This window comes from Choloepus didactylus, chromosome 6 (genome assembly GCF_015220235.1).
Source record: "Choloepus didactylus isolate mChoDid1 chromosome 6, mChoDid1.pri, whole genome shotgun sequence".
Lineage (NCBI taxonomy): Eukaryota > Metazoa > Chordata > Mammalia > Pilosa > Megalonychidae > Choloepus > Choloepus didactylus.
The window spans coordinates 143,894,198-143,966,286 of record NC_051312.1 but is presented as its reverse complement, the minus strand read 5'-3'; the positions used below and the strand labels follow the sequence as shown (position 1 = coordinate 143,966,286).

Genomic DNA, 72,089 nt, shown 5'->3' with positions numbered 1-72,089 from the left:
TGGTAACTCCCTTGAACATAAAGATGTTATATATTATTTATCACTTGTTTTGAGTTAAGTAAGTTAAGGTTTGTAACATTCTCAAAATAGCTCCTTGCATGAAATGAGTACCAAATAAGTATTAGCTAGTATTATTAGTTAGCATAGTTTGGCTGCTTAGAACAAATGGACACTTACAACAATAATGATACTCAAACACAGGGGCTTATTCTTTCATATACAGCAATCTCAGAGGTAGCCTAGGGTCAAGAGCTCCCAGGGTGGCTTTCTGAAATCGTCAAAGACCCTGGCTTCTTCTCTCTCTTGGTTTTGCCAATCTGAGAGCATGGATTCCATGCTCAAAGTCACTTTATGGTCCAAGGTGGATGTTGAAGATCCAGCCATTAATCCAAATTCCAGGCAGCAGGAAGAAGAAATAGAGAATACAAAAAGCAAACTTCCTTTAAGGTTGGTCAGTTTCCTTCAAGGAGACTTCCTAGAAGTCCCTTACAACATGTTGACTTAGTCGGAATTAAATCACATGGCCTCTTCTGGTTGCAAGGGAGTCACTTGGAATAAAACTGAGGTGGTATTATTAAGAAAAGAGAAAAAAAGATATTTAGTGGCAACTATTGGTCTCTGCTACCGCTCCTGAAGATAGTCTTGTACAGGCAGCTCTCAACTACTGCTTGACTGCCTCCTTGACCTGGACAGATGACATTGTTGAAGGTGCAGAATAGGCATCACATTTTATAGTCATTTCCTTTCTTCTTCACAACTTAAATATCAGTCTTGGCTAATAAGGGAAGTAATCTTTCCTTCCTAAATTATTAATTCTTTCATTCCTTCCTTTATTCAGTAAATTTCTATTTTCTAGCTCTACAAGATGATATATTAAGACATATTTAAAGCATAACATATCATAACTGAAAAGAGCCTTGGAAAAACTGGTTCAACTCCATGCTTTATAGATGCAGAAACTAAGTAGTAGCCTCGAGTAGTGAAGTGATGTGTCCAGTACAAGATCACACAGCTGGGCAGTGGGCAGCACTGGGACTAGAGCCCAGGTCACCTGAATTCTAGCCCTGGGCCCTTTGACTGCTGTGAATTTCCTGCCTTTTTCTACAAATCCCTGGAGTCCTAAGGAGATCAGTGTGTCAAAACTAAGATAAGCAAGCCTACAACCTAGAAATTAGGATTTAGGGGATGATTAGTATTCTTGAATCCCTTGGATGACTTTTTAAGCATGCCAAATTTATACTTTATGTAGATTGCTCATTTTCTATAAATGACATAAAGTATATTATGTGCTTGGTACATAACAGGTGTTAATATACGTTAGTTACTTCCGATGTAGATCTGCCATGTCCCTTCTAATTCCGGGAATCTCTATTGAATACATATCACTTATGAATAGATTTGTATATTAAGGAGTTGAAAATACTTAATAAAGGTAAATTGAGATTAAGTATAACATAGAATCATAGAACTCCTGACAGATGAGCTTAATTTTATTTATTTGTTAAGGATCTGAGGCCATTTCGTCTTTTCCTATGGCCAGGTTCTCTGCCTCTTCTTACGAAACTGACTTGTGCTTAGCCTTCTTTGGTGTGTAGTGATGCTCAGTGCCCTTGGAGCTAATCTCATGCCACTAGAAGGTCTACCAGAAGTTTGAGGGTTAATGCACATGCCTGAGAGACATTGAATTGCATTTACATGTGTCACACATAGAATGACCCAAATAGAATGTAATGAAAAATACAGAAAAAAAAAAATAGAAATAAATGAAACAAGGAAGCATTATACAGAGATTCTAGTTTGTTAAGGTGGCAGTTCTGCAACAAAAGGAGCACAGTCAGGAATCATTCTTCCTACACTGCGTCCTGCTTGGGCTTCATCTGCTCATCAAGGAACATGACTTTAGTGAAGCCCCAGTTGAGAAGACTTTGAAACATAGTTCCCATGGTAACAGACTCTGAGGCAACATAAATTCTTGGTTGGTGTATTATACAAACAAAAATCCTCTAAGGCACCTAGAGAAAAGTCAACTTTTAATGAAGCTTGGGTCTTCTTTGCTTTTTGTGCCCTACAGAGAGACTTTCCTGTGGGACTCATTTCAGGTTTGTCATAATGATTTGTTTTCGCTAATTGTGAGTTGAATACAGTGGGAATGAGAATGGGAATTGAGATTTATCATAATAACCAAGGCAGTGGCAAATTTTTAAGTGTAAGAATAATGTTTGAGGCCTCGTTACTGAGCAATGACTAAAATATATCCTACATGTAGAGGAATGGCAAACATGATAGAATGTGCAACTGTCATCCACACTTATACACAAACACACACATACATTCACAGAACTGACATAGGGATTGTAATTAACTTGCCAAATAGAGGAAAGGCATTTGCCAATGCAGTTCTGATTATAAACCCACTAAGTGATGACTCCAGCTTATCATTTCAGTGCTGTGTGAAATTTAATAATTGAAGATTTATTTTTTTTGCTAAATATTTTGTCCTCATAAAAATTAAAATGTATAGAAGAGGGTGTGGGGTGTGGATGATCCCTAACAAACTTTAGCATTAGTAGACTGTGTCAATGAGTTTGTAGAACCTTCCTGAGAATTGGTTTTGACAGAGAGTTGAAAGCAGAGCAAGCGTTAAGACTGTGGGTGTTTGCGAAATAGAATTTCTACTGAAATGAGAAATAGGTGCAAAAAAGAAACTGGAGTCTTGGAGGAAATCTCACCTGACTTCATAATTTGGCCCTCATGGTATGGGTAGTGGTGGTGGGACAGGAAATAGGCACAGAGTGAAATACTGAAGGGCCTTGAGCCTGTCTGTGGATTAAGTTGTGTGGGTATATGGACCTTAGATAAAGATTTTTTTTCCTCTTAATTTTTTTCTTTATTTTTAGAGAAGTTGTATGTTTACAGAAAAATCATGTGGAAAATACAGAGTTTCCATATATTCCCCACCTTGTTATTAATACTTTGCATTAGTGTAGTATCTTTGTTACAATTGATGGAAGAATGTTACTGTAATTGCACTATTAACTATGGTCCATAGCTTGCACTAGGTTCACTGTTTGGGTACAGTCCTATGTCTTTTTAAAAAATTTTTATTCTAGTAACATATGTACAGTTTAAAATTTCCCCTTTTAACCACATTCAAATATATAATTCAGTGGTGCTAATCACATACATGATGTGCTACCCATACCACAATCTATTCCCAAAACTTTTCCATCACCCTAAATGGAAATTCTGTACCAATAAGCATTAACTCCCCATTCCCTACCCCCACCTCAACCCCGGGTAACCTGTATTAGAGTTTCTAACTCTATGAATTTGCTTATTGTAATTATTTCATATCAGGGAGATTGTATAATATTTTTCCTTTTGTGTCTGGCTTGAAATATTTCACACAACCTGAAGTCTTCAAGGTTCATCTGTGTTGTTGCATGTATCAGAACTACATTCATTCAACTGTATGTATATGCCCCACTTTGTTTATACATTTATCTATTGATCGTTGCATGGGTTGCTTCCATCTTTTAGCTATTGTGAATAATGCCACTATGAGCTTCAGTGTGCAAATATCTGTTCAAGTCCCTGCTTTCAATTCTTTGGGGTATATACCTATAAGTGATATTACTGGGTCATGTCTTAATTCCAAACTTAACTTGCTGAGAAACTGCCAAACAGTTTTCCACTGTGGCTGTACCATTTTAAATTTCCACCAGCAATGAAAAGGTGTTCCTCTTTCTCCACATCCTCTCCAATTCTATTTTTCTTTTGTTTTTTTGATAGTAGCCATTCTAGTGGGTGTGAAATGGTGTCTCATTGTGGTTTTGAATTGCATTTCTCTGATGGCTAATGATATTGAGCATCTTTTCATGTGCTTTTTGGCCATTTGTATATCTTGTTTGGAGAAATGCCTGTTCAAGTCTTTTGCCCATTTTTAAGTTGCATTGTTTGATTTTTTTGTTGCTCAGGTATAGGGTTTCTTTATATATTCTGGCTACTAAACCCTTATAAGACATGTGGTTTCCAAATATTTCTCTATTCAGTAGGTTGCCTTTTACTTTCAAGATGAAGTCCTTTGATGCACAAAAGTTTGTAATTTTGATGAAGTCCATTCATCTATTTTTTCTTTCGTTGCTCGTGTTTTGGTGTAAAGTCTCAGAAACCACTTTCTAACCCAAAGCCCTGAAGATGCTTCCCTGTTTTCTTCTAGGACTTTTATAGTTTTGATCCTTATATTTATGTCTCTGATTCATTTTGAGTTGATTTTTCTATATGGCATCAAGTAGGGGTCCATCTTCATTCTTTTGCATATGGAGATCCAGTTTTCTCAGCACCATTTGTTGCATAGACTCTTCTTTCCTGATTGAGTGGACTTGGCACCCTTTTTGATAAATCACTGGGCCGTAGTTGTGAGGGTCTATTTCTGAACTCTCTGTTTGATTCCATTTGTCTATATGTCTACCTTTGTGCAACAGCAACACTATTATGCTATTTTGACCACTAGAGCTTTGTAATAAGTTTTTAAATTGTGAAGTGTGAGTCTTCTAACTTCATTATTTTTCAGATGGTTGTGGTTATTCAGGGACCCTACCATTCCAAATACATTTGAGATTAAGTTTTCCATTTCTGCAAAGAAGGCTTTTGAAATTTTGATATGAGTTGCATTGAATCTATGTGAAGAATTGATATCATAATGATATTTAGCCTTACAATCCATGAGCACAGAATGTCCCTCCATTTATTTAGGTCTTCTTCAATTTTTTTCAGCAATGTTTTGTAGTCTTCTGTGTATAAATCCTTTATATCCTTGGTTAAATTTATTCCTAGATGTTTGATTCTTTAGTTGCTATTCTAAAATTTTTGTCTTGATTTCCTCTTCAGATTGTATATTCCTTGTGTATTGAAACACTACTGATTTTTGCATGATGATCTTGTACCCCACAACTTTGCTGAATTTATTAGCTCTAGTAACTTTGTTGTGGATTTTTCAGGACTTTCTATATGTAGCATCATGCCTTCTGTAAATAATGAAAATTTTACTTTTTCTTTTCCAATTTGGATGCCTTTTATTTCTTTTTCTTGCCTAATTGTTATGGCTAGAATTTCCAGTAAGATGTTGAGTAACAGTCTTGTTATACCTGATCTGATCTTGTTTCTGTCTTTCAGTATTGTGTATGATGTTAGCTGTGGGTTTTTCATATATGCCTTTATTGTGTTGAGGAAGTTTCTCTCTATTCCTAGTTTTCTAAATATTTTTATCAAGAAGAGGTGCTAGATTTTGTCAAAAGTGTTTTCTACATCAATTGAGATGATCATGCACTTTTTTCCCTTTATTCTATTATTTGATTTTCTTACGTTGAAATATCCTTGCATAGCTGTGGTAAACCCCACATGATTGTAGCATATAAGTTTTAATGTGTTATTGGATTGGATTTGCTGCTATATTGTGGAGGACTTTTGCTACAATATTCAAAGGGGATATTGGTCTGTAATTCTCTTTTCTTACAGTATCTTTATCTGGCTTTGCCATTAGGGTGATGTTGGTCTCATAGAATGGGTTAGGAAGTTTTCTGGTTTGCCAAAACTGCTGAAATGCAAAATACCAGAAATGGATTGGCTTTTACAATGGGGGCTTATTGGTTCACAAATTTATAGTTCTAAGGCCATAAAGGTAACTAAACTAAGGCATCAACAAGAGGATACCTTCACTGAAGAAAGGCCAATGGCATCTTGAATACCTCTGTCAGCTGGGAAGGCATGTAGCTGATGTCTGCTGGTCCTCTGCTCCCAGGTTTCATTGCTTTCAGTTTCTGATTCCATAGGCATCTGTGGGTTCTCATTTTGCTTCTCTAGTGCAAACGTTAGGCTTCATTTCTTAGCTTGCCATCTACAAATGTCTCTCTGTTTGCATCTCCACGTGTCTCTCAACATCTTCAAAATGTCTCTGCCTTTTATCCTCTCATAGAGGAGCCAGTAAACCCACCTTGAATAGATGGGGTCACATCTCCATGGATGTAATATAATCAAAAGCTCCCACCCACAATTCGGTGGTTCATATTTCCATGGAAACAACCTAATCAAAAGATCCCACCCACAATAGGTCTGCCTCCACAAGATTGCATTAAAGAACTTGGCTTTTTTTGGGGGTACATAACAGATTTGAACCAGCACAGGGAGTATTCCCTCCTCTTCAATTTTTTGGAAGAGTTTGAGCAGAATAGGTATTAATTCTTCTCAGAATGTCTTGTAAAATTCACCAGTGAAACTGTCTGTTCCTGGGCTTTTCTTTGTCAGAAGAGTTTTTGATTACTTATGTAATCTCTTTACTTGTTATTAGTCTGTTGAGATCTTCTATTTCTTCTTGTGTCAGTGCAGGTAGTTGTGTATTTCTAGGAATTTGTCCATTGCATCTAGGTTACCTGTGTATTAGCATACATTTGTTCACAGTACCTCTTATAATCCTTTCCAATTATTTGAGGTCAGAAGTAATGTCCCACTTTCATTTCTGATTTTAGTTATTTGCTTCCTCTCTCCTTTTTTTCTTTCTCAATCTAGCTACAAGCTTGTTGATTTTATCAATCTTTTCTAAGAATCAGCTTTTGGTTTTGCTGATTCTCTCCACTTTTTAAATTCTCTGTTTCATTATCTTTGCTGTAAACTTTGCTATTTCCTTTCTTCTGTTCACTTTGGGTTTAATTTTCTCTTCTTTTTCTGGATCCTCCACTTGTGATGATATGTCACTGATTTGAGATGTTTCTTCTTTTATAACGTAAGCATTTAGAGCTAGAAATGTCCCTCTCAGCACTGCCTTTGCTGCATCCCATAAGTTCTGGTATATTGTACTTTCATTCATTCAAGATACATTGTAATTTCCTGTGCGATTTCTTCTTTGGCCCTTCTTCTACTACTTTTAAAGCTGCATTTTCTTGATTCAGTACTTGCCCAGTTACTGGAACCCTTTAACTGTTCTCCAGAGTTTTGAGGAACTTGACTCTGCCAGATTTTGCTACTTGCTCAAAGATTCTATGGGGGAATAGCATCCTGGAGCATCTTACACCACCGTCTTGGTCAACTGGAATCCTTAGATGAAGTTTTGAAGAAAAACAAATTGTTTCAGGAATCCTGTCATTTCTGGTAGCTCTCTTCCTTCACCCTATATTGATCCCTCTCTTGCATCTTTTAGGCTCATGTAGCTTTCAGCAAGTTTTTCTTTCTCTCATTTCCTCCTTACATTATATATATTTATATGTTATATGTCTGTTATCTAGAACCTTTATCAAGACTATTCCATGTGTCAGCCTCTCTGTTAAGTTCTTCCATTTTCATAATTTAATTTAATCCTCGTACCAAGTTTGTGAATTCTTTTCATTATCCCCATTTGAAGATGAAGAAATTCAGAACAAGAGAGATTAATAAAAAATTTTTAAGATGCTGAAAGCCAGGTTTTAAATTTGGATTTAAAGATCAAAAGTACATAAACCCAGTTCACATCCATCATGTTGCTGAAGGGATATGGATCCCTTCACCCAGCGTGTTGTAAGTATAGCTATGGCAGATCTAAAGACAAACAATCCTTGGTTTTCTCTGTTCAGCCCTTTAGAGTAGTAGCTGATGGTATCTTGAGATTCTACTTCTTCTGGTATTTTAGCATTTTGACAGGGCATACTCAAGATAAAAAATTCTTTTACTGTGGAATTTCAGGTACTTGATGAATGTAGTGATTCATCTTTAGTGTCTTAACCTGGAACCACACGGCTTTGGATGAGGCTAGTTCTTCCCACCAGGTGGAGCAAACAGCATTTGTTTTAGGAGGGTCTTAGCTTGGATTCCCACAGAAGGCATTGCTGGAGACCAGGACTTGTGTGGAGGTGGTTTATTTTTAGAAATGACCCCAGGAAACAGGAGTGGAGGAAAGAGGACGAGTGAAACAGGGAAGGATGGAAAGCCAATCCAAAGGTGTGTTATTGAGCTGATTACCTTAATAAGAAACTTAGGATCAATCCTCTGAGGCTCTTTTAGTTACTGTGAAGAATGACCCTCTAGAGACAAAGAAGAGGGGTGCATTTACCCACTGGCCTCAGGGGCTGGTAATGCCAGTATACTTCCAAGTTTATACATGCCCAGAATGGCTGAGCAGATTCCCACAAGCATTCGAAATCCAGGTACAGACATCCTAGGGCACGAAGCAGGGCCAAGTGGTGCCTCTAAGGAAAAGTATTGTTTGGCTACAATTGGGTGCGCCTGTCTGTCACAGCAACAGTAGTTGCTGGAAAAGTGGGCTGAATAATATGAAATCATGGTGCCTGAACTCAGGGCATTGTAAAAATATTCAGAGTGGAGGGTAGAGGACCCCACAGCTATAAGGCAGGAGCCAACATTATGTGATTTGTGCTACACAAGAAGTGTAGAAATGCCTTTTGCTCCATTTACTTCTAAATTACTTGGTCTAAAATGTCATTCCTTTTGCTAGTGCTTTGAGTTCAAAAGCGTCTCAGTTTCAAGATAAAAACACACTGCCTGGGGCAGTGTTGCATCAAGCCATTGACACCCAATTGCTCTTCCCCAGCACAACTCTGATCATATCACTTCCCTGTCTAAAATATTCTGTGGCTCTCATTCCCAAGCCCACTGCATACGTATCTCCTGTCCTGGCCTTCAAGTCTCTCCCCAGGATAGCCCTTGGGTGCTGTTCTAGGTCTGCTTTCCAACTATTCCCTTACTTGTACTGTGCATTTTTGCCAAACTGAAGGCCAGAGCACCCAGAGAGGTTTGAGACCCAAGTTTTATTTTGGACTCTACCTTCTATCACTAATCAGTTTTCCTCTCGGGAAAATATGGGAGGGAAGATTAGATCAGTGAATTCCAAACCTGGCTAAATCTCCAGATCACCAGTCAAGGTGAGATTTAGGAAAGAAATATAAAATTGTCCCACCCCTGTTGAGTCTGGTTTATGATGTCTGAATATGGGCAGAGGATATGTATTTTTAATAAGCATAAAATTTATTTAATTCAGTAGTACATTTAGGTTTGTAAACTACAGGATTAGATGAATTTTAATATTGCTTCAAACCTATGAGACTGTCAGAGTGTCAGTTAGCTGTCAGTGAGCTCAAGCAGGTTTCTGAGCAACTAGGACACAGAAGGGGTAACTTTTGTCATTAGAGAGATAGTTAGGAAAAGACCAAAGCAAGCAAAACAAGGGCAACAATGTAGTTGGTCCAGTGGGGTGAAGGGTTTATCAGGCCATCAGGTATAAGGATGTTACTGAGCAACAGCTCACTACCCAATGTGCACAGAAGTCACTGCCATGACATAGAGATTTTGAGGAAAGAAAGAGCTTTAATGCAAGGTTGACTGGCATGGAGACAGGAGCTACCACTCAAATCTGTCTCCCCGAGTCTATAAAGCTTAGAGGTTTATGGGATTCAAACAAAGGGAGGTGGAGATAGTGACGTTATTTAAGTTGGCATATATTGATTGGTTATGTTTTGGTTATAGTTAATAGGGAGTATGCAAGTGCAGGCCCAGAAGTCCTTGAAAATTGACAAAAACCAGCTGGGGTTAGCATAAAGTCGCTGTAAAAGAGGGTATCTGGTTACAACATTGTTGTAAATTGCTCAGTTAACATCAGATAACAACTATCTAAACCAAGGGCAAGCCTTCAGTTATAGCAGTGTTGTAAATTGCACCTTTAACATGAGATAACAGATAAAGAAATGGAAATAAGCTAAAATAACATTTACAATTACAAGTAAAACCACTGCAGTCAGGACCCAAGGAGCCGGGAAGATGGCTGAGAATAATAATGGAAGGAGCAGGGATGGAGTACAGGGGTCACTGAAGAGCTTTCCAGCAATTTAGCAATTTTGGAAAAGATTATTCTTAACTGATGGAGATTGTTCTTTACCATCAAGCTCAAATTCTAGGAGAAGACAGGGAAGGTTTGTTGCTTCTGTGCACTAGGTATTATGGAGTTCCTGTGATAAATTGGAATGGAAGTGGCATGTTGAATGCCTTCCTCTGAACACATATTACATTTAATTTTTGCCTTTTCTGGATCTTACCGCATTCTTTTGCCTATTTAGTTCATTGTATGTATCTTGTCATTTCCAAGAGATTGTTAGAGTCTTGAAGTTAAGGGCCCTGCTTCATAAAACATTTCATTATGTATCACAAGAGAGATGTTAAACACAGTTTTAAAGAGCACCGGATTTGGAGTCAGATAGATAGAGGTTATAATGGGGTTCTAAAACTTCAAATCTGGAGAATTATTTAATCTCTAAAGTGGGGATAATAAAACCCCACTCATAAGATTTGATGACGAATTAAAATGAAGTTATTATGTAGAATGGCAATGCATCCTTGCATGCTGGGGGTGATATATAAGTGCTAGGACAGGTAGAGTATTGAGTATACAAGAAGTACTCAACAAATGGTAAAGATTTTATTTTTGTACAATGCTTTGTATATTACTGAGTAGATGTTAATTGAACACATAAATAAAGTTTCCAGAAGCCCATACAAACATTATCAAGAGTATAAGCAAAAATTCCTTTTCTTTGTAGCATTAATTTCTAGGGCTGTGATCCCAAGAGAACCTCTGGCTTTCTGCTTCTAATCAGGTCCCCAGATCTCTAAACTGAGAATAAAACTGCTCAATGCTCTCTCACAGGCTGGCACTGATGACAGGCAAGGATACTGCATCCCTTCTGCAAGCTGGAGCAAAGCTTTGGGTCAAAGCCTCACTCAGATATGATGTTCTTTTGTTCAAAAAGAATTCCAAGGCAGCCCAGGCTCTGATCCTCTAAATAGGACGGGGTCAAAGGGGTCTATGCTTTGTTCTTCACCATTTTCACCAGGGCCATTTCTCTGCCTGAGCAATTGAGCATAAGAGTTGGATTAAAGGGTGCAGCCCTGAGGCTGCAAGCTGAAGGAGGTGAGTGACTGAATCTGGGCTGAAATCTTCTAAGGCCCGCACTCAGGTCCTAATGCCCCTGAGAGTGAATACCTGACCCCTCTGCTCTGTCCTTGTTGAACATGAGCTGGACCCTCTAGGCAGAGCTGGGCTGGCTCCAACTTCCAACAGGACTCTCCCCAGAGATGGGCCCCAGGTTTTGTAAACTTGAGCAGAAACGGGAGTTGGAAGGACACAACAAAGGAACCAAGGTAAAGATCTGAGGGTCACCTCAGCTTGTCCTTGGGACCCTCTCACAGCAGCACCTGCCCTCACCTTGGGAGGCAGCTTCCTCCTCCAGAGCGTGCCCCTGAGGGTAGACTCGCTTGAGGGCCATGAGAACAGACCTGCAGTGATCAGGAAGGGGCTTTCTACTGAAGTTCAAAAATTTCTCCGTGTGGATCCAGTTCTCAAGAAGGGCGGAGGTGGTTCTCTCTTTATCTCTGAGTGCTCTTCCCCCCCTTGCTCCCACAGAAAGCCTCAGATGAGAACGGTAGCCCAAAACTCCTCCTCCGTGACAGAGTTTATCCTCGCAGGCTTAACGGACCAGCCGAGACTCCAGATGCCTCTATTCTTCCTGTTTCTAGGTTTCTATGTGGTCACTGTTGTGGGGAACCTGGGCTTGATAACCCTGATTGGGCTGAATTCTCACTTGCACACCCCCATGTACTTTTTCCTCTGCAACTTGTCCTTCATAGATTTCTGTTATTCCACTGTTATCACCCCCAAAATGCTGGTGAGTTTTGTCTCAGAGAAGAACATCATCTCCTACGCAGGGTGTGTGACCCAGCTCTTCTTCTTCCTTTTCTTTGTTGTCTCTGAGTCCTTCATCCTGTCGGCGATGGCATACGACCGCTATGTCGCCATCTGTAAGCCCCTGGTGTACACGGTCGCCATGTCTCCTCAGGTGTGCTCCCTTCTTCTGTTCGGTGTCTATGGGATGGGGTTTGCTGGGGCCATGGCCCACACAGCATGCATGCTGAGGCTGACCTTCTGTGCCGACAACCTCGTCAACCACTACATGTGCGACATCCTTCCCCTTCTCGAGCGCTCCTGCACCAGCACCCACGTCAATGAACTGGTCGTTTTTATTGTTGTGGGCATGGACATTGGTGTGCCCACAGTCACCATCTTCATCTCTTATGCACTCATCCTTTTCAGCATCCTCCACATCAATTCCACAGAGGGCAGGTCCAAAGCATTCAGCACCTGCAGCTCCCACATAATAGCTGTTTCTCTTTTCTTTGGATCAGGGGCATTCATGTACCTCAAACCATCTTCTCTTTTGCCAATGAACCAGGGGAAAGTGTCCTCACTGTTCTACACCATTGTGGTGCCCATGCTCAACCCATTAATCTACAGCCTGAGGAATAAGGACGTCAGAATTGCTTTGAAGAAAACCTTGAGCAAAAATCCTTCTGATAAAGGGGCAGTATTTACAAGAGGACTACCATAGATGGTCCAGAGTTCAGTGGTTACAGGGAGGAAATTTTAACTCTTTCTCAAACAGGTTGATCCTCCCTTTAAAGGTTCTTTAATTTATGAAGATTCTCCAACACAATACCATATTTACATTTAGAGAGTCTTGAGGACCGCTTCATTAAGCTTACTCATTTATCTGAGAATAGACACAGGCTTGTGTACCACTCTCATAGTCATTCAGCTGCTCAGTGGCAGAGCTGTGACTTGAATCTAGGGTCTTGCTTTATAATGCCAGTGACTTTCCATGAAACCTCACTTCTCCCTCCCTCAGTCTCTGGCAAATTTCATTTCAAATGTGAGCTGGCCTAGGACATTAAAAGCTGGTTCTGTCTACAGAAACTTCATGCAACTTTTCCAAGGACTAATTTTAAATATCACATTTTTGTAAGAAGGAAGGAGGCATAGAATTCTGTTGAGTTGGTCTTGGCTAACTGACCAGAGAAATTCTTGAAGAATTTTGCAGGGTATATGGGGATATAGGATCCAGGGAGAAGCTAGTGTTGAAAGTGTAGGAACACTGGTTCCCATGTCCTTCTGACATATTCCCATCAGATTTTCAGTGCTTTATTGCTTTCTGGCAAAACAGTTATGTTTTAGGCTGATCCCTGCCCCAGCACCATGTAATGTTTAGGTACAAACGGTGTTTAAAAATAAGAAAGTAGTGCTAGCTGGAATGAGAAGTATTTAATGGAATTCTATAAGCAGATGTTTAATGGTAGAATATTCATGTAAACTTTTTTATAGGGTTATCAAGAGAGTTAAATGCCAGGTGCTCAGTAAATTTTATTTCCATCCCTGCTACGCCCTCTTCCTCCTGGTGTTAGCACTTCTGCTAATGTAATGTGTGATGTTGGGACAATTACTTCATCTTTCTGGGCCCCTTACATGAAAACTGACCATGTTCTACCAGATTATTCCTATATTCCATTTAAATTATATATGTATTTGTATATTGACTGGGTATTACATGTTCATGGTACTTAAAATTATTACCAAACAATAATCAGTGAAAGCAAGTTTCTCTTCACTGTAGTTTCAGGTCTTCCTGTAACCCTGCAGAGGGCCAATCACTGTTACTTGTGAATTCGTTATTTTTCCAGTGACAATACTTGCGTGTACAAGTCTTTGCATGCATGTGTGATGCACATGCACACAATCTTTTCCTTATTTTCAAATTCCATGAAAAGCTTCTTTAAAATTTTTCTACTGATGGGAATTAATTAGAATAAAGGGAGTCAGGGGGTGTTGCTGGGACAAATAAATGAATAAAAAGCAAGCAGGAAAGATGGATACACTGTCCTTGTAGGACACAGTACTGCTTTCTTAGAGCAAACATTTTTTTAAACTCTCCCAAATGAATATGTTTTATATCCTTTCAGAATGGCTTCTGGGAACATTTGATAATATGGAAATTTTTAAACTTTTGCAAGTTTCTTAGTGATTTTATTGGGAAGAGTACGATTTTTCCTTTGTAATTAAAAACAAATTTGAAAGAGATGCTTTGAGGCTTTGCAAATACCTTCTTCCTATTCCAACTTTCCCACACTAGTTATATCATCCTTACCTGAATCAGTTGTTACTCTGATGGTTGAAAAATGAAGGTTTTTCTGAATCCACCATTTGTTTTCCATTTATAAATTGGCATTATACTGTCAGGAAGGACTTTTTCATGTCTGTCTGTCTGTCTGTCTGTATGTATGTCATTATGGACTAATGCATTCTAATTTTATCTAATGGGTTACGATTGATTATTGTCATTTATTGTAATGCTGATTTGGCCAGTGGGAGCCTCTTCACACTGGTTCCTGGTCTTTTGACATATCTCTATAATATTTCAGCCCTTTATTACTTTCTGGAAAAACAACATGTTTCAGGCTCATCCCATACTTTCCCTGCCCCAGCACTGGTTGTGTTTAGATATGCATGAAGTTTAAAAATAATATGGGAGTGCTAAGTGGAATGAGCAGTATTTAATGGAATTCTATAAGCAAGTACTTAATGGGAGAATATTCTTGTTTGCAAATACTCATTTATATGTTTATCTCTGTATGAATACCTGTTTGTGTGCAAATGATACTTGCTGTCAGTGAATGTAACATACCTAAATGTCATCCCAAATCCCCTTCTCACTATTTTCTGCCTGCTCACACTACAGTTTCCTTAGGTTTCCATTAGCGACTGCTGGGAATGCATGAAAGGGAGAAGGAGATTGGCCAGGGGTAAGAGTTAAAAAAGCCCTGAGACATGCAATTTGGTTGGTGAATGCCATTTGGTCTGGCTGCCTCAAAGGATATGACTGCTTGTCCCATTTGCTTCCTTCACCCATGTTGCATCTTCATATTTTACAGTGACCTTTATTACTTTCTAGACTACCATGATTTGAGGATGAAGGTGATTTGAGGATGAAGGGACTCGGTCAAACCCTTACAATCTCAAACGAGACTTTACTTTGTCCCATGGACTTTACATATGGGTTCTTAATTTAATCCTCCCTACAACTATGTGAGGTAATTAGCCCTATTTCATAGATAGGTTAACTGAAGCTAAAAGAAGTTAAGGAACTTGCTAAGATTATACAGATAGTAAGTGATGGTTAAAAGAATTGAATTTAGGCTGTCTCATTCTAGAACCTACATTTTTAATAGTAGCTGCTTTCTGGAAGGTTCAATCTGGGTGTGTAAGAAATAGCATATGTGATGCATATATTCATCTTGTACAATGTTCATGTTCTTGACTGTGATGCCTGAGCTGAGCAAATCCCTATGTTCTTATTTGGAAACAGTTTGCCAGAATGCTATGTCAAGGGAAAAACACTCAAGATTTTTTCCCTGTTTTAATGTTTTAAATTAATAGGGTCAGTAATAAACACATGTGAGAGCTGCCAAATTACTGTATATGGCTTTTACAGTAATATATTCAGAAAATGCTTAATTGAGATTATGTTCCCAACCTCAGCCAAGTGGTATAATACATGTAGGGAGCTTAATGCCTGGCAGGCATATAAGGTGCAAACAAATGTTGAACAAATCCTCAGTGAGACCTTAAAATTATTTAAATTGTGCAGTATTTTGTTTTTAATTTAATTTTTTATATTTTTTCTTAAACGTGCAAAAGTAATACTTCATTGTTGTGGGAATATGTAAAAGTAGAGATAAGCAAAAGATTTAAAATATCTGTGATCCTACCACCTGGAGATAACCACTGTTAGCCTTTTGGTATATATTCTTTGAAAAAGTTTTTTGTGTATGTATGTGTGTGTATAGTTGTGATGGCTTGGACCAGTTTGCAAAAACTATATGTACACTCAGAGATGAGATCACAGTGTAAGTATACTTTGTAATTTTATTTTCATTCTGTAATATATTGAGAAGTTTTCTGTCTGATTAAATACATATGAAAATCTTGATTTTAAGTTGCTACCTTGGTTGAGTTTAAAGCTGCAAGGTCAGTGGAATGATGCAAAATGTTTCTGTTTGCTACACAGAAAAACAGCACTGTTTCTTTGTTTTCAAAAAGCTTTGTAACAGTGATGTGTTCATCTGGGTGATCCTGAATTCCTTTTCTAAATTATATGAGTAGCTTTCTCTTTGATTTCTTGTTCTCTTTTGTTCAGTCTCTTAAGTCATGCTTTATTCTCTTCATCAGATGTATCCCTTAGGTGTGAAAGCCTGCATATCCCTCCCACTACCTTGGTTCAGGGTTCCTTGTCTCCAGATCCATCCTTGCTCATTTCCAAAAGTCAAAATGCAAGACTGGTGATGCCAAGATGCTCCCATCTTGCTCACCATCGACTTCAGTCAAGTGTAGACTCTTTGTGGTGCCAACAAATATGGGCACAAACTGTGAGCCTCTCTGCCGCATGCTTCACTTTCCCTAGAGGGGGAGGAACCTCTGTGTCCCAGGCAGGTAAATAAGGAAGAGACCTTTTCTTTCCCTGCATACCTTGTTATAGGACTGGTGAGAAGTTGAGGGGAGGAATTTTTACTGTGGTTCAGTGTGGCCCAGCCCCCTTCCCACACTTGTTCTCTCCAATTTTTTTTTTGATTAGGAAAAGCCCATTTCAAAAATCACACTTGTCTTTTCCATTTGCAACTCCTTTTCCTTGCAGAGTATACCAGCTGTTGTCCAGCTAAGTTTGGGCCTGGATTCATAAATTTAATCTGTGGTGTGCAGTTTCAGGGTCTGTTGCAGGTACACATCTAAGCTGGCCCCCCTAGTCAACTTTATCAGCAATAAGGCTGGTATTTTTATCCCTGTTTGTCTAACTCCTGTGGCTAATTTCTCAACTGATCATGGATTCAGAGAGAGAAGAGGAATATGATTAATTATTACCCTTAACCTACCCCCCAAGTCTCCTACCCCTCATTGCCGGTATACTATGATCCAATCCTGAATACCTTTTATCATTCTGCAGATTTGCCATTTTTGAAATGACTGTTATATTTCCTTTTGTGATTTCCTTTGCTCAGAATGCCCTCCTGATTTTCTCTGCTGGTAACCTTCTACTTATTATTCAAGACTAATAGCAAGCATTTCTAAAATCATATCATAAAGCAGATTGTGCATTTCCATAGTAACCATGTAATGATTGGAGACGGTTTCTGAATAAAGATCTAGCATAAAACAACATGTTATAAGGTCACAGATGTATTCTCTATAATAGACTATAATGATTTTTTGAGTAAAATTATTTTTCAAAGTTTTACAAAGTGCAAAAAGCTATTCCATCTATTGATTTTACAAGGGACCTCAATAGAAAAAAAATTGAATATAGAACATGTGAAATATAGGATTCTGTATGCATTGATCAGTTTAACCATATATGAGCAACCTAATCATTAATAAAAATAATTATTGTGCCATTAGCTTTCTTAGATGTTTAAACAATCTTTCTTCTTCCCCTTCTTCTTTTTCTTCCTCTTCTTCCTCTTTCTCCTCCTTTTCCTCCTCTTGCCCTTCCTCCTCCTCCTCCTCTTCTCCTTCATTTTTGATACGGCTCACATTGCATTAAAACAGCTGCCCAGATGATTCATTGATTTAATTTCTGTGATCCAATAAAAAGGCTTATTACATTTATTCTACTAAGCAGCAAAATTCAGTTTATTAAAGAATAAGGAGCCGTTGAAGAATTGAAGGTTTTAAAACTTTGTACAAGGTTTTGAAGAAGAGCAATCTCTGGAATCTGGAATGTTTGGTCATTTTATCATCCAAACCATGCTTAAACATTTTCCTCTAAGAAGAAAATCATTCAAAATAGAGCAAATTGTAGATGGAGGATTTGCCATGCCCCTTTAAGAAGGTAATTGTGGTGGGCATCTCTGCCCTCATCCGAACATCGAAAAACATTGCCCACAGCCTGGGCTGCTCTCCCCCTCTCCATTCTCTACCCATAGCCCCCCTTAAATGCTAGGCCCTACTACACTTGCAGTTTTTAACTGCAAACATCAGATTCTGGTTAACTTTGGTTTAAAAAAAAAAGAGGAAGTTTATTGGCTGGAAATGGGGTGGTTCACAGAATCTTAGAGCAAACTGGGGAACCAGCTTTTAGAACCAGGCAGAATCCAGGGAAAGCCAGGCGGTGGAATCACGGCCAAAGACACCATAGAACAGCTTGGCGAGGCTGCTGTTGGCTATAGCTGGTATCCTCAGCACCCAGCCTTTGTTGTCTATTGGTAAATTTTTTTTGTCTTTGCCAAAATAAAATATAAATTCCTCCTGTTTGTTTGTGTCATGTGCCCCAGATTCAGAGTCCTCATGGTAACATCCAACTGGCTGAGCTTAGCTCTTCTGTTCTGCCTCATCTCATGGTCTCAGGAGCGTCCTCAGAGAGAGGCAGTCTTGGATCCAACCAAACTTAAACAAGGGCAGCTTCCTCAAACTTAGGGAGGAGTTCCAATGTTGGACAGTCACAAACAAAGAATAAAAATATCTATTATTCCCTCTTACTTTTTAGTTTTGAACCTGAATTTCACTTCCTCCTTGACCTTCCAGACTCAGTAGGGCCACACACCTCTCCTTCCCCTGTGAAATGGTTTCATGGCACCCCACAACTTCCCTCTGCCACACTTATTATATTTCTAATTAATTTTGTGTAAATGTCAGTTTATTCTAGATTTCTCTAGATTATATTTACGTTTGTAAGTACAGGGCCATGTTTGTCTTGATTGTTGCTTTATTCTTAGAGCAAAGCACAGGGCCTAGAATGTGGTGGGTGATTTTTATGTATCTTTTGGACCTTCTCTATTTCTGAATTTTAAAAATTATTTTTCTACCCCCCCCCTCCCCTTTCTCTTGCTGATGCTGACTTCTGGATAATTTCTTCAGGTGTACCCTCCAGATCACTTATTTTCTCTTCACTGTACCTAGTAGGTTGATATAGGTGCCTACTAGGTTTAACATAGCCACGCAGTTCCTAATTTCAATTAGCATGTTATTTCTAAAAGTCCTATTTCATTCTTTAAAAATATCTCCCTGGCCAATATACATGGTTTCTTCTTCATACTTTCAATTTGTACTCTTATTTCATTAAACACATTAAAAGCATTTATTTTGTATTCTGTCCCTAGCAAGTCTAATGATTTTGCAGGTCTAGTTCTGTAGTTGCTGGTTTCTCATTCATGGTGATTCTCATTCATGGTGGCTTATTTTGTGTTTGGTGATTTTTTTTTTTAAATGAAATCATGATCCTTGGATATTTATATGCAAAACTCATTGATATCTGTATTTAAATTACTTTCACCAGAGAGTATTTTTTTTCATTATATACGTAATAATATTTTTGCCTCAACCGCAGAGGTGGTTAAAAATTCTCAGGGGATGGTTTATCTCTTTTTCTGCCCTCTGAGCATCAAGGCCAAGTCAGACACAGATCTTTTCCGTCTTCCTTTGTGGGACAATTTTCCTTCTCTAATTTAGACACTGGGGATATTTCCTTTTGGAGATCCAATATTATGAGTTAATCATGGTTCCAAACTCCCAACCTGCTTAAGTCTGAGGCTTTTATCTTTTATGTCCCGCCCATGTAGCCCATTATAACCCAGACTCTGGACAACCAGGAATCTGCCAGTTCCCCATCGGCAAGCTCCAGGTCCAGTACCTGGATCTTTACTTTCTTTTCTCTTTTTCTCTCATAGGAATTCACTTAGTTTCTGACAGTCAAACATTAACAAACACATGTTTTTATAATTTACCCAGAATTATTAGCTTTGTTTTACCAGGAGAGATTTTTCTGATTATAAACAATTTTTTGAGATATTGGGGGAAGTAGCTGATCTTAATAAATAAATGAATAAATTGACTTTTACTCTAAGAAACAGAGATTCTTTTTGTTTCATTTCTGAGCCATTGCTGCATGTCTGTTAAATAATCATATAAGAGGGGAAATGGCAGTGGGTAGGAAATTATATATACTAGAAAGGAATGATTATTTCATAAAATTAAACCTCAAAAACATCATCCAAATATGGAACTGGACAGAGACTCTGGATAGGGTGGGGGAATTGAATTAAGTAACGTAGACAGATGCTGGAGATTCTCCTGGCCGTTTCCCTTGAGTCACTTTCCTGGTGTCCACCCCCCAGCACAGAGGTCCCAGAGTGGCACTCCTTCCCTTCAGCACTGCACAAAAGACTGTAACTGTGCTGTCCAGTCATGCATTTTGAGACCAGGCCAGAAGATTCCAACATGACTGTTCTAAAAAGCTGGGAGATAACAAAAGGGGAGTAAAAGTGGAGAAAGAAAGAAAGGTAAGAGTCCAGTGAAAGCTTTATCCTTTATAACCTGACCTTGGCAGTCACATTGCATCACTTCTGCCACACCCTATCAATTGGAGAAATTCCAAGGCCCTGTCTAGATACAAGATTAGGGAACATAGATCCCATAGCTGGATGAGAGTGTCAGTCACATTGTACCAAGAGCATGACGGATGCCAGGTGTGTGTGTTTGTGTGTGTAAAAGAGAGAGAGGGAGAGGGAGAGAGCTGAATTGGTATGGCCTTCTTTGGAAAATACAGTCTTACAATCTGCTACACACACAGTTTTATAACTTTGTTATAGTGTTAAAGACATCATATTGTATTAGAAAATACCCAACACAATGCCAGGATTCCACAGTTGCCTTAATTCTCTTTCCCCTTGATTTACTCTCTTTATATTAGAAAAATAATATTTGTTTAAATTTAAGAGGCACAAATTAGAGGAGAAATAAAAATAGTGGATTTTTTTTTTTTTGTATGTTTTACTGTACTGAGTTGTTAGGTCTGTGAATTCCCATTTTACAAATGAAAGAATTATGACTCAGTGTTTAGTAATTTTATTCTTAAACTAGTTTGGCAGCATGACTTATAAAAATATTAATGTTTTATACTCCATTTATGTTTTAAGTAAAATTTTTGTTTCACCCTAATATAGTTGGATGAATTTTCACACACTGAACACATCTGCATAACCAGCATCCTTATCAGAAACAAATCATTACCAGCAACTCTGATGCAGCTTTCAGATCCCTTTCCATTCCTTAGGCCCTGGCCGCTTGATGAAGGATAAATGCTATCTGACTTCTAATACCATTGGCTGGCTTTGCTTGTTTTGAACTTTATATAAATGGAATTATAAAGTATGTATCCTTTTGTGTCTAGATTCTTTTGCTCCCTAATAGGTTTGTGACATTTATCCATGCTGCATGTAGTTGTATGTCATTAAATTTCACAGCTACGTAGGGCTCTATTTTATTAATATCCTACAATTTATTATGCAGTCTACAGTTGATTGATATAGGGGCTGTTTTCAGTTTTGGGCTATTATATATAATGCTGCTGGGAGCATCCTTGGCTTGTCTTTTGGTGAACATATGTATTTATTACTGTTGGGTATACATCTTGGAGGTAAACTGCTGGATTACAATGTATGTTTGTGTTCAGTTTTGTTAAATACCACCAAAGAATTTACTGTTCCAAAATACAATAGTATACAACAGTATATTGTACCAATATTTAGTTCTTATACCAAGGTGATCTCTCTCCTCCTGTTTTTCCCTTTCACCTATTTCAAGCAGGTAGCCAGGCTTTGTATGTCTTTGCTTTGTGGCTTTTGGCTAGGTGGAACTCAGAAGCAGCTTGTTGTCAATGCCCGTCCCATTTTTGAAGCCACATTCTAGTGAAGAGAGAACATTGCTTGTCCAGGGTGGGTAGGTACTTAAGGAGACCTTTGAGGGCAAGGAGGGTCAAAGAGAGAGAGTCTCCCTCTAAGTCAGGAAAGGAGATGGAGCTCAGGGTGTCCAGGAAGCAGTAGGGGCCAGAGTACCTGAATAGATGCTGCTGCTCATTTTTGTAGGGTGACCATACAGTTTATTATTTAAACCTAGGCACTTAAAATATAAATGGAGTACAGAACATAAGTAGTTTTATAAATCATCCAGCCATGCTATTAGGATGAATCAGGGATGCAGGGAAAATAGGTATGAATCAGAACTGTCCTGTGCAAACTGGGATTACTTTAGGCAGCCTCAGTTGGAATTTGGAAATGCATATACCCATATGTTTTGAATGTTCCTTGGAATATTCATGTAACAGATCATATGGAGAGCAGCTTTGCCATCCAGGGAATGGTAGGAGTAAAACTTCAGGTACACCTCCTTTTATACCTTTGGCCTGCAACATCTGTAGAAAAACCTCATGTAAGTGTGTATGTGTGTGCGCGTGCATGCGTGTGCTCCCTTGCATGTGTGTTGTGATAATTTAAGCTCTTCATATATAGCAAAAAAGAACTGAGTGTAGGTGGTAGTTGCAGCAGTGAAAGTGTCTCCGCTGTCCTCAGCAGAACAGGACATGATGCCAGAAGCCTTTTGGCTGAGGTCTTCTCAGATATCATATGGGAGAACATTTTGGCCCTTACAACCCTGACCTGACATTTTTTTTTTTTTTTTTGTCCTTGCCTCAAAATCAAGCTTAGGCTCTAAGAGTTAATGAAGGAGAGGACAAATGAGTCTCCAAACTCAACTCTACAGGACATGAAATCCCTGGAGTAAAGGGAAAGCTTGAGTAGAGTACATTGGTCCCAAGATGCTAGGTAAGCATCATAACCCAAGCTGTAAACAAAGGCAGTGCAATTTCTTCCCTATAGAGACAGATCTCTGAGAATTTCCCAGGGGAAAATGTGTCTAATTGAGTCCCTCAGATAATCAAGCAGCATAAAGTTCTCTATGATCTGCCGACTGGGGTTCTGGTGAAAATGAGGATCGCTATTTTTTCTCCTGAAGTTGGAGTAGACCATCTGGGAAAATCCATAAAAAGAACTGTTGGTCTATTCCTAGAGCACCTTGTACAGACTAGGGTCTGTAAAAGTTCTGATTCTCAGCACCAAGGGAATCAGAACAGTAAACTCTTAAGGCTGTCCACTTTATGCACTAACAGTGCCATTTTCTCCTCTTAGCTATGGAAAAAGAGAATGCATGGGGCCCAGAATGCGGGTCCAGGGAGAAGGAAGGGGAATGTCTAAACCCCATCTTCCCTGATGGTTTTCTTTTACATCCAACAGCCAAGGTCTCTGGAAAATATTGTTCTGCTCCCTGTTCTCAACATTGACCTTGAGGTGAGATTGAATGAAGGGGCTCGAAGAGAAAGATAGGATATACGGATACAGTTGGGGACACTCTCGACTTTCTCTTTAGGGAGGAACCTGGTGTCTGGTTGGGAGAAGGAAGCAGAGAATGGGTGGAAACAATGGAGGACATGAGAGCTCCTTTCTCTCAGGTCTGGGGAGGCTCCTTCGGCACTGGGCCCGGATTGTATTTCCTGGCTCTTTGGGTGTCTTTCTGAAGGCCTTGGCAGCCAATTTGGATAAACTGTTTCCTCCTCTTTCATGCAAGGACAGAATTATTGCTGCCCATGCAACTGACTCTAGCTTGGAGACACGATCAACCCAGGGGAGCTGACATTTGTTATAGACACGTTGTCAGTACATTTGGAGAGAGGAGCATAGATGAGGGAAGAAAGAGAAGAGAAGGGAGGGGCATCAGTGCACTAGCTTAACTTCTATAATCTTCTCTCAGCAACCATGCTTGTGCCCAGCATTTCTCTATGTGTTTCCTCCCATGTTTCCACAGATGACTCCCCAGAAGAGAATGACTCTAAGAAATACCTCTTTAGTGCTTGAGTTTATCCTTGCGGGATTTTCAGAATAAGCAGAGCTCCAGCTGCCCCTCTTCCTTCTGTTCTTAGGGATCTATGTGTTCACTGTGGTGGGCAACTTGGGCTTGATGATGTTAATTGCACTGAATTCCACCCTTCATACCCCAATGTACTTTTTCCTCTTTGACTTGTCCTTTACAGATCTCTGCTATTCCTGTGTATTTACTCCTAAAATGCTGAGTGATTTTGCATCAGAAAATATCATCTCTTATGTGGGATGCATGACTCAACTATTTTTCTTCTGTTTCTTTGTCAAATCTGAGTGCTATGTGTTGGTGTTGATGGCCTGTGATCGCTACGTGGCCATCTGCAACCCTCTGCAGTACACAGTCACCATGTCCCCTCAGGTGTGTTCTGTGCTGGTGTCTGGTTCATATGTGATGGGATTTGCTGGGGCCATGGCCCACACTGGAAACATGCTGAGACTGACCTTCTGTGATTCCAACATCATCAACCATTATCTGTGTGAAGTCCTCCCTCTCTTCCAGCTCTCCTGCAGCAGCACACGTATCAATGAGCTGGTGTTTTTTATTGTTGTTGGAGTCATCATCGCAATATCCAGTATCAGCATCTTCATCTCATATGCTTTGATTCTTTCCAACATCCTCCGTATTCCCTCTGCTGAGGGCAGGTCCAAAGCCTTCAGCACATGTGGCTCCCACATAATTGTGGTTGCTCTGTTTTTTGGGTCAGGGGCATTCACCTATTTAACAACTTATTTTCCTGGATCTATGCATGATGGTAAATTTGCCTCAGTTTTCTACACCAATGTGGTTCCTATGCTTAACCCTTTGATCTACAGTTTGAGGAATAAGGATGTTAAGCTTGCCCTGGGTAAAACCCTGAAGAGAGTGCTCTTCTGATGGTCCTGCTTGTTTGGTTGGCAGTTGATCATGGTAAGCATCATACTCAAGCATCTTTTTATCTGAAGGAGGCGGCATTTTAATTGTTTTTTCCCCCTAAAACAGTGTCTTTTCTCCACTTTAAAAATTTGGAAGTCTCTAGTTTATCCTTCTTCTTGGATTATACCATTTTGTACCACTTAAATTGGTTTGGTGCATGCAACCTAGCATCTATTTAGTGCCTATTGTTTGCTGAACTCTATACTAAACTCGAGATAAATGAGTCTCTATGACTTCTATCTTTTTCTTGGCAGGCAAAATGGCTTTATCCAAGCAAAACCACATTTCTGGCTGGGAGATGGGGCAGGCAGTGATATGATGGTACAGGAGAGTGAGTTAAGTTATTTTTTCTTCAGTTATGGGTTCAGCCTTATCAAAGAGCAAGGGTAGATATGGTGCCATTGGTAATATAGTCTTCCAACCCTTACAGAGGTTGCTTGGCCAGGAAGATCATTTTATGCACGTGCATGTAACACAGAAGAAGGCCTGGCCCACAAATTTTACTGAAATGTGAAGAAAAACCCAAATCCAAGTTTCAAAACTCCTGGGCCTTGGGTGGTAACCAGGGAGTAGGTGATCTTGTAATTGAGCCAATTTCTTAGACTCCGGGGACTCAGGCTGAAAGCAAAAGAAGAACAAAGGAGAATTTCCATGGATCTGCATGATTATGTTAAATGCTCCCTCTATCCTGCCCTGGATTCATTGTGCAGATTATGGGGGCATTTAGGAAAATGCTTTATTCTTTAAAGTGGGTTTAGACTTCACAGTCTCTGAGAATTGTATGTGTGTATATATGTATATTAGTATTACAGGTAACTATTGGAGAATCAGGAAGAAAGCAGAATCATATTATACTTCCCACTCTCAGGGAGGTCTGGAAGTGATCCAGATTTTGAGTGCCAAATTCCACTCTGTACTACTCTGCTGAAGATTCTGCTATTTAATAACGAATAGCATAGAGTTTAGGGAATACACCCTCACAAACTACTCTGAGGGTAAGGCGGAAGACAAACCTAGGGCCATGCCAACCCATGTGGAAAGATGGGTGGATGCAGAGTCATAATGTGGTCAGAAGAGCAGGGTGCTTTCTGAGTGGAGGCTGGAAACTTGAGGAGTCCTTGGGGAGACTCTCTGTGAAGAATATTTGGTGCTTTCTTTTTAGATTATGGGAAAATGGTATAGAGTAGTGAGTCTATATTTTTTGCTTTGCTTATATTTCTCTGACAAATTGGAGAGTTTCACAGTGTATGTTGCTGATAGGACAAGGCAGTAAAGGAAGTCAGGCCATCTTGCCTTTACCCCTCTGCTGGCTCTTGTGCAGAGGTAGCGGCATTATCCTGAGCCGGGAGGTGGTCCAGGTGTCATGGCCGGGAACAAGGCAGGCTCAAGGGGAGCTGAGGGCAGCACAGAGAGGCACCTGTTTCATGGCCTGAGAAGGAGATGGGAGACAAACCTTATTTTCTCCAAATATATAAGAGGTAGGAGACTTTTAAAGAAGGCGGGGAAGTCTGATGCCTGGAGTATACCTAGATCATGATAGTAATGATACTGAACATTTGCTGAGCACATATTAACTCATTTATTGGAAGTGAATTAATGCCATATTGAACCTTGCCAGTGTGTTTTCTGGGCCTAGCTGGATCCTATATTCCAGGGGAATGTGTGTGTCTGGGCCTATTGGCCTATGTAGGAAAGAATCAAGAATGAAGAAGGATGAGATTAAATATGTATCATTGGAAAATAAACAAGTATCACTGGAAGAAATGAGTAGGAACAAGGCACAAGTCAGGGCCATAAGGATCTGAATGGAAAAGAACAATTATGGAATAAGTGCAGTAAAGTCTGAGGATAACTTTCCTACATTTTCTCCATATTGAAGAGAGTGTTGAAGTTAAATTATAAATTTGACTTAATGAGGCACTGGCTTGGATATTTTGGAAACCAGTCCCCTTATGACAGGATCTGAAATGACATAAACTCAGAGGAACTTTTCCTGGTTCTTGCTACAACATTTATGGCTCCTACAGAAAATACAACATTTTATAAATACCAAAGTCTTTCTCCTCTCTCCCAAATCAAGGATAGGTCATTTTGCATGACGTTCTTTATTAGTTGGTCAACATTGGAACAGGTTTGGGGGGGGCGTCTGTCTTATAGTAACTGACAGGCATGATTTGATCGATGCCTCAGTGTCAGATGTCTCAGATGAATCCTTCTGCCACTTTACCATAATTCTGTCACCTCATAACATCATGACATTTTGATATGCAGCAAGGCTGATTTTTTTTCTCTCTTAAAGTTGGGATTCCCCAGGGTGCAGTCTTCTCAGCTCTTCCTGCAGCCTCTCTCCCACTCCATTACTTCAACACCACTTTTGATGGTGAGTCCTGAGCCCATGACCCTGGTCTTGATCTATGATTATAATTGACAGTCAGTTGTAAGTTTCTATGATTATATCTACAGTCAGTTGTAAATTAGAAATGCAAAAGAATTATCAACATTGATATCCAAATAGAAACATCTAATGGTTAGTTAGAGACCTAATTTGGAAATATAAGGGGAGATAAACTGTTCTTCCTATCCACACATTTTGCCATTTTCTGAACAGGCTGGAGGGTACAGGGATAAGTGATTGATACCAAGCAGTGGAGTGAGAGTCCACGGGGAACTTTCCTAGGCCAGGTGCTTTCTCACTCTCTGTGGAACAGATGGGAGGATGCCTGTGGCTCAGCACTAGCCCCAAGCCTAGGTGTTAGAGAAATACACATATCACCCTCTCTCCTGTCACACTGTCATAAATGAAATATGTCATTTACTCAGTGATTCAGCTGATAGTAACAAAAATATGACTAGAGTGGTTTAAACACATAAGGTTTTATTTTTCTCTAACATAAAAGGCATCTGGAGGTAGGCAGTTCAGGGCTGATTTGACATCACCCAGTTGTCAAGGACTCAGCCTTTCTCTGTCTTTCTGCTCTTCTGTCTTAGTAGTGACTTCATTCTCAAGGATGCGTCATGGTTTCCAGAGAACTGCCAGAGTTTCTATTTTGTCCATATTCCAAGCAGAAGGAAGAAAAAGGGGAGGGGAGAGAAAAAGGATGCTTTTCATGAAAGAGTAACTTCCATGAGGTTTCATTAGCTGTGCCTACCTGCAAGGAATACTGGGAAACTTGACATTTTACTGCAGAATATTGCCATTCTGGGGATAAAATAGGGTTTTGTTACAGAATAAGAATGGGGAAAATGGTTATTGGGTAGGCACCTAGTAATCTCTACCAAAGTATAGGGCTTGGTTCTATTTGCCAGAAGGGAGCAGTTCAGAAGTGAGCACTTTCCGTCCCTAATTTTGCTTTCTTACTTGGTCCCCTTTATGAGAGGAGGCTAGATTAATCTGAGAGATAGGATCAAAAAATACTGACAGGTTGGTCATTGGACACATGACCAGCTGTCTTCGTCACTCATCTGCTGGGTCCTGAAGTAAGGCAAATTCTTGGCAAGGCCAAATTAGATCTCAGCTATTTCATTTCTAACTTCTCCTGTGTCTGACTTGGTTGATAAGTTAGGGTTCAATTTTTAGAAGGGAGTTTTGAGTCTTGACATATTTTCCTCTTCAGCTTTGCTATTAATAAAGATGACATGGTATTTTGATCCTCTTTTGGCTCCCTGTGCTTGTCCTCACTAGTTAAATAAGAGAGGAAGAGTGAGTGATTATTGTAACTGAACCTCCCACATAATAGTTATCTTTGCACTTTTAACAGAAGGGACTTCTAGCAAGTGTAGCTCACTCTCATGATTTGAGGTGCCACTTTGAATCTGGGAGTGGGTTACTGGAAACCATCGCAAGGACAAAATTACCGAGTGAACATAAAATGCAACTTGAATAGAGCCATGAACAGAGGGTCTCATTGAGAGCTAACAGGGAAACTCTTACAAAATGATAGGTGAAGGGTTCAAGATTTCACTTCATGGATTATAAGGACTCTAGCTGTCTTTGGTTTCCATTAATGTGTACAACTACATGCCTTAATTGATGCATGAATAAGTTGAGGTGGGATTGAGACTGTTTTCTGAAAATTGACAATGGTAATTGGAATATATGCCTAATGAGAAAAATTTTACATCCTCTTGGAGGTAGGACAAGAGTACCTACAAGCTGACAAACAATTAAAGAATAAACATATTTAAGAGTGCAAAATAAACACGAAGAAAATTTATTTTTGGCTAAAATTGAGTGGTGGAGGAAATGCATTCATTTATCAATGATTATAACAGGGAAGTAAGAGATACATTAAGGGTATTATATAAAGTTATAATTATAAAGGTATGCAGTAGAACAAAAATACAAACCTTTCTAAATATCAGAACAACACACACACACAAAGAAAAGAAAACTAACCACCTAATGAATGGCTTAAAATAGTGTAAATGTAAAATGAGAAAACATAACCTCTTATGATAAAACTAGAGCAAATATATATTATATTTTTAAATGTAAATGCACTAGCCTCTGCCTTAAAATAAAAAAGACTCAGACTGGATCATAAGGCAAAATACCACTCTGTGATGTGTACAAGAAATACACCTAAATCCAAGTTCTTGAGAAAGATTAAAAATAAAATGGTAGCCAAACAGTTACCAGTAAATGTAAACAAATAAACAACTTGGTTATCAGCCAGAAATGGAAATTGGACCAAAAATGTTAAATAAGGAGAATTTTTAATGCTATAAGGTACAATTCACAATGAATGTGTAATAGTTGTGACTCTCTTTGCATCAAATAGCAAAACATCAGATTTTGAAGAGAAATCAACAACCTAGTAGAAGGAAACTTTAAATTACCTCTGTCAGTACGTGATAAAACAAGTGTACAGAAAGATAGAAAGGATACAAAAATGTAATTAAGATAATCAGTAAGAAATCAAATTTACATATGTATGATTACCTTATATGTAATTCTTGTATGTGTGTGTGTGTGTAGTTCGGTGTCTTAGAAATTAGAAATACACCTTCTTATCAAGAGATCAAGAAACAGATACATAAATTGACTGGGTTTTAGGTTACAAAAGCAAACCTCATAAAGTTTCATATATTAGAAATATTGCAGACAATATTCTCTGATCACTTTGAAATAAAGATAAAACTTTATTAATCAGAAAATTAAAATCCTCTATTACCTGGAAATTAAAACTCTTTTAAGCTACTCATAGCTCAAAGAGAAACACAAAATTGCAAAATATCTATAAAAAGCATATGAAAATGCAACATTTCACAACTTACGGGATATGAGCACATCTAAAGCAGAAAAATTATTTTTAACTTGAATGTGTTATCAATAAACAGAACAAAGAAGATAAATTAATGGAGCACTTAATAGGTTAGGAGAAGAAACATAATAAAAGAAACTGAAGTAAAATAGAGGGTTGGAATTATAGTTAAAAGTGGAATTTATTGAATTAGAAAACAAAAAATTTGAGTTAATAAATAAATTCAATAGCAGGTTCTTTGAAGAAAGCTATGTAATGAATCAACTACTAGCTATCCCAATTCATAGAAATGGAGAAAGCACAAATCTAAAAAATAAGAAATAAGGAGGAAATAATCATAGAAACATAGGAAATAAAGACAAAATAAACTTTTTTTGTTCAACTCTATTCAAATGAATTGAAAAACCTGGATGAAATGGAACAGTATTTAGGAAAATAGAATTTAATAAGTCTAATTCTGTGACAGAAAATCTAAAGTTGAAATAGAGAAAGATGTCAAAGAATTAGACAAAAAAATTTATGTCTTAGATGGCTTTACGTCCATGAGAATTTTTCAGAGAATTCTACCAAAAACCAGCTCATTCCAATAATGCTTAATGGGTTCAGAGACTAGAAAAAGAAGAAAAACTTCAAAATTATTTTTGTGAAGTGAGCATTACATTGACAGCAAACTCTGAGAAGAAAACTACAGACCAACCTCATTTATGAATATCAATACAAAACCCTTAAATAAAATATTAGCAAACACTATTCAGCAACAGAAAAAAATAATAACTCATCCCATCTAAGTAGGGTTTATTCCATGAATGTGTGGATGGTTCAATATCTGGAAATCTAATATAATTTATTTATTAATAGAGCTGAGGAAGAAAATCATATGGTCAGCCCCATAGTTGCTAAAAAGGTATTTACTAAAATTCACCATTCATTCTTGACTAAATTCACCTTATAAAATGGAACTTGACAGAGCCAATTTGAAGTTTGGACCTCTTTTTATGAGCTAAAACTAAAGACCCTTGGCTCTTTTGCATTTACTTTTATTTCGAGGGATTTATGCTGTTTCTCAAGCTGCCCACTCTTTGGAAAAAATTCACAGCCACTTTATTTATTGAACACTGTTTCCTGGCCCTGACTAGTTCTTGCTAAATTAGGTGAAATTGTTGCTGCCTTGCTCATGTGTATGTATAGCTCCTTTGATCTCCTAGCTGTTTCTAAGTTTCGAACAAATATTCTGGGCTCCCTAATTGAGAGCGCAAAAGAGGTAGCCTACTGTCCTTAGCTAAGGACCACAGGGCTATCTACAGCATGAAGTTTCTTTGCTCAGCTGCAGAAATACAGCTTCGTAAGTGCAAATGAAGAAAAGATCTTGTATTCCTCTTTGTGAAAGAAAGGCGATGTGGCAGAGAAATTTCCTGAGTGGATTGAAGACCTCCCCATGCAGCTCTAATTATGTCTTTTTTCCATAGAAAGGAAAAATAGGTGATTATGTTTTACAAAAGAGCAAACTGAGATTCAGAGTTTAAAAAATCTGCTGAAGGTCACCAAAAAGTGGCAGATCCAACTTTTAAAGCTTCCTTTATCTGGTTCCAACCGCTGTGGGTTTTTTTTGTTTGTTTTGTTTTGTTTTAATACACATTGCCTTCCAGAAGGGAATGGAAAGAATCAGGAATATGAAATAGAGAAATATGAGAGGAGAAAAAAGAGAAGTGGCTGTGATTCAACGTGAAAGAGAGGGTATCCCAGAAACAGTGTCCTAAATTCTATAAGTGAAATATATCCTGCATTGGTTTAGATGCCAAAGTGGACACACACACATCCTTAAGAAGTTTTTCTCCTGCTGGATAACCAAATTTGGCAACAAAGAAGTATTTAACCATGGATTGTTCATAACAATAATTCCCACAAGGTTGGGAGCTGGGCCAGGTCATTTTGGGCATGTTGGAATCTCCAGAGATGTCATGTACAGTTAAAATAATTATTTATTGTGTCTTATAATTTTGTTTATTGAAAATAAAATAAGTTCAAATAATTTCATAAAACTACATATTGATCCAAAATTTTCTGGCAAGGTTACATGATAGAATGATAGAATTTATTTTTTTTGACACCATTTATTCTAAAGAATGCCAAATAATTTTATTCCTTTGGGGTATATATCAGAGTCTTGGGGGATTTGCAAAATTTAAATGTCCGTCAGATGGATTTAAGATGTTTAAAACATTAGTTGATAGGAATGCATTTAGACCACAGATTATATCAGAACCATTTAAAATTAGAGGAGAACATTTCCAAAATATATACCTAAGTGTTTATAGCACTTTCTACAAACAACTATTATATAATCATTAATTTATTAAATAATTCATTCATTCAACAAATATTCATTGGTTTCCTACTAGGTGTATTAGGTGTTGGGGATAGAGCAGTAAACAAAATAACAACCTCTTTATGGAGCTTTCATTCTAGTGATCTACTGTATTGGAATAATTCATTTATATTTATAGGTGTTATTTATATTGTGATTGCCATGTCTTATCCATTCTTTTGGAAGATCCAGAACCAAAATAGTAAGTGCCCAGTAAGTTCTGCAAATTGAATATAATCAACCTGTCTAATTTAAATTTTTCTCTGAAGCACATCTTTTTTTTCCCTAAGTTTATGTGTTTGAATAAGTAGTTGAAGTGTTTATATAAGGAATTATGTAAAATCCTTGGCTATACATTTTAGGAGCCCGAGAAAGATGCAAAACATGAATCTCAAGCAGTTTATATTTTGTAGTTTTAAAAATGTGACTGAATCAACAGCACAACCTGGTGGCTGGTTCCATGAACTGCCTGGTTCAGTGTTTAAAATCTGTAAGCTTCTCTTGTGCGTTGTATCTGCATTCTTGTGTTGACCACTGTAATTAAAATGTATTCATCACATTTTTATAAAATAAGTTTAGATGTTTCAAATACTGTATGAACTGTTCTTCAAATAGCAATGTGATTGGAAGATTTGTTTCTCCCCAAGGTTAACCAATAATAACAAATATTTTGTGAATTAAAAATCATTGTTTTACCTATTTACAACATTTTGATAGAGTCTGGGAAATGATAATATCTTTGTCATTTCTATGATATCTATAATCTGAGGAGCTGGAGTTAGTACTTCTTCCAAGTGACTGTGGCTAGAAATATCCAGGCAGAAGCTGAATGATCATCTGTCAGAAATGTTTTAAAATGTATTTCACCATTGACGGGGGTGGTTGCACTAGAGGACCTCTAATCTTAAGATGTTAAAAACATTAATAATTTATTAAAATAGATAATTTCTATCTGTTTATGCTTCCATTAACAAATGCAGGAATTCAACCACTGTGAAATTGCCTTAAGAATATCTGGGAGTCTTCAGAAGCATCTGGTTGTGCTCAGGAACCAGCCAACTCACTGGTGGCACCACTACCCTTCTCACCTTTTCCTTCCACCTCCTTCCCACCTGCAGAGTCAGGAGATGCACTTCCCTGGGGTGGGGGGAGCTGCTGTGCCCCTGTACCCTCTGTCAGATTTGCCTGCTGCCCCCTCTCTCCAGGGCAGCTGGTCCCTAGGAGGACAGCCACATTCTTCAAGGTTCTCTTTCCAGCTCCTGACACACAATTCCACCTCCTTGGTCATTCACTCCCCACTTCCCACACACCCCTGCTGCTTTCTGGATGCCAGCCTCTCTTTTTTTAAAAAAATTATCCATGTAAGGAAGAAGCATTTAAATAAGCACCTACAATGTACTGGACCCTGCATTTGGTTCAGGGGACATAGCCCGGAACTGTGCCAGTATGGTTCCAATTCTTATGGAGCATCCATTCTAGCAAATAAATATGGACAATAAACAGATCATCTCACCATGAGTTAATGAATCCCACTTCATCAGGCAGTGTGGACTCCTTTGAGCTCATCTAGGCTCCTGTTATACAAATAATGATATTGTTAGCTCTGGTGAATGACCCAATTAATCCTTGTTGAGTTTTACGATGAAATTGTAAACTTCAAGCAACAACAGATCCAACAATAAAGACCAAGTGAATCACAGATCTAAAGTATATTCTTCACATGTTAAAATAAATATTTATATATATATTTGTATGTGGCAGATAATGTGTATTATGGAGTTCCTAGGTCTTAAGGGAGCCCAGAAACTGAGTATTTTGAAGTGTTGGTCTTTTTTCCTTTGTGCTCAGGATCGCATGAGGCTTTAGTAGTTATAAAGCTGGCAGATGCCTCAGTCAAGTGAGTTATTCCTGGGAAGGAAAAATGTGGATGCTCTTGGGAATGGACAGATGAGAAGAGAGGTTCCTGTAAGGGAAGTTCAGACTCAGTATAATGAAGCTATCTAGATGGAGAGGTAGAGGAATGAGGAAAAGGAAAGGTGGGTTTTGGCTATGTTGGGCTTGGGAAACCTTGTATATCCAAGGAGAATTCATTAAGAGGAAGGTGTAGAGATTACCGATACCTAATCGACTCTTTGATTCTCAATATTGGGTCTACCTAGCTTGAATGTGACTTTGTTTCCAATCTGAAAGTTCCAAAACTTTCAGAAAGTCTGCATGGTGGTTTGAAACTGTTTATGTGCTCCTGAAAATCATGTTTGTAAAGCTAATCCATTCCTGTGGGTGTAAACCTATTCTAAGTGCAGCCTTTGATTAAGTTACTTCAGTTAAGGCCTGCCCCATGGTGGGTCTTAGTCCTGTTACTGGAGTCCTTTATAAACAGATGAATGTGGAGAGAGAGCAGGAGAGAGCGAGAGAGAGCAAGCGAGTGAGCGATACATGGATGGAAGGAGGGAGGAAGGGAGGGAGGAAGGGAGGGAGGGAGGGAGGGAAGAAGAGAGGGAGGGAGGAAGAGAGAGAGAGAGGGAGAGAGAGATGACTTGATTGGACGTTTTTTTTCAGCCTTGAAACTGTAAGCTTGTAAGCTAATAAACTCCCAGTGTTAAAAGCCAACCCATTTTATGTATCTGTTCTCAGCAGCCTGGCATACTAAAGCAGTCTGTGGGACAGAACAAGCATTTGACACATGTCCAGTTTTGAAACATGGAAATCCTTTGGTAAAGGCTCTGATGGTGGGGGGAGTTCATGCAGGCAGGAGCAGCGTGCCACAGAATGCCCCATGACCATGTGTGCTAAGGACATACCTAGGCATAGGAAAGCTGTTCTAGCAGGTAAAATGTTGATTACACTGAGACTGTTAATCTCAAATTAAATTTAAGACAGTAATAAAACCCAACTCAACTAAGTAGTATCTTAAGACTTCACTTTCAAGGAGAATATAATATTTTAAAGTTCTCTAAATGTCTTAACTTCTCTGGTTCTGAGATAGAAACCTAGTTTCTTTTTTTGTTTTTAAATTAAACTTTTTAATAAAATTGTAGATTCACATGCAGGTGTAAGAAATAATACAGAGTGTCAGGTCCCAGAAAAAGTCTAACATATAGAAGGAATGTCTGATCCACGGGCTCTGCTGCTTATCTCATAAATACCAGGTGTGCCATAAACTAAGGGTTGAAGGCTGTTTCAGGAATCCCAGTCACAGTGGCACCTAGACTCCAGGGGCAGACAAGGCAAGATCAGATAGCCCCATAAAGATGAATGACCACAAACAAGCCAAAAGGGCTGCTTCCTCCACATAGATAATATAGTGCACATCAAAGAAGAGTAGTGTGTTAAAACCCTAGTAACCAGTCAGCAGAAACTGATAAGCACTCACCCAGTCGAGGCCCAGAACACACTCAGCAGGACTTTCCCCCCCAATACCCAACGTGGGTTTTTCCTTTAAAAAATGCTGCTCTCAGATAGAGGGCCGGAGCCATTTTTCCTTTCTCTCTTTTCTGATGGCTCCCACCCGCTTTCTTCTGCTTTCTTCCTCTAATAAACCTTAAATTCTCTACTTAAACCATGACTTGCTGCATTTGTGTGGATTCTTGAACAGCTCTGAACCTAACACAGAGAAGTTCCATGTATCCTTTATTCAGTTTTCCCCAATAGTAACATCTTACAAAACTATAAAACAATATTACACCCAGGATATTGACAAGGATACAATCCATTGATCTTACTCAGAATTTCCCACATTTACTTGTACTCATTTGTGTCTGTGTGTGTTTAGCTCTATGCATTTCATTATATGTGTAGGTTTGTGCATCCACCACCACATTCAGTATGTGGAATGGTTTCATCACCACAAGGATCCCTTCTGTTGACCTTTTAAAAACATACTAACTTCCTTCTCCTTTTGTTTTTTTTCATTTTTAGCTTGTGTTTTAATAATGATTTGAAAAGATGTTGAAATTTTTGTAGAAGGAGTTATGTGAAATCCATGGCTATTCATTTTAGGTGCCCCAGAGAGAGGCCAAGAGCAGGAAGTATTTCAGTAGGAGCAGTCTGGCCACAGTGCCACACTCCTGCACAGCACCCCTGGCGCAGTCCGTATGTGCTGCTGCAGCCACACTCAAGGTTCCCAGCTGTCTCATTTTGTTTGCTTAATTTGCTCCAGATTAATTTCTCAGGTGGGAGCTTGGGTCAATGTGTCTGTCCTCTGAGATGGAAAGACAATATTAACTCATATGAATCAAAGGAATAGGTTCTATTAGGGCAACTTGACAGGTTTTTAAAATCAAATTTACAAGTATACATACCCTTAGACTTAATAATTGAAGTTTAAGAACTTATACCCTTGTCTAATGATTTATTATTGGGCTATTTATTGGCTTTGCTCAATTTGCGGTTCTCCTCAGGGTTTTCTTCAGAGCAAGTTTGATGTCCTTGTTCCTTAGGCTATAGATGAGGGGGTTCAGCATGGGCACCACATGGGTATAAAACACTGAGAAGAACTTCCCCTGGTCCACAGAACCAACAGAAGAAGTCTTGAGATGTGTGAACAATCCAGAGCCATAGAAAAGAGCAACAGTTATTATGTGGGAGCCACAGGTGCTGAAAGCTTTGGACCAACCCTCAGCTGAGGAAATATGGAGGATACTGGAAAGGATCAAAGCATAAGAAATTAAAATAATGAAGCTGGATACTATGACAACTGAGCCCACAGTGATGGAATCCACCAGCTCATTGGCATAGGTGCAGCTGCAGGAGAGCTGGAGCAGGGGGAAAATGTCACACATATAGTGGTTGATGACGTTGGAATCACAAAAGGACAGTCTGACCATGTCCCCTGTGTGGACCATGGCACCAGCAAACCCCATCACGTATGAACTAAGCATCAGCAGGGAACAGACCTTAGGGGACATGGTGATGGTGTACAACAGGGGCTTACAGATGGCCATGTAGCGATCATAGGCCATGACTGTCAGCACATAGCACTCGGAATGGACAAAGAAACAAAAGAAAAATAGCTGAGCCATGCATCCTGCAAAGGAGATGATGTTCTTTTCTGACACAAAGCTCGTCAGTATTTTAGGGGTAAGGACAAAGGAGTGGCAGAGATCAATGAAAGACAAGTTGAAGATGAAAAAGTACATGGGATTGTGAAGGTGAGAATTCAGGCAAATGAGATTGATTAAGCTCAAATTCCCCATCACAGTGACCACATAGTTCATTAAGAAGAGGAAGAAGAGGGATAGCTGGAGGTCAGGTTGGTCTGTAAATCCCACCAGGATGAATTCAGTTACTAAAGAGTCATTTTCCATTGCTATTGTCTTCAGGGGTGTGATCTGTGAGGAAATGAGAGAAGAATGCCACTTTAGGAAGGGCCTTGGGATCCTTTGTTTCTAAAGTGAGGACTGTTGGGGCCTGGGGCAGCATTTTGGAAGCAGAGCCACAGCAACAATGACTCCCCCTTTTACCTTTCTTCTCTCATTTGAATTTTCCTTCCTTGTTTTTTAATTCCCTCACCTCTACTGGCATATGCAATCAAGGATATGTATCTAGTGTGAGCACCAAAATTCATGTCCACATTTGAAAGATAAGGAAATAATACCTTGAAGAAATGAATGGGATAGCCAAGTCCTGTGGCAAGGGTGCTAATGAGCGGGGGTGGTGGGGTGGGGGAGTTGGTGTGGGGATGGTTCTTGAGACCACTCCCTATGGAAATTCCTGAAGCTCTGAGACAGTGAAATCACTGCAATTCTCTGTACACACTGCTCAGCCGATTTTCTTCCTCCTACCTTTCCGGTACTCCATATCTGGTAAGGTGAAAGTGCTGAGGTTTTCCTCTAATGTCCTACATTCTTCCTGCACCTCCCCTTCATGCAGTCTCACCTCAAAATCAAGATGTATTGTTCAGAAAGGGTAGGGGACCTCCCCAGTCCTCTCTACTCCTGTAGCTGTGGAATGGAAAACGTCAGCAGAGGTGATTTTAGCCCTCTTTCTGCCTGGAAACCTCACTGCTGTTGGAGCTTCAGTGCACTTTCTCCTTCACTGTCCAGAAAGAGACAAAGGTTCTGATAATGGAAGATAATGAAATAGCACAAGTCTCAGTCTGAGAAGCTGGAATAGTTTTTAGAGGAAAAGACTGTGATTCTATGGCTTTGCCTAGAATGTATTCTTTGGTGCAAGGCAAATGCGTCAGCTTTATGTCTCCAAACATGAACTGGCTGATGTTGTGAATTTATCTTATTCTCTGTGGATCTCAGCAACTTGATTGGAGGCTTGGAAAATGAGCCTTTCATCTAGGAGTTTATACAAAGTTTGACCAAGCACTCAAGGGAAGAAATTACTGAGCCTGTGTGTACATCTTTGTCAACAAATGAGCAGTGGTTCCTTTGGGACTCGTTCTTCTCCAAGTAGCAGTTCAATTAGGAATTTTGATTCCTCTGTACAGGGAGGGAATAGCCTCCTTCATGTTCTAGAACCCATGTTCAATTCTGAGAGTCATTTGCCATTTGTAAAACTTTTCTATAATTCTCTGAGATTGGCATTATATCATAGCTTTAATATTATCCATCTTCTGGTGTCTTTCATATCCAAAGAGAAGCATAATAGAGAAATATTAATGGAATGGGCTCTGGAGCCAGACTGAAGGTGCTTGAATACAAACTCCTTCAACTACTACATGTGTGATTTGGGTCAAGTTATTTAATCTCTCCAAGCCTCTTCACCTCATCTACGTTACGGGCTTAATAATAGTTCCTACTGACTACAGTTGTTTTGAAGTGAAATGCCTGTAACCTCTAGACCAGTTAGAACACTACTTGGCATGTATTAAGCACTAAATAAGTTTTAGGTTTCCTTCTTCAATAACTTATCCTTTATTTGCTATCATCTTTTATTATTTATCCCCATATAGCATGGACTCTTGCCTAAGTTCACAATTCCGTTTGCTAGACAGCCCCACATAAATTGTCCAAAATTGAATTCAGCATTTCTTTGTGGTCCCAGAACTGTTTCCAATCTTGCCATCCTTTTCTAAGTTAAGGGTGCCAAACTTTACTCAGTTAGTTGATCCAGAAACAGATTGTCATCTGGGCTCCTCCTTCCCAGTCACCATCAGCATCTGGTGTTCACATTTTGCAAGGCTCTATCTCCTTAAAAATCTTCTGGCCCTTCCTCTTCCTTGTACTGTTTTTGATACAGCTTCCTTACCTCAGGCCTGGAAAACCCAAAATCTTAACCTGGGGTCCTATCATGACTCTTGTATTTTTTTTTATTGCCATGTAACAAACTGCTACAAACAGCGACTTAAAACAACACCCATTTATTATTGATAGGTCTGTAAATCAGAAGTCTGGTACTGTATGGTTGTGTTCTCTACTCAGGCTGAAATCAGGTGTTGGCAGGACTGTATTTCCTTCTGGAGGCTCTGGGGAAGAATCCCTTTCTAGAACTATTCACGTTGTTGTCAGAACAAGTTCTTGCAGTTCTGGGACTGAGACACACCTTCCTTGCTGGCTGTGGCAGGGGCTACTCTCAGCTTCTGCAAGTTGCCTGCTTACTCATCATACAGCCTCTTCCATCTTCAAATCCAGTATGGGCACATGGAATCCTTCATCTGCTCTGAATCTTTCTGCCTTCCCCTAATGTCGTCAGCCTGAGAAAACTCCCTGCTTTTAAAGGCCCAGCCAGATCATCTTCTTATAAGGTCAACTGTTACCATATAACACAACAAAGCAATGGAAGGGATGTTTCCTCAAATTCACTTGTTCTCCCCATACACAAGGGAGAGAATCATGGGGGTCATGTTTTAGAATTCTGCCTGCTTCATCCATCTTTTCTGAAATTTATTTTTCACACATTTTGTATAGAATTTTCTATACAAAATGAAATGTTCTCTTGCTTAAAACCCTTCAGTGTCTCCCTCAAACAGGTACAAACCCCTCAGCCTAGCACAGAAAACCCTAAGGAACTGCCCCCCAACTCCTGGCCACAGCCTTTCTCCTGTGTCTTTACTCCTTGCATTTTACTCTGTTTTAATACTCAAGAGTTCACAGTTCCTCTCACTCACTCTGATGGTTTCTTGGCTCCCTGCTCTTTCATCTGCCTGAAATGCCTTCCCTGTATACTCCACTTAGATATCTCTTACTCATTCTCCAAGACTCAGCCCATTGTCATTTCTGCTAGAACAACTATTCTGACTCTTCCCTGCCCCCATTCCTGGTGCCCGACGTACCTTCTCTCTATGCTGCTATCATTGCACTTTTGCACAATCGGTTTATCTCCATTACATTCAGGTTGTAAACGACTAGAAGGAAAGGATCCAGTTTTACTTACCTTCATCCATGGTGCCATGAACTGATTTTTTTATTGTTTTTAACTCCCCGTCTCTAAATAACAGGCATTTACTTCACTGTGAGGCCTGCCAGTTAACATTCAGTTTGGGAAATGGGAATTTAGTCTTTTTTCACCTCCCTCCACCAAAACCATACTTCCTATTCTCTTCATTCTCCCAGTGTGGTTGGTTGGTTCATTATTTATTTGTTTATTTATGGTTAGATTAGTGTTCAGTGTTTTCATGATTATGGGAGTGCAATTTTCTTGTGCATCAAAGTAGTATAAGTTGCTATGATTCTTTTTCATTTCTTGCAAAGTCTTTTGATTTCTCTACAATAAATAATGATCTTGATTTTTTGTTTGGTGGGTTTTTTATATACTTATATGAATTAATCCCAACACTCTCTATAGTTGTTAATATCACCTTTCAATACATACAAAAACTTTAGGTGTTTAAAAACAAATATACATAATCCAAACACAAAAAAAGTTTCTATCTTGCTCATGTAAAGTCCAAAATATGTTTTTTTGAATGATGGATAGCTTTCCTAAAAGTAATGAACTTAGACCCTGCTTTTCTCCCACTCGTAGCTCTGCCTTCAACTCATGCTCTTCTGCATCAGGCTGGCTGAAGAGGAGGCATCAGGAGAGATTGTGCGAGTGTAGTTTTGGGGGATGTGTAACTGAACACACTTAGTTTTTGCTTATAGTACATTGATTAGAACTCAGTCACATGGCTGTGCTGAACTGAAATGGATATTGGGAAATGTAGTCCAGTTTTGCAGCTAGGCGGAAGATAAAAACAAGTTGGTTGGACAGCTAGCCTGTCTTGACCACACTTTGTATGTCTGAAAATTTCTTTACTTTATACTTGCATGTGAATTATATGATAACATTCAGCATGTGAATTTCCAATTACTTCTTCTATTTCTGTTCTGGCACCTCCACACCCAAGTGTTGTCTGTTTCAGAGATCTCCAATTTTACATTCTCCACAGAATAAACTTCCAGTCTTCTGCTGGGTTGAGGGAGAAGCAGTTACCTCAAAGCACAGGTAGTAAGAGAATCTGGGGTTCTGACTACTTATTAAAGAAACTTTCAAGTAGCCCTCCTGTTGAGAGGTGGTCTGAGGCCACCAAATTGCTGAGTGTATGGGAGATGCTGTTGTGTAGGTCAGGATATTCACATCCACCACTGGTAGCTTAGAATTCACCTTTCTGGGGAGTACTGAGTCAATTCCTGATAACTCCTCTGCTTTCCAGCTTTCTGAAATTTTTTCCCATTCTTTCTTATACTGTTCATCTTTTCTCTTTGGTTTAATGTACAATACATCTCCCTCTTGACCTTTTAATGCCTCTGTTGTTATGTTAGTGGGAATTCAGAAGGAAAGATTAGTTAAATGCAGTTTCAATCCTACTAGCTTTCACCCAAAGTCCTCTGGCTGAATTTCTAAGGTGATATCTGGGAGTACACAGCCACCACATATTTATGTCTCTTGAAAAATAAAGCACCCATGTCCTGTTATGTCCCTGCTCAGAGAAGGGGCACTCTCTGTGAGGTTTAAACTCCACAAACAAGTTATTTGCTTATTTTAGGACTCATGCTGATTCATTTCATCCAATATACATCTCTAGAAGATTTTAGCCGCAAGCCACTCTAAACATAAAAAGGAATATGGTATAGACCCTACACCTACAATCTCTCTGTCTACCTAGAGAGAAACAAAGAAATTGAGAATTGTACAACTTATAGCTAATTAGCGGTAATCAGAGTGCTAAAATCTCTAATTTACTTTATTTAATCTCTACAACTGTCAGGGACAGGTATCTCAGTTTGCAGAAGGAACAAAGGATGAGATTAAGTTATTTTCTCAAAGTCACAATAACTTGTGGCAGTGCTAAGTTTGAAACAGAGATCTTTCTGTGTGTATGTGTGTTTACATTTCATTTAAAAGTATCAAAAATTTATAAACACTCCATACGCATCATGTAACAATTCCTCTTTCCAGCCTCCCCCATTGCCTAATAACCTCTAATCTACTTTCTGTCTTTACAAATTTGCCATTTCTAGACATTTCAAATAAATGAAATCATTCAGTGTTTGTTCTCATGTGTCTTGCTCATTTCACTCACCATCATATTTCAAAGGTTCATCCATGTTGCAGCATATTTCAGGACTTCATTTCTTCTTAGGGCTAATTAATATGCCACTTGTGTATATACCACATTCATTCATCTGTTGATGGATATATGTTTTGTTTCCACCTCTTGGCTACTGTGAATAATGCTGCTGTGCACATTGATGTGCAAATACCTGTTTGAATCTTCATTTTCAGTTTCTTTGGATATATACCTAGGAGTTGAACTGCCAAGTCATAATGTTTATTCTGTATTTAAGATTTTGAGGAACTGTAGTACTGCTTTCTACAGTGGCTGTACCATTTTACATTCCCAAAAACAATGCATGAGTGTTCCAATTTCTCTGCATCCTCTCCAAATGCTTGTTATTATTTTTTTAAATAAATAATAATCATCCTTCTGGGTGTGAAGTAGTAGCTCATGGTTTTAATTTGCATTTTCCTAATGGCTCATCATGTTAAGCATCATTTAGTGCACTTATTAGCCATTTGTATATCCTCTTTAGAAAACATCTGCCAAAATCCTTTGCCCATTTTTTAAAAATTCAATTTTATTGAGATTGTTCACATACTATACAGTCATCCAAAGTGCACCATCAGTTGCCATGATACCATCACACAGCTGTGCATCCATCACCACAATTTTTTTTCAATTTTTAGAACATTTTAATTACTCCAGAAGAGAAATAAAAACAAAAAAGAAAACGCAAATCCTCCCATACCCCTAACCACCCCCCTCCATTATTGACTTATAGTATTGGTATAGTACATTTGTTACTGTTAATATAAGAATGTTAAAATACTACTAATGGTATTACATAGCGTGCAATAGGTATATTTTTTCCCTATATACCCCTCTATTATTAACTTCTAGTTATATTGTCATACATTTGTTCTAGTTCATGAAGGAGATTTCTAATATTTGTACAGTTAATCATGGACGTTGTCCACCACAAGATTCACTGTTTTATACATTCCCGTCTTTTAACCTCCAACTTGCCTTCTGGTGACATACATGACTTTAAGCTTCCCCTTTCCACCATGTTCACACACCATTCAGATTCAGCACTGTTAGTTATTCTCACAGTAATGTGCTACTGTCACCTCTGTCCATTTCCAAACACTTAAATTCACCCTAGTTGAACATTCTGCTCATAATAAGCAACAGCTCCCCATTCTATAGCCTTGTTCTATATCCTGGTAACCTATATTTCATGTCTATGAGTTTACATATTATAATTAGTTCATATCAGTGGGACCATACAATATTTGTCCTTTTGTGTCTGACTTATTTCACTCAATGTAGTGCCCTCAAGGTTTCTTCATCAACTTGTTTTTTTTTAAGGACAATTTTGTTCACACAACATACATTCCATCCTAAGTAAACAATCGATGGTCCCCGGTATAATCATGCATTTATGTATTCACCAACATCACCAGTATCTATATAAGGACATCTCCATTTCTTCTACAAAGAAGGAGGAAGAGTCAAAGAAGATAGAGAGACAAAAGAAAAAGAAAGGAAAAAAAAATGACAGCGAAAAAGCAACAAAAGGAATGATAGAATTAAACTAAAGTACAATAAAAGAGTCAGACAACATCACCAATGCCAAGAGTCCCATACCCTTCCCTTATGTCCCCCACTTATAGGCATTTAGCTTTGGTATATTGCCTTTGTTATGCTAAAGGAAGCATAATACAGTGTTTCTGTTAGCTGTAGTCTCTAGTTTGCATTGATTGTATTTTTTCCCCAAACCCACCCCATTTTTAACATCTTGGAAGGTTGACATTCATTTGTTCCCCTTCATGAAAAAAACATATTTGTACATTTTATCACAATTGTTGAGCACTTTAGGTTTCACTGAGATATACAATCTCAGTCTTTATCTTTCCTCTTTTCTTCTGGTGTCCCATATGCTCGTAACCTTTCTCTTTCAACCATACTCACAGCCATCTTTGTTCAGTGTGCTTACATTGTTGTGCTACCATCACCCAAAATTGTGATCCATACTTCTCACTCCTGTCTTTTCCTATCTGTCTGTAGTGCTCCCTTTAGTATTTACATTAGAGCAGGTATCTTGTTCACAAACTCTCTCATTGTCTGTTTGTCAGAGAATATTTTAAACTCTCCTTCATATTTGAAGTACAGTTTTGCCAGATATAGGATTCTTGATTGGTGGTTTTTCTTTTCCAGTATCTTAAATATATCACCCCACTTCCTTCTTGCCTTCGTGGTTTCTGCTGAGAAATCTGCACATAGTCTTATCAAGCTTCCTTTGTGTGTGATGGATCGCTTTTCTCTTGCTGCTTTCAGGATTCTCTCTTTGTCTTTGACGTTTGATAATCTGAGTATTAAGTGTCTTGGTGTAGACCTGTTCACATCTGTTCTGTTTGGGGTATGCTGCGCTTCTTGGATCTGTAATTTTATGTCTTTCCTAAGAGACGGGAAATTTTCATTGATTATTTCCTCTATTATTACTTCTGCCCCTTTTCCCTTCTCTTCTCTTCTCTTTCTGGGACACTCATGACATGTACATTCATGCACTTCATGTTGTAACTCAATTCCCTGAGACGTTGCTCATATTTTTCCCTTCTTTTCCCTGTCTGTTCTTTTGTGTGTAGGGTTTCAACTGTCTTGTTCTCCAGTTCCTGAATGTTTTCTTCTGTCTCTTGAGATTTTCTGTTGTATGATTCCATTGTGTTTTTCATCTCTTGTGTCGTGCCTTTCATTTCCGTAGATTCTTTGCTAGTTGTTTTTTCAAACTTTTGATTTCTACCTTATGTTCACCCAGTGTTTTGTTTATATCCTTAATCTCTTTTGCCATATCTTCCCTGAGCTCGTTGACTTGGTTTTTCAATTGATTTATATATTTCTTTGAAAATCTTTAATAGATTTTTTTCATTAAAGTGAAACAGTATCTCAGCTGTATCTCAATTGAGGTGTAAGTTTGTTCCTTTAACTGGGCCATATCTTTGTTTTTCCTAGTGTAATTTGTAGTTTTCTGTTGTTTAGGCATCTGGTTTCCTTGGTTACCCCAATCAGATTTTCCCGGATTAGTACAGTTTTAGGTCTCAGAATGGGGCTATATTCAGTATCAAGTTTCCCTGAGGTTGTGTCTTAGCAGATTGACAGACTTCCCTATCAGGCCTCTAGCCACTGTGCTCTTCCTAACCTGCCCAGCAGGTCGTGCCTTTCAGCCTGTTGCAACTGCATGGTGTAAAGAGGTGTGGTCTCTTTAGTTCTCAGCTTAGGTTGTTTCTGTTTTGACTATTTTTCCCCTGCCCCTGGGGTCTGAGTTCTGAGGGGAAGGCAAGCACTAGAGCTGGGACCCACCTCCTTCCTCTTAGGGAAGATACACCCCCTAGGGAGTTATCTTCTGCATTTAAATTGCTCCTTTGTCTCTGTGACTCTGTTAACTCCACCCCTGTCTGGTTCAGAGCATTGTGAACTGAAAATGGCTGAGCCTTTCTCCACTGAGCCACTCAGGTTGAGAGAGAGAAAAAGGGCAAGAAAGCCCCTTTTCAGAGTCAGTCCATGGACCCCTGGTTTCACCCACTGGTCAGAGGGAGCACCCGGTCTTCTGTGCTCTCTTTCCCGGGGCACAAGCATTTTCTGGCTCTGTAAAGTGAATTGTCTCTGAAAGCCTCTGTATTTTTTAAAAATTATTTATTTTCCATCAGTCCCCCCTCCTCTCCACTGGGAATGACCTCAGGGCACTTTGTTGCTTGTTTGGGGTTTGTCTATGTCTTTAACTTGTATTCAGCAGTTCACATTTGTTAATTAAAAGCTCAGTTGGAGCTAGGTTGTGCTGTGTTCACTCGCTCTAGGAATGCTGCTTTCTCCCGCAACAAGATCTTGCAGCTCAGCCTGCTGTGGGTGAGGGGGCTTCTAGCATATTTCCACAGTTTTTACTTAAAGTTTTTATGCTGCGATCTCAGCCGTTCCACCCAGTCTAGGTTGGTATACAATTTGTGGACAGTCACAGTTGTCCCCCAGCAGTTGCTCCAGATTATTTACTAGTTGTTCCTGCTTGTTTATTAGTTGCTCCAGGGGACTGACTAAATTTCACACCTCTCTATGCTGCTGTCTTGCCCTTCCTTCCTTTGTCTGTTTTTAAGTAGGGTGTTCTTTATGTTGCTGAGTTGCAAAAATTCTTTATATATTCTAAATATTAAGCTCTTATTAGTAATATAATTTGCAACTATTTTCTCCCATTCTGTAAGTTGTCTTTTTGCTTCTTTATGATATCTTTGATGAAAAAAGACTTTAATGTTGATGGCGTACATTTTATCTATTTTTTTTTCTTCTGTTGCTCATGCTTTTGTTGTCATACCAAGGATCCATTGCCAAATCCAGGATTATATGTGTTTGCCCCTATGTTATATTCTAACAGTTTCATGGTTTTAGTTTTTATATTTAGGTCATTGCTCCATTTTGAGTTAATATTCATATATAGTGTGATTTTGCATTTGAATATCCAGTTGTCCAAACACTGTTTTTTGAAGAGACCATTCTTTCCCCATTGCATGTACTTGGCATCTTTGTTAGAAGTCCATTGGCCATAAATGTGTGGGTTTATTTCTGGGGTTTATTTTTGATTCCACTGGTCTATATGTCTGTCCTTATGCCAGTGCCACACATTTTTGATTAATATACCTTTGTAGTAAGTTTTGAAATTGGGGAGTATGAGTCCTTCAACTTTGTTTTTCTTTTTCAAAATTGTTTTGGCTGTTGTTCTAGTTTGCTAATGCTGCTGGAATGCAAAACACCAGAAATCGATTGGCTTTTATAAAGGGGGTTTATTTGGTTACACAGTTACAGTCTTAAGGCCATAAAGTGTCCGTCCACCAAGGGTACTGTATTAGTTAGGGTTCTCCTTGGAAACAGAATCAATGAGAGATGTCTCTTATTATCAAATTGTAAAAGTGACTCACGCAACTGCGGGAGCGCACGAGTCCAAATTCTGCAGAGCCGTCAACAAGCTGTCAACTCCAAGGAAGACGTCCGACGAACTCCTCGGGAAACGAACCGACAACTTTGACGAACTCCTCAGGAAACGAATCGGCGACTTTGAAGAACTCCTCAGGAAACGAACCGACAACTTTGACGAACTCCTCAGGAAATGAACTGGCAACTTCGACGAGCTCCCCAGGAAAAGCTTCACTGAGCAGCTGAAGAAGAAGTGAAGGTTCTCTAACCGTCCGGCTTATAAGCCTCCAACTGATCACCCGGACCAAATCCAGCCAATTGCATTCTCTCACTGTGGAAGCATGCCCCTTGATGAGTCATCAGTCAGCTGCAGTCAATTGACTGATGATCCGACAAACCAACCAGCCTCAAATAGCCTCACAGGAATCGTCAGGCCAGTGCCCACTTGACCAGACAGCTAGGCCACCTAGCCAAGTTGACACATGAACCCAACCATCACAGGTACCTTCACTGGAGGATTGTCAGTGGTGTCTGGAAAACCTCTGTTAGCTGGAAAGGCACGTGGCTTTCATCTGCTTGATCCCAGGTTCCATTTCAAAATGGCATTCTCCAAAATGTCTACATCAGCTTCCAACGGCCATCTTCAAAATGTCTGTCTCAGCTCCAGCTAGCTCTGAGCTCCTTCTGTTGGAGCTTATATAGTGCTCCAGTAAACTAAACAAGGCCCATGCTGAATGGGTGGGGCCACACCTCCATGGAAATTATCCAATCAGAATTATCACCTACAGTTGGGTGGGTCACATCTCCATGGACAATGAACCAATAGGTTCCAACCCAATCCACACTATTACATCTGGCCCCACAAGAATGCATTAAAGAATATGGCTTTTTCTGGGGGACATAAATATACAGACTAGTGGAGCTATTCAATGTCCCTTGCAATTCCATATGATTTGTGGATTGGCTTTTCCATTTCTGCAAAAGTGGGTGCTGGAATTTTGATAGGAATTGCATTGATCCTGTAGATAACTTTGGGTAGTATTGATATATTAACAATATTAATGCCTCTAATACATAAACACAGGATGTCTTGCCATTTCTTAAGGCTTCTTTAATTTCTTTCAGCAGTGTTTTATTTTTCGGTGTTCAAGTCCTTCACTTCCTTGGTTAAATTTGTTGCTATATATTTTATCCTTTTAGATGCTATGGTGGCTTTCAGCTATGCAGTCCAGAAAAAAACATGTTCTTAAACTTAATCCATGTGGGTATGAACTCATTGTAAATAGGACCTCTTTGAAAAGATTACTTCAGTTAAGGTGTGGCCCAACTGAATCAAGATGGGTCTTAATCCTATTACTGGAGCCCTTTATAAGCAGAATGAAATTCAGACACAGAGGAAAAATAGACACAGGGAGCAGCCAGAAGCTGGAGGCCAAAAGAACCAAGAAGCCAAGAGAGGCTGCCATATGCTTTGCCATGTGACAGAAAAGCCAAGACCAAGGATCTCTGGCAGCCAGCCCCAGAAAGCCACAGTCTTGTGGGAGAGAGCATTACCTCCATGATACTTTGATTTTGGACTTCTAGCCTAAAAATTGTGAGCAGATAAATTCCTGTTGTTTAAGCCAACCCATTGCATGTTATTTGCTTTAGCAGCCAGGAAACAAAAACAGATGCTATTTTAAATGGAATTGTTTTCTTCATTTCCTCTTTGGATTGTTCACTGCTTGTGTATAGAAACGTAATTGATTTTGTTTGTTTATCTTGTACCCTGCCACTTTGTTCAATTTGTTTATTAGTTCTAGTAGCTTTCTTGTGAGTTAATTTGGTTTTTCTCTATATAGGATCATGCCATATGCAAATGGAAATAGTTTTACTTATTGCTTTCCAATTTGGATATCTTTTATATCTTGCTTAATTGCTCTGGCTGTAACTTCTAGTACAATATTGAAGAGCAGTGGTGAAAGTGGGCATCCTTATCTTTTTCCTGATTTTAGTGGAAAAGCTGTGTATGATGTTAGCTGTAAGTTTTTCATAAAAAGCCTTTATAATGTTGATGAAGTTCCCTTCTATTCCTTGTTTTCTGTGTGTTTTAATCATGAAAGGTTGTTGAATTTTGTCAAAAGCCTTTCTGTATCATTGTGGCATTTTCCCTTCATTTTATTTATTTAGTGCATTACATTGATTGATGTTCATGTGTTGAACCATCCTTGCAATCCTGAGATAAATTCCATTTGTTCATGGTGTATATTTTTAAAAATATGTTATTGGATTTGATTTGCTAGGATATTGTTAAGGAATTTTGCATCTGTGTTCATAGGGGAAATTGGTCCATCATTTTCTTTTCTTGTGATGCCTTTATCTGGCTTTGTCATCAGGGCACTGCTGGCCCTAGAGAATGAATTAGGAAGTGTTCCCTCCTCTTGAATTTTTTGGAAGTGTTTGAGAAGGATTGTTGTTAATTCGTCTTTAAATGTTTGTTAGAATCACCAGTAAAGTCGTCTGGTCTTGGCATTTTCTTTAGTGGAGGTTTTTTATTATTGATTCAATCTCTGTGTTTGTTATAGGTCTGTTGAGGTTTTTCTATTTCTTCTTGAGACAATTTAGGGAATTTTTGTTTCTAGAAATTTGCCCATTTCATCTGGATAGCTACTAGGTTTGCCTACAGTTGTTCATAGTGTTCTCTTGTAATGCTTTTTTTTTCTACAAGGTCAGTAGTGATGTTGCCATTTTCATTTTTTATTTTAGTATTTGCATCTTTTCTCTTTTTTCTTTGTCAGTCTAGCTAAAGGTCTGTCAATTTTACTGATCATTTCAAAGAACTGTTAGTTTTGCTGATACTCTGTTTTGTTTTTCTGTTCTCTAATTCCTTTATCGCCACTCTAATTTTAATTATTTCCTTCCTTTTGCTAATCCTGGGTTTTCTTTGTTCCTCTCTTTCTAGTTCCTGAAGATGTGATGTTAGATTATTGATTTGAAGTCTTTCTTTTAAAAATATAAATATTTACAGCTATAAATTTCCTCTGAGACCTGCTGTCACTGAACTCCACAAGTTTTGGTATGCTGTGTTTTTGTTCTCACTCATCTTTAATTATTTTCTAATTTCTCTTGTGATTTCTTCTTAGGCCCATTGGCTGTTTAAGAGTGAGAGCCTTCTTCATGTATAGGTCATTTGCTAACCACTATGCTATGTAGAAAAGTGGGAGTAAATGCCATCATAGAAGTTTTTTCAAGTTACAGTAGTGGCATGTATAATTTTCATTATAAGTGAAAGAACCCTAAATCAAACAACCTTAAAGAAAAATTTCATTTAACTGGAAAATCTGGAGATGTATTTTGCTTCAGATATGGATGGATCTATGTGGCCATCAGGGTTGTGTTTGTCTTTCAGTTTACTGAATGTGCTTGCTTCTATTTGTCTTTCTTGTTAGACAGACTCCACTTGGATATAAGAAGATACCACTCTGTGCCTTATAATATATCTCCACATTAATTACTCTGATTCAAACCTTAATAAGTTCACTCCTTATTTCATCTCGTCTTAACTGAAACTTCAAATGGACTTTACTAAGAGGGGACATAACTCAAGGGAAAAATGATTTGACATGAGACTGTGCTAAGACTAACTTGTTCTTTGGGGCAGATACCATCTAAGCCAGTAGCTCTTTCGTGGGTACCTCCTTTTATAACTTCCAGCTTCCAACATGTGGCAGGCATCAACTTTATCACCTTTCACCCAAGACCACCCTAGAGGTATTTGATTCTTTTGGAGATCAAAATGAGGAAGGAAAATGAAGAAGTGAGAGAGGAAAAGACTCAATGTCTGCCTGCTCAATGCCTATTCTTTTAATTTTGATTTTCTGTTGAAAGATGGGCCACTTTAAAACGTGATCGATAGCAGGGAATGAGCGTACCTTCTATTGAATAACTCTGAGTGAGGTTTCAATAGAATAGTGTTCTTCGGTAAGGACTGGAGAGAACCAGATGCAGTGAAGAACCTCATTCCTTGCTTAAGTTTGCCTATTTTTTCTTTTTCCCTTATTTTATTGTTCAATATTTTATTTTTTAAAGCATTAAAATAAAATTTTTATTTTATTATTTGACCTCTATTACTTCTTTACTTCATACACAGTACTTTCATGATATTAATTTTTTCTCTCTTGAGGTACCAAAAGGTGCACTTGAAATTGCATGAACTTTTCATTCTCGTCCTGTATACCTTGCTCTGATCTACTGAGACACTTTTTTTTCTTTCCAGCTTACACACTTAGGGTGGTCTAACTGTTTTTGTTTTTTTCAGATCAAACTAGAGCCATCACAAGCACCCCTCTTCTCTCACAGCTTTTCCAACTTGAAGCAGGGCAGGATTGAAAGAAATCACTCCCTGATATTTAGAATTTTTCATTCTTAATTTAAAGTTATTTTGAACTTTGGAAATTTTCTGTCTTTGGGTTATGCCATGATTGTAATTTTTATGGAGTTTTACTTGTTTTTCTTACTCAGTATTGCTCTTGGAGGTAATATTGGGATGTATATCTAGGTAGCTGCCATTTTCTTCTGCTTCTTGAAAGTCTTCTCAGAAATAATATCTTTAAAATATCTATAAGACACATACTGTATTGATTTGGAGATGGTTCTCTTTTTATCATTCTCAGATTTTAGTTTTGTTATAAAGACCATCATTCATCATTAAAATTTTGTTATGTCAGAAAAGATATTCTAAAGACTATTTGGACTGTAGGTGGATTTGTGGTGGGCTAGGTTATTCAATCTAACTGTTACATAGGAAACAATTTACATTGTCCAAAAACATATGGTTTTAATTTTTTATAAGAAATGAAGAGCTGAGTGTAAAGAATTACTAGGCCAAGACAAATATATATGAAGAATCCTATATATATTAAGCAAATTAAATTAATAGTAATTTTATACACACACACACACACATACACACACACAAACACAACTTCAAACCTTAATGGCTTCACTGGGTAATTCTGTCAAGCACATAAGGAAAGAATAAGGTGAAATGTATATGAACTCTTTCAGAAAACAGAGTTCCAACACATTCTGTGAGGCCAGCATACCTGGTACCCAAACCAGGCAAAGAATTACAAGGAAAGAAAATTATACCAGTATCCCTTATAAACATAAGTGCAAAATTCTTTATAAAATAATAGTGAATCTAATACAATATATAAAAAGGATAATGCTTTATGACCAAGTGAGGTTCATCCCAGGAAATTAAAGATTGGTATAACCTCTGGAAATCACTGAATGTAATTCACCACGTTAATAGAATAAAAAAGAAAATAATATGATCATCCAAGTAGATACTGGAAAAGTATTTGAGACATTAAATGCCCATTTATGATAAACACTCTCAGAAAAGTAGAAACTAAAGAGAACTTTCTCAGTTTACAAAGGGCAACTACATAAAACCCCTATAGCTCACATCATAGTTAATGGTTAAGGTGTGAATGTTTTCTCATAAAACTGGAAACAAGCTAAGATTTTTCTCTGTCCTCTGTATCTGGTGAGGAGCTAGCTATGGAAATAAGGCAAGAAAATGAAATAAAATGCCAATAGATTGAAAAGAAAAGAGTCAAATAAGCATTATTCTTAGAAAATATGATTGTGTATGTAGAAAATCCTAAAAAGTATCCAAGATAAAAATACTATAACAAATAACTGAAGTTAGCAAGGTCACAAGTTACAAGGTCACTATATATAAATTAATGTTATTTATATATAATAGCAACAAGAATGTAGAAATGAAGTTAATAAAAATACCACTTATGATAAAATCCCATATAAAATTACCAGTAATAATTAGAAACTTCAAAACCTTGCTCTAAGAAATAAAAAGGATCTATTTAAATGAGAGATATACCATGTTCATAGATGGGAAGACTCAATGAAGTCAAAATGTCCGTTTTCCCAAAATTGATTGGTAGATTCAATGAAATCCAGATAAACTCCCAGTAAGCATTCTTTTAGAAAATCAAAGGTTGATTCTAAAATTTATATGGCTATGCAGAAGAACCAGAATGGAAAAAACAAACTTAAAAATGGGACAGATTTGAAGGATATGACATAAATGGGCCATGGAGGTACACCATTCAGATGTCATTCAAGAGAACCTGCTGCTGGGAATATGGTTGACCAAGAGGCCTCCTTTGGATACTCCACAATGTCAGGACAAGCTCTGCATACTCTAGGATGTCCCCCATCAATGAGCATAGACTGTTGTATGTTTATACCACAGTTTACCCTTCCATTCACCCTTAGATGTACCTTAGGCAAAATGCCTCCATTCATTGCAAATTGTGAATACTGCTGCCATAAGCAGAACACTCCTGAAGACACTACACACTCTTTTTAAAGTAACAGCCAGGACTTCCTCTGTATGAAGATGTTGCAGATACCTCTTATCAGTAAGGCAATAGTATCCTCCTCACGGTACTCCATCTCCTCTGCTATACACTGGGCCAGATAAGGTAGAAAAGAATTTAGAAAGCTGAAGGAGCTTTAAGAATTATCTAACATATACAGCAGAAGCTAGAGGAGATTGAATTTTGATGGTGCTTGTTCAGAGAGGTTATATGACTGAATAACCAAGAATCCATTTACTTGAGGTTAATTTCATGGCACACAAGATTTAACACCCCAGCAAGAGCCCCAAAGGATGGGGCCAACTTACTGATGGGGACTTTTTATAAGCCTAAATAAAATAATGGCTCATTTTGAGCAAAGTGGAGATCCTGAGTTGTCTTTACAGAATTCAAATGAAAAAAGAAACAGGGACAGAGAGGTGTGCATGCTGGAAGAGATACAATATATGAGGGTAGAAGACCTATCAGATTATAAATTTTCATGTGCAGGCTTAGACGATGCATCATTTTACCAAAGCCTTCCAGAATGCACTGCTGAGAGGGGCACTAGCATCAGAAAGAAGGTGAATGGTGCTTCTTCTTTGTAGGCCAGGGCTGACATTAGCAGAGGCTGTCACGGTGATGTAGTTGTTAATATTCTTGGAGACGATGTGACTTCAGAGTAATAGAGGCCAGTTGGAAGCACTGAGCTATCAGAAGTCAGGGTACTGCAATTATCATAATGCTAGCAGTGGTGGGGTGAGAGAGCAGTTAGGTCTGACATAACCTAGAGATGAACAGCCAGTGCTTAACACCTACAACCAGAAGAAGGCAAAAGTGGAAGAGCAGGAGAAGGAAGGTGGGGGAAAAGTCATGATCCCTTGCTCACTTTCCAGACCTGAGGAAAATTTTAGAATTTGAATCCATTAACTCACGAGATAGCAAGGTCCCACCCACTCCTTCCCCTAAGGCTAACAGCAGTTGCTTTTTCCCTTGTGGTTTGCTCCCATTCATGATGAGCTAAAGAGTGTGATGCTGTCTGTCTAGTCTTTCTCTCCTTTGCTTTTTCTCACAGTTACATAGGGCCCTTTTCTACCTTAATAGTTTTAATAGCTATTATTTTATTGAAACAGAGAAGGGATGACAAAATTGTGTATATGGCAAAGTTGAAAAGTCTTCTAGAATGTTTCACCCCTCCTTTAGTGCTGATGTCTGTTCATTTCAACTCTCTTAGTCTGTGTTGGAGCTGAAAACCTTGTTGGACGTGGCTCTTTCCTTTATTCTGAGGAGAGGTGACAGTGGGCGAGGATCACCAACCTGCCCACCTTCTTCATGCCCTACCGGGGATAGTCACTGCTGTTCAAATCACTGTTTCCAGTTCATTACATTGTGTGATTAGTATGATTGATATACATATATAAATAAAGTTACCTTGTCACTCGCTTTTTATCTGTGGGTAGATGCTATTTTTCTCACTGTATTTACACTTTTCTAAACAATGTATTCTGGGCTCCATGAAGGCCATATTCAAAACATGATATATGCAGTTACAGAATAGAATGCGACACATAATATCAGGGTTCTTTGTCCAGCTGTGTACAAAGGACTCCCCTTTGCAAAGAAATTTCCAGTTATTCCTTTTTAAAAACAAATATTATGGACTTTAATTAATAATAATGCATCAGTATTGGCTCATAAATTTTAAAAATTGGACCATGCTAATGTAAGGTATTAATAATTGGGCTCACTGCGTGTGGGGCATGTGGTAACCATATGCAGTCTTCTCAATTCTGTAAATCTAAAACTGTTCTAAAAATAAAGCTTTTTTTTTTTAAAGTTTAATACCGCTACTCTTACTGTGACTGCTGTTGAAGATGCGTAGAGGAAAGAGAATATTTTATTTTTTTACCTCATGTTCTTGTGGAGTTCATAGGACTGATTGAATTTCATCCCATTTTGGGAGCAAAGGAAATACCTTCTTTTATTCTCCTTTCTTGCTTCTCTGAAAGGAACAGCATTGGCTAATGGTAAAGGATATTCATTGGACCACCTTTTGCTACAAATGGATATGCCCCTCATTAAAGGAAGGAATCAGACCAGCTGACCTTTCTTTTCCTTTCGGATCCATTTTTTCCCCCTCAGCCACTCCTGTTTCATGTACATGGATCTATAAAAGTCAATCCTTTTCTCTTAACCTGGACGGAGAATCCACTCCCTTCCATCCTGTGCCTTCTCTGTGTATTTGCTGCTTAGAATTACTCATGATTGCACTGTCTGTTCAGGGCATTTTTGTGTCATTCCTTGACTGTAGTCATTGCCTCATGTAGATCATCCTGCTCTAATTTCTCTTACTCCAGTTCATCCTGCAGCCCCCCACTCAATCTTTCTTTTAAAGTCAGCATTTTGATTATTTCAATCCTGTGCCAAAAAAGTAAACAAAATCTTGAGTGGCCCCTAGAGGTCTCTCCTAATGAACATTGATTCTGGCATTTGAGAACTTCCAACACTGATCTAAATCTTACTTTTCATTTGAGTGTATGCTGCAGTCCTGTGAGGAGAGATGCTCAGACTTCTCTGGGAGCCTGTGGAATTTTTTTGTGTGATATTCAGGGAGGAGAGAAATTACATTCTTTTTTCTGAACCTCTGTAACTCTGATCTGGACTTCTCTTAGATGGCTTATGAGAGTTTAGCTGTGGCTTTTACATGCCCTTTTCCTGTACCATACTCAGGTCTGCAGAGAAAAACAGTGACACTTAAGCCTTTGCCTATGGGGCAAGAATTCTTTTATAGTATCCAGTATAGGCTTCAGGATAAAAGGGGAAGTGATCCTCATTCATTCATTCTTTTATTATACAAATATTTATTGAGAACCTAATATATATTCCAGGCATTGTTCTAGATGCTGGAGAAATAGCACTGAAGACAATAGATGATGTTCCTGGCCTTACAAAGCCTAGATTCATATAGATGTGGTACGTGACAGTGTGTGTATCTGTTAGGGGAAGACACAGCAAACAAATATATATCTAGTATTTCATATAGTGATAGGTGTTAGGAAAAACCCACCATGGAAGTGGGAAGGTCATCTGCTTTTCTACTTGGGGATGTGGCCATTTGGTAAGAAGGCAAATGTGTGTAAAATCGTATACTTCCAATAAATCAGTGTTATTATCATGAACCAGGTGTAAATGGAAAGTAGGTAATTTCTTTTTTTTTTTTTTTTTTTTTTTTTTTTTTTTTTTAATCATCATTTTATTGAGATATATTCACATACCACGCAGTCATACAAAACAAATTGTACTTTCGATTGTTTACAGTACCATTACATAGTTGTACATTCATCACCTAAATCAATCCCTGACACCTTCATTAGCACACACACAAAAATAACAAGAATAATAATTAGAGTGAAAAAGAGCAATTGAAGTAAAAAAGAACACTAGGTACCTTTGTCTGTTTGTTTGCTTCCCCTACTTTTCTACACATCGATCCATAAACTAGACAAAGTGGAGTTTGGTCCTTATGGCATTCCCAATCCCACTGTCACCCCTCATAAGCTACATTTTTATACAACTGTCTTCGAGATTCATGGGTTCTGGGTTGTAGTTTAATAGTTTCAGGTATCCACCACCAGCTACCCCAATTCTTTAGAACCTAAAAAAGGTTGTCTAAAGTGTGCGTAAGAGTGCCCACCAGAGTGATCTCTCGGCTCGTTTTGGAATCTCTCTGCCACTGAAGCTTATTTCATTTCCTTTCACATCCCCCTTTTGGTCAAGAAGATGTTCTCCATCCCACGATGCCGGGTCTACATTCCTCCCCGGGAGTCATATTCCACGTTGCCAGGGAGATTCACTTCCCTGGGTGTCTGATCCCACGTAGGGGGGAGGGCAGTGATTTCACTTTTCAAGTTGGCTTAGCCAGAGAGAGAGGGCCACATCTGAGCAACAAAGAGGCATTCAGGAGGAGACTCTTAGGCACAAATACAGGGAGGCCTAGCCTCTCCTTTGCAGCAACCGTCTTCCCAAGGGTAAAACTTATGGTAGAGGGCTCAACCCATCAAACCACCAGTCCCCTATGTCTGTGGTCATGTTAGCAACCATGGAGGTGGGGTAGGCGAATACCCCTGCATTCTCCACAGGCTCCTCAAGCCTGCATTCTCCACAGGCTCCTCAAGGGGGCACTACATCGTTTTTTTTTTTTTGTTTTTTTTTTTTTTCCTTGTTTGTCTTTTTTCTTTTTTTTTTTTTTTTAACTTTCCCTTCTTTTTTCAAATCAACTGTATGAAAAAAAAAGTTAAAAAGAAAACAAACATACAATAAAAGAACATTTCAAAGAGACCATAGCAAGGGAGTAAGAAAAAGACAACTAACCTAAGATAACTGCTTAACTTCCAACATGTTCCTACTTTACCCCAAGAAAGTTACATACTATAGCAACATTTCAGTGAACTTGTTCCTACTACATCCATCAGAAATTAACAGACCATAGTCATTTCTGGGCATCCCCAGAACGTTAAATAGCTTATCTGTTCTTCTTGGATTATTGTTCCCCCTTCCTTAATTGCTCTCTACTGCTAGTTCCCCTACATTCTACATTATAAACCATTTGTTTTACATTTTTCAAAGTTCACATTAGTGGTAGCATATAATATTTCTCTTTTTGTGCCTGGCTTATTTCGCTCAGCATTATGTCTTCAAGGTTCATCCATGTTGTCATATGTTTCACCAGATCATTCCTTCTTACTGCCGCGTAGTATTCCATCGTGTGTATATACCACATTTTATTTATCCACTCATCTGTTGATGGACATTTGGGTTGTTTCCATCTCTTGGCAATTGTGAATAATGCTGCTATGAACATTGGCGTGCAGATATCTGTTCGTGTCACTGCTTTCCGATCTTCCGGGTATATCCCGAGAAGTGCAATCGCTGGATCGAATGGTAGCTCTATCTCTAGTTTTCTAAGGAACTGCCAGACTGACTTCCAGAGTGGCTGAACCATTATACAGTCCCACCAACAATGAATAAGAGTTCCAATTTCTCCACATCCCCTCCAGCATTTGTAGTTTCCTGTTTGTTAATGGCAGCCATTCTAACCGGTGTTAGATGGTATCTCATTGTGGTCTTAATTTGCATCTCTCTAATAGCTAGTGAAGCTGAACATTTTTTCATGTGTTTCTTGGCCATTTGTATTTCCTCTTCAGAGAACTGTCTTTTCATATCTTTTGCCCATTTTATAATTGGGCTGTCTGTACTATTGTCATTGAGTTGTAGGATTTCTTTGTATATGCAAGATATCAGTCTTTTGTCAGATACATGGTTTCCAAAAATTTTTTCCCATTGAGTTGGCTGCCTCTTTACCTTTTTGAGAAATTCCTTTGAGGTGCAGAAACTTCTAAGCTTGAGGAGTTCCCATTTATCTATTTTCTCTTTGTTGCTTCTGCTTTGGGTGTAAAGTCTAGGAAGTGGCCTCCTAATACAAGGTCTTGAAGATGTTTTCCTACATTATCTTCTAGGAGTTTAATGGTACTTTCTTTTATATTGAGATCTTTGGTCCATTTTGAGTTAATTTTTGTGTAGGGGGTGAGGTAGGGGTCCTCTTTCATTCTTTTGGATATGGATATCCAACTCTCCCAGCCCCATTTGTTGAAAAGACCATTATGGCTCAGTTCGGTGACTTTGGGGGCCTTATCAAAGATCAGTCGGCCATAGATCTGAGGGTCTATCTCTGAATTCTCAATTCGATTCCATTGATCTATATGTCTATCTTTGTGCCAGTACCATGCTGTTTTGGCAACTGTGGCTTTATAATAAGCTTCAAAGTCAGGGAGTGTAAGTCCTCCCACTTCGTTTTTCTTTTTTAAAGTGTCTTTAGCAATTCGAGGCATCTTCCCTTTCCAAATAAATTTGATAACTAGCTTTTCCAAGTCTGCAAAGTAGGTTGTTGGAATTTTGATTGGGATTGCATTGAATCTGTAGATGAGTTTGGGTAGAATTGACATCTTAATGACATTTAGCCTTCCTATCCATGAACATGGAATATTTTTCCATCTTTTAAGGTCCCCTTCTATTTCTTTTAGTAGAGTTATGTAGTTTTCTTTGTATAGGTCTTTTACATCTTTGGTTAAGTTGATTCCTAGGTACTTGATTTTTTTAGTTGCTATTGAAAATGGTATCTTTTTCTTGAGTGTCTCTTCAGTTTGTTCATTTCTAGCATATAGAAACATTACTGACTTATGTGCATTAATCTTGTATCCCGCTACTTTGCTAAATTTGTTTATTAGCTCTAGTAGGTGTATCGTTGATTTCTCAGGGTTTTCTAGATACAAGATCATATCATCTGCAAACAATGACAGTTTTACTTCTTCTTTTCCAATTTGGATGCCTTTTATTTCTTTGTCTTGCCGGATTGCCCTGGCTAGCACTTCCAGCACAACGTTGAATAACAGTGGTGACAGCGGGCATCCTTGTCTTGTTCCTGATCTTAGAGGGAAGGCTTTCAGTCTCTCACCATTGAGTACTATGCTGGCTGTGGGTTTTTCATATATGCTCTTTATCATGTTGAGGAAGTTTCCTTCAATTCCTACCTTTTGAAGTGTTTTTATCAAAAAGGGATGTTGGATTTTGTCAAATGCTTTTTCAGCATCTATTGAGATGATCAATTGATTTTTCCCTTTCGAGTTTTTAATGTGTTGTAATACATTGATTGTTTTTCTTATGTTGAACCATCCTTGCATGCCTGGAATGAACCCCACTTGGTCATGGTGTATGATTTTTTTAATGTGTCTTTGGATTCGATTTGCAAGTATTTTGTTGAGGATTTTTGCATCTATATTCATTAGGGAGATTGGCCGGTAGTTTTCCTTTTTTGTAGCATCTTTGCCTGGTTTTGGTATTAGATTGATGTTAGCTTCATAAAATGAATTAGGTAGTGTTCCATTTTTTTCAATGTTTTGAAAGAGTTTGAGTAAGATTGGTGTCAGTTCTTTCTGGAAAGTTTGGTAGAATTCCCCTGTGAAGCCATCTGGCCCTGGGCATTTATTTGTGGGAAGATTTTTGATGACTGATTGGATCTCTTTGCTTGTGATGGGTTGGTTGAGGTCTTCTATTTCTTCTCTGGTCAGTCTAGGTTGTTCATATGTTTCCAGGAAATTGTCCATTTCTTCTACATTATCCAGTTTGTTGCCATACAGTTGTTCATAATATCCTCTTATAATTTTTTTAATTTCTTCAGGATCTGCAGTTATGTCCCCTTTTTCATTCATTATTTTGTTTATATGGGTCTTCTCTCTTTTTGATTTTGTCAGTCTAGCTAGGGGCTTGTCAATCTTGTTGATCTTCTCAAAGAACCAACTTTTGGTGATATTTATCCTTTCTATTGTTTTTTTGTTCTCTATGTCATTTATTTCTGCTTTAATCCTTGTTATTTCTTTTCTTGTACTTGGTTTAGGATTGGTTTGCTGTTCATTTTCTAGCTTCTTCAGTTGATCCATTAGTTCTTTGATTTTGGCTCTTTCTTCCTTTTTAATATATGCGTTTAGTGCTATAAATTTCCCCCTTAGCACTGCTTTTGCTGCATCCCATAGGTTTTGGTATGTTGTGTTCTCATTTTCATTCGTCTCTATATATTTAGCAATTTCTCTTGCTATTTCTTCTTTAACCCACTGATTGTTTAGGAGTGTGTTGTTTAACCTCCAGGTATTTGTGAATTTTCTAAGTCTCCGATGGTTATTGACTTCTAATTGTATTCCATTGTGGTCAGAGAATGTGCTTTGAATGATTTCAATCTTTTTAAATTTATTGAGGCTTGTTTTATGTCCCAGCATATGATCTATTCTGGAGAAAGTTCCGTGAGCACTAGAAAAGTATGTGTATCCTGGTGATTTGGGATGTAATGTCCTGTAGATGTCTGTTAAATCTAATTCATTTATCAGATTGTTTAGGTTTTCAATTTCCTTATTGGTCTTCTGTCTGGTTGATCTATCTATAGGAGAGAGTGATGTGTTGAAGTCTCCCACAATTATTGTGGAAACATCAATTGCTTCCTTTAGTTTTGCCAATGTTTCTCTCATGTATTTTGTGGCACCTTGATTGGGTGCATAGACATTTACGATTGTTATTTCTTCTTGCTGAATTGCCCCTTTTATTAGTATGTAGTGGCCTTCTTTGTCTCTCAAAACATCCCTGCATTTGAAGTCTATTTTATCTGAGATTAATATTGCTACACCTGCTTTCTTTTGGCTGTAGCTTGCATGAAATATTTTTTTCCATCCTTTCACTTTCAGTTTCTTTGTGTCCCTGTGTCTAAGATGAGTCTCTTGTATGCAACATATTGATGGTTCATTTTTTTTGATCCATTCTGCGAATCTATATCTTTTAATTGGGGAGTTTAATCCATTTACATTCAACGTTAAAACCGTGAAGGCATTTCTTGAATCGGCCATCTTATCCTTTGGATTATGTTTGCCATATTTTTCCCTCTCTCTATTAATATCCTTTATTGTACCCATACTGAATCTCTTTAGTACTGAACCTTTCTCCAAGTCTCTCTGTCCTGTCTTTGTTTCTCTGTCTGTAGGGCTCCCTTTAGTATCTCCAGTAGGGCAGGTCTCTTGTTAGCAAATTCTCTCAGCATTTCTTTGTCTGTGAAAAATTTAAGCTCTCCCTCAAATTTGAAGGAGAGCTTTGCTGGATAAAGTATTCTTGGCTGGAAATTCCTCTCACTCAGAATTTTAAATATATCGTGCCACTGCCTTCTCGCCTCCATGGTGGCTGCTGAGTAGTCACTACTTAGTCTTATGCTGTTTCCTTTGTATGTGGTGAATTGCTTTTCTCTTGCTGCTTTCAGAACTTGCTCCTTCTCTTCTATGTTTGACAGTGTGATCAGTATATGTCTCGGAGTGGGTTTTTTTGGATTTATTCTATTTGGAGTTCGCTGAGCATTTATGATTTGTGTATTTATGTTGTTTAGAAGATTTGGGAAGTTTTCCCCAACAATTTCTTTGAATACTCTTCCTAGACCTTTGCCCTTTTCTTCCCCTTCTGGGACACCAATGAGTCTTATATTCGGACGTTTCATATTATCTATCATATCCCTGAGGTCCATTTCGAGTTTTTCAATTTTTTTTCCCCATTCTTTCTTTTATGTTTTCATTTTCCATTCTGTCATCTTCCAGGTCACTGATTCGTTGTTCAACTTCCTCTAGTCTTGTACTATGAGTGTCCAGAATCTTTTTAATTTGGTCAACAGTTTCTTTAATTTCCATAAGATCATCCATTTTTTTATTTAGTCTTGCAATGTCTTCTTTATGCTCTTCTAGGGTCTTCTTGATTTCCTTCATATCCCGTACTAGGGTCTCATTGTTCATCTTTAGTTCTTTGAGTAGCTGCTCTAGGTGTGTCTCTTCTGGTCTTTTGATTTGGGTGCTTGGGCTTGGGTTATCCATATCGTCTGGTTTTTTCATATGCTTTATAATTTTCTGTTGTTTTTGGCCTCGTGGCATTTGCTGACCTTGATAGGGTTCTTTTAGGGTTTGTAGACCAGTTGAAGTCCTTATCTCTAATTTATCAGATCTACAGCTTCGTGGAGTACACTTTCTCTAACTAACCAGCAGGTGGTGTCCACGAGCCACCTGTTCTCCACAAGCCAGATCTCCCCTGCTTAGCCTTTTTGGTGAGTGGGGGAGTGAGTCTTGTGGGGCCCAATTGGTGTCCCAAGCTTGCGTGTGTAGTTGGTGTTGCCTGCCCTGTATGTGGGGCGTGTTTCTGGGCAGTCGGGGAGGGGGGGTGGCCCTAACAATCAAATCTCCCTGATGATCCTAGAGTTTTAAAGCTACTGCAATAGTCTAATCCTTCAGTTCAGTCCTGCCACAGTTTGTCTCTGCCACTGACCCACAAGTCTTTGGTATTGGCGTATGGCTCCTGAGACTTGCAAGTGGGCCCCTCTTCCAGGCTGTGCACCCCGGGTCCTCTGTTGAGGGATGACTGTGCTATGTCGCAGGTGAGTGCCGTCCCCCCAGGGCAGTTCTGGGCTGCTGGGCTGTGTTGGGAGGCTCCCAGTCTGCTCAAATGATGGCTGAATGGGGCTCTGTTAATTCACACTGCTCCCCCTTCCCAGCTCTGGGACATTCAGCTGAGGTTGCAGGGAAGGCTAATGTCCACGCCCAGTTTTGTGGTGTGTGCCTGTTATTTGAAGCACTTCCGTCACACTGGGTTGTCTGGGGCAGCTCTGGGCTATGGGGCTGGCGATGGGCAGGAGTGTTTCCTGTTCACCAGGATGGTGGCTGTGAGCGGACACCCCCCTTTTCTTGGGAAGTTGTGTTGTTTAGTGAATTTTCTCAGCCACTGGATTATTGCCTTTTGTCTCAGAGCTCTCTTAGTTCTGCTCTTGACTTGACGTGCCCAAATTTCAATTCTTTGAAGCTTTCTGTATTGAGCTTCTTAGAGTAATTGTTTTAGAAAAAGCAAAAAGGATTTAAAAAAAAAACAAAAAAAAAAACAAAAAAAAAAAACGGCCCTCCTCAGAGATCTAATGGGTTATTGAAATGCTAATAGACAAAGCAACCAGGGCCATTAAGGAAAAGTGCCCAGGGCAGAGAGATCAGCCTTGCTTCGGGATTTGCATATGCGCCTCAAGGCCTGATCTCCGCCCTTCCCCTTTCTGTGTTCACCAGAACTCCAAAAATCCTCTGCTTTTATTTTGGAGTTTTTCGTGTTGTTTTTTTTCTATGCCTGTCTCCTCTCTGCTGGGCTGGCTGCTCTCAGAGGCTCTGGTGTCTGGCCTCAGTCTATCTATGGTTAGAGTTTGAATCAGTAGAATGAGTTTCCGGTAAGAGCAGCCACTGCAATTCTCCCTTCTCCTTCCTGGAGCTGACAGCCCCTCCTCCCCCGGGACTGAGCCTGGCAGGGAGGGGCGCGGGTCCCCTGGCCGCAAAAACTTACAGATTTCGCTGATCTCAGCAGTTCCACGTTTTCATGAGTGTTGTATGAAGTATGCCCAAAGACAGATTGCTCTGTGGTGTCCAGTCCACGCAGTTCCTGGCTTTTTACCTACTTTCCTGGAGGAGTAACTAAAACATACAGCTCACCAGTCTGCCATCTTGCCCCGCCTCGGTAATTTCTTTTTGTTGAAAAGTCTGCTCCTTGGGGAAAGCACTGTGGAAACGTATGTCTTCCAATATTTAATCAGGTCTCTAAGATATCCCAGTGCATAAAAACCCTTGGGTCATAAGCAGATTGCTCTGTTGGCACCAGCAGAAGCTGTTTACTATCCTCTAAGCTGGAGAGGACACTCTGGACAAAACCACCATCAGAAGTCATGATTTGTAACTCATATGGCTTCTCAGAGCCTGGGTGTCTGAGGCCTGTGCTCTGATTTCCTCAGTCCAAAACTCACCCAAAACAAAACAGCAACACAAAAAGAGTGTCTTTTCTGGGCTGATCACCTCTAAAATTCTTCTAATCAAGTTTTCCCCTCTGGGAGAATAGGGGAGATGAGTTAACAAGGCTCTCCACTAAGGGCCGATGCAGAAGGGTGAGTGTTGAATTTTATCAGTCGTGCTATTCTTCTTCCAAACCTCATCTATGGAATCCGAGAACACCTTGAAATGCCACATCTCTCTGCTGAGACCACCATTGACCCTGAGGTGAGCTAGTGGAGAGCCAAGGCAGAAGGGGATCAGAAATGCTGTAGAGCTAGGAGTGGTAGTTGGGTTCCTGGACCTTACCCCTACAGTACTTTCTCTCAACACCTTTAGATGTACACCTTTAAACATTCTCTTAGCCTTTACTAAATGCAGAAAAAAAAAAGTTGCACAGACAGGTGAATGTGAGATCTTTGTCCCATTTTGGGTCTTGATCTCACTTTTGTGGGGTTGGGTGGAGAGAGCTGAGTTCTCATTTTAATGTTACTCCTTTGTCCCCTTCCCACAGATGCCCTAGAGAAGAATGGCCTTGAGAAATGACTCATTAGTAACTGAGTTTATCCTGCTGGGTTTAACACAACAGCCAGAGCTACAGCTTCCTTTTTTCTTTCTTTTCTTAGGGATCTATGTGGTCACCATGGTGGGGAACATTGGGTTGATTATTCTGATTGTGCTGAGTCCTCACCTTCACACACCCATGTATTACTTTCTCTTTAACCTATCCTTCATTGATCTCTGCTTCTCCTCTGTCATAATCCCCAAAATGCTGATGAGTTTTGTAAAAGAGAACTTTATCTCTTATGAAGAGTGTATGGCTCAGCTCTATTTCTTCTCTTTCTTTGTTATTGATGAGTGCTTCATTTTGACATCAATGGCCTATGACCGCTATGTGGCCATCTGCAAGCCCCTGCTGTACAAGCTCTCCATGTCCCAACAGGTCTGCCTCATGCTGATGGTGGGTGTGTATGCAGTGGGGTTTGTGGGTGCCATGGCCCACACTGGGTGCATGCTGAGACTCACTTTCTGTGAGGGCAACACCATCAATCATTATATGTGTGACATACTTCCCCTCCTGCAGCTCTCCTGCACAAGCACCTACATCAATGAGCTGGTAGTTTTCATTGTGGTGGGAATCAGTGTAATAGTGCCCAGTTTCACTATCTTCATTTCTTATACCTTTATCCTCTCCAGCATTCTCCACATCTGTTCTATGGAGGGCAGGTCCAAAGCCTTCAGTACCTGCAGCTCCCACATAATTACTGTTTCTCTTTTCTTTGGATCATCAGCATTCATGTATCTTAAGCCTGCTCCTGCTGAGGCTCGGGATCAAGATAAAGTATCCACAGTTTTTTACACGATTGTGGGGCCAATGATGAATCCTTTCATCTACAGTTTGAGAAACAAAGATGTCCAGGTTGCACTGAGTAGGACTTTGCAGAGAAGGGTATTCTCCTAAATGGAAGTTTTATTTATAGATTTCAAATCCTAGGGACATGCGATGGGGAAAGCTATGGAGAGTATAGTAAGAAATAAACGGAAATGCAAATGATTTCACTAATTAAGTTCAGTATATGTCACTTCATAAATAAAGACAAAAGAAGAAGGAGGAGGATACTTCCATAGAGAGTAGGGTCAATAGTTCATCTGTCCTTCTCCAGCTTATTTTCAGGAATTAGGAGGTTTTCAGTGATAAAGGGTGAATCCAAAAATGGTTAGGATATGAGATTTTGAACTGGGGTGTATCTGGAATTTCTACAAAGCTTTGTCATGGAGAAAGAGACTTGGAGGACTTTAGAGTCACTCATTTACTTATTCATTTAAGACGTCTCTGTTGAAAAGCGATTGAGTTTGAGAACTGAGTATTGTCTGAGCATTGTAGGGGCTTTTGTTTTGGGAAGTTCCTTTGTTTACCAAAAGGAGAGACATAAGAAGGATGAAGCCCTTCTCACTCTTGGCTCTAGTCTCAAGGAAGAGTTTACTGGTAAAGGAAGTTCAACAATTTCCTTCTGAGCCCTGTTCCCAAAGACAGAAACCCAGGATAACCATTTAGAGCAGTGAAGAATGAAGGAGACCTCCACTGGGTTTTACCTCTTCAGACTTCAGGGAGGGAATTGTGGGAACTAGGATGAAGTTCATCTTCATTGGGAAGATTTTTACTAGAAATATTTACTCATTATAGCAGAAAAATTTTTGTCCTTTCCTCATACAGACTTTAAAATCTCTAATTCTTTAGCTGTTGGCATTTTCCCATAATTATTTTCACCTTCCTTTTTTTCTCAGAGGTTTACCAGGTTCAAATGATGTGGTTTATTTAATCAACAAATATAAACTGAGCATCTATCCATATGGGCTATGTTTTTAATCATTGAATATAGAGTGGTGATCAAGAGAGAAAAGCTCTGCATGGGGCTAATAGTCTGTAGGAGGGTGAATTGGGGTGCAGGTGGGCAGGAGGTGGAGCCAGATGATGATGAGCAAATAAACCAATAAAAATGGATGTATCAGAAGAGTGTTGTGCAGTCTTAACTTAGGGTGATGTTTTAGGGGTGTAGATTGGGTGGTCAGGAAGGGCTTTTCTTAAGAGCTGAAATTTAAATCACTGAGACAATGGCCACGTGAAGTTCACACGCAGAGCATCTTAGGCAAAGGGAAAAGCTGGCACAGAGTCCGAAGGCAGAAATAATATTGGTTAGTGTAAGGAACAGAAAACAGGCCAGTGTGGCTGTGGCATGGTGGGGAGTGGTGAATATGAGGCAATGAGGTTGGAGAATCAGGCAGGGGATAGGTCATTCAGAGCTTTGCAGGCCATGGAAGAGAGTAGACATTGTTTTAAGTACAGTGAAAATCCATGTTATATTCTTCACATAGAGGAGCTTATCTCTGTTCTTCCCTTATCTGTTTTGGACTTCTGTGTTCATTTATAACTGATTGAGAAGAAATGTTAAGAGTTCCATGTATTATTGTGGCAAAATTCATAAAGGAATATGGTTTAAATAACATAAATTTGTCATGTCCTATATGAGATTTTTTGTGTATGACAATTATGCTTGCCTAAAAGATGAGTCAGAGGTGGCAGGATGCCAACTGAAATAGGATCAAGAATTAGGTGGAAGTACCCTTGAACTTGCCTTTTTTGCCTATTAGGTAGAAATGCCTTGAAGTGGAAAGACCACTGGCTTTGGAACCACAAGGGTGGGCTTAGGTCCAGATTCTTCAATTTTGGTGCTCTGTGTCCTCTTAGTCTTAGTTCCTTCATGGCTAGTATCTTAGAAGACTGTGGTGCAGAAGAAAAGAAATAATACATACAAAAAAAGTAGTATAGAATTTTAATTTTTTTTTTAAATCACTTTTGAATAAATCTAAGATGCTTGCTTTTTGTTTTTCCTTTCACATTCAAATTCCTCAAATTCGGTGTGCATCTTGCAATCAGTGACATTTACCCTTGCTGTTGCCCTGCTGGCAGTTCTGAATAGGTCGTTGTCACTTGTGCATGTGCAAACTTGGTCATAGTTATTCATATTGTTTTCATTACCACTGACTTAGGAGCATTGTTGGTAATGTATGTGTGTATTCCTTCAAAATATTAATTATGATGTAGCACCCAAATTATAATGTATGCAGAAAGATATGGAAACAGATATGGAAACCCATATAAGCAGATAAGCTTCCTTGGTGGAATAATCACAAATGCATCTCTCTTCCTTCCTCCCTCCCTTCCTTCCTTCCTCCCTCCCTCCCTTCCTTCTTCCCTTACTTTCTCCCTCCCTCCCTCCCTCCCTTCCTATTTATTATAAAGCTGTAACAAAAAGTTTTATAGGTCCTAAGAACATAAGCTACCCTGAAGTCAACAAAGCAAGGTCATATTCCATTACAGAAACATGTGCAAAAGAATTGCTTATAGATGAGAAGTGATGTAACTGAAGTCAAGAAGAATCATTGAATATTTTTGAAATCAAAGTCTAGATACTTCTAAAAGATTATTTTCATTAAGTATAAAGTAGAAATTCCAAGTGGCAGTTGGTTATCATGGCACTGTATGGTTGGTAGCCTTTCTTTTCTTAATAATACAACAATGGTTTTCCTTACAAATGATGACATCCTAAGTTCAATGATGTTCAACTTAGTTAATTTCATAGTTGTAAAATATAGTTTTTCCCCTTAAGAGCCTACAGTAACAAAAATAAAACTAAACAAAGAAGTAGCTGAAACCCTCAAGCTTTGGAAGAACTGGATTTTAATTAAAGAAAGAAAATTTATTGATGAATGTTGAGGGTAATTTTTCTCCTTGAAAGAAGCCAAGTCTCCAAATTTCTTTAAAAGATGGAGAATTCTGGAAATATTTACTCAGGTTTTTAACCCAGATATCAGATTTTTATTTGAATAAGGGGAGTATTTATGAAATCATTCTTTTACACTTTATGAATTAATTGTGGAGGAATAAGATTAAGAAAACAGAGCTCAATTTCCTAAGGCCCCTAATAGAAGTAGGATGAGTTTTAATCGTTACTTTATGGAAAAAATACTTGCTTAGTTGCTTTATCCTAGAGAGAGAAATACCATGAAATATTTAGTTTTGCAATCCAGAATTAGGTAAAATAAAGTTAGATTCATGGTATAAACTTCTCATTTAGTGCTAACTATAGTAATATCATATTTGATGGTAAAAAAAGCCATACCTATCAAATTTACTTTTTGCTGAGAGACTAATTCCTCTTTATCTGACCCTTCTTATTCACTGGCCTTGGAATTCCAAGGCTCTATCAAAAATTATGCTCATTGCGGTGTCAGAAAGTGAATATTTTCATGTTTCTGCAGTTAGGACTTTGTGAGCAAATTTTACTGGAAACTGGGCTTATAGGACAAGCCTTGGAAGTTAAATGATGATGAATGGATAGAGAATTCTGGGAGGTTTATCTCTGGATGGATGTGTTTACCTTTCAAAGGGGATAAACCCAGAACCACGGAGACAGTCCCTGTGTGTGATAGTTTTAAATCCAGAGATACTTATCTTATTTCCAGCCCCACCCCCACCCCTGCGCACATTTACATTTAGAGGGAAAGAAAGAATCCAGGGTATTTGCCTTTCTCTTCCCTAGAATAATTTGTTTACACTGGGGAGGTTAGGTTTTTCTCCCTCTCAGGAGTCCAGAACTGCTGTCCAAGACTCCTATGTAAACTGCCACATTCATGAAAAGTCAGGGCTGCCCTCCTGAGGTACAAACCCTGCAGCCCATGCCTAACCATCATGCCGTCGTTAGGTTACCCTGAAGTCCTGGGGCAAGGGGAACTGATGTGTGTTTTGCTTTAAGTGATAATAATGTGCCTTGATCCCAAAACCTCAGGTTTGCATTCAGGGTAATATAAAAAGAGATATTCAAAACTTACCACTAACTGTGGAAATGTAACCTGTAATATTTTGTGAAATTTGCTCTCTACTTGTTAAATTGTACCTGAATGTTATCACTTCTATGTATATGTATTATATTCAACAATAAAAAATGATTAAAAATCTTCACAAGGTACTTCCAGTAATATATTAAATACCCAAGGTTTAGAACTTTTTTTTTTCAGAGAATGCGGAAAAATGGCCATTAGTTTAACCAACATTTACAAACATTTAAATTATTCCCCTAAATTATGTCTCAGTACCTTTGGCCTGAAGGTGATACAGTGTAGATAGAAGAACATGGTATTTAAACTGAAGAGACTGAGGCTTTAGCTGTTTAAATGTATGATTTTGAGCCAGCCATCACTTCTGTTATCTGTGAAATGGGGACTTAAAATTTCTCTTCTGTATAGGGTGACCATATAGTTTGTTGTTCAAATAAACATAAAATGAAAATATACATTCAATGCATTCAAATAATTACACAGTATCCAAAATAAAGAAGATTGCATTTATTCATGTTTTCCTCAAAGTTTTTTTTTTTAAGTGAGAAAAGAGATAACTCAAAATGCAACTGTAAGATAAAAAGATCAGTAAACTGTCTAATTGGAAGGATATTTGGCAAGCCCCAAATATCCTACCAGTTGTAAGTCTTTACAAACAACTAATATAATCATCTTTTAGTTTAAAAACCATTGCTTGGAAGCCCCAACATGGGAAATTTATGTTTGTATCTGAATCTGTGCTCCCAGAATTGTGATTCTAAAACCCCGAATAAACACTTTTGTTGCTGGGCTACTGAGCTTGCTATTTCTTGGTTGATGTAAGGAAGACATTGTTTCATGAATTTCATAATTTGCTCTCCTGCTTTCACTGATTTTACCAGTACTGGCTCATTAAATACCCATTGAATTGAATGTATTTGTTTTGGTAATAGAAGTCAAATTATGTCTCAGTTATGTTTTTTTAAAATTGTGGTATAATTCACATAAATAAACTGCACATATTTAAAGGGTACATATTGATAAGTCTTAATATACATATATACCTGTGAAACCACAGTCATAATAAAGATAGTGAACATATCCCTCACCCCCCAAGGTATCCCTGTGCTCCTTGTTATACTTCTCGCATGCCCCCTCCATCCTTTGGTCCTGTCCCCTAGTGTCATTATAGGTGTTTGCAAAAGTATATATTGGAAGCATATACTATTCAGGTTTTTTGTTTCTTTTTTTGTTTGTTTTGCTTTGAATTCTTTTATTCAGTTTAAATATTTTGAGTTTCGTCTAAGGTGTTACATGCACTAATACTTTCTTCCTTATTGCTGAGTAGTGTTCCAGTGTATAGATGTACTAAA

The 72,089-nt window shown here is 38.7% G+C and overlaps 3 protein-coding genes and 1 pseudogene across 3 annotated transcripts; 3 read left to right on the top strand and 1 right to left on the bottom strand.

The window, feature by feature from the left end:
• Window positions 1-11,447: 11,447 nt before the first annotated feature.
• LOC119537411 (olfactory receptor 145) lies at window positions 11,448-12,419 on the top strand. The gene has a single exon (XM_037839866.1). It carries the CDS (start codon window positions 11,448-11,450, stop codon window positions 12,417-12,419), a length of 972 nt encoding a protein of 323 aa, XP_037695794.1.
• Window positions 12,420-23,545: 11,126 nt separating this feature from the next.
• LOC119538225 (olfactory receptor 8B4-like) lies at window positions 23,546-24,493 on the top strand. The gene is given in 1 exon segment (XM_037841048.1): window positions 23,546-24,493. A coding segment is annotated over 1 exon segment (948 nt).
• A 12,047-nt stretch (window positions 24,494-36,540) lies between these two features.
• Window positions 36,541-40,492, bottom strand: LOC119537410 (olfactory receptor 143-like). The gene is made up of 2 exons (XM_037839865.1): window positions 40,487-40,492; window positions 36,541-37,491 (listed from the first exon to the last, which is right to left on the bottom strand). The coding sequence occupies exons 1-2, from the start codon at window positions 40,490-40,492 to the stop codon at window positions 36,541-36,543; spliced, it is 957 nt and encodes a 318-aa protein (XP_037695793.1).
• A 25,362-nt stretch (window positions 40,493-65,854) lies between these two features.
• LOC119537521 lies at window positions 65,855-66,802 on the top strand (annotated as a pseudogene).
• The last annotated feature ends 5,287 nt before the right edge of the window (window positions 66,803-72,089 follow it).

What these genes read in the sequence shown, in the direction of transcription:
- LOC119537411 (XM_037839866.1), top strand. Translation starts at nt 11,448, where the DNA reads ATGAGAACGGTAGCCCAAAACTCCTCCTCCGTGACAGAGTTTATCCTC.